The following is a 72,089-nucleotide window of genomic DNA, read 5'->3' as shown; positions in this document are numbered from 1 at the left end:
TGCCACGGTTAAGATTCTAAATGCGCACGCCGTCCACCATCACTCATAGAAACGTAGCCTCCCTCCGCTAGCCCTTGCTGACATCAGTCCCAATAAATAATTAATGGATGGAAAGTAACGTGAAAAGCTAAACCACACAGGGTGCTGGGATGGAGAATTGAGACGGAAGCTATGATTCACTGGTGTGCATGCATTAGGGCTTGTCCACAAATAAAATAAATAGGCTAGTCCACTTGTAGTCGTAGGATTTTTGTGCACATACGATTGTGTACAGGGTGAGATCTCCTTTACATCTTGTGCTTAAAACATGCATAATTTTATAAAAACATAAACAAAGACTAATCACTCGAGACCAAAATGACCAATTAATCAATTGACCCATCTCAAGCCCTTCTCTTTTATTGACCCTCAATCACAACTGTCGAAAGGATCAAGAAAAGAGGGCGGGTTTGAGATTGACAGGTCAATTGAGAAGGAGGCAGCCATTGTGTTTATATCCCTGTGCTCAGTTTGCAGCTGGTGACGCAAAACATGCAGGTGCAGCGTATGTCGAGTTCTAGAACCATCTAGCCAGACTGTTCATTCGTTGTGTGCATGCATGCGTGAATGTGTGTGCGTGTCCTTCAACAGTCCTTCAAAATACTCCCGATATCAGTTTTGTCAATGAAGATCAGAAAGAGGTGCTTATATCCTTGATAGTTTGCCCATTCTACCTGCATATGGAACAAGCCTCCTTGGACAAACTGCGACCAAGTATCAGCCTTTGGCAGCACCCATCACTCAGGCCTTGGATAACTGTAGGCTAATGATCTTGATATTTCACAGCCACAGATATGTTCATACATTTCTTGTTAGTGGCTTGAAGACTGCAGGCGTATCAAGGAAAAGAGCTAAACAACTAGCAAGATTGTGTTCAGTCTCTCTGCTGCTAATGAGTGGCGTGTGGCAGTGTTCATGCTTTCTGGATCCTTGATATCCTTCAAATAACGTTGAGCTTCTGAAATATATTAATCTTATGAATGTACAATTTACTTAGCCTATTCAAATAAAGCATTTAAAAAGGAACACTGCAACATTATGGGAAATATGCTTATAGTCTCCAGAGTCAGACAGACTATTTCCCATAATGTTGCAGTGTTCCTTTAAAGTGTGTGTGCATGCGTCAGTGTGTCCGTCCATCCTACCTGGAAGGAGAGTCTGTCCTTGCTGGGGCTGAGCCTCATGTCCTCCATGGGGGCAGTGCTGATCATCACCTCAGTCATGTCTTGGCTGGGTACAAACACTGGACTAGAGAGAGACCGAGAGAGACCAGGGATTACAGTCAACCAATGACAAAAGGTAGACCATGTAAAAACGCTCCACATGGTAAACTATTGGGGAGACAAAGCATGAACAGGCAGTACATTCTGAACTGACTTCACAACAAGGTGAACAGTATGAACACTGCAATAGGCTGCGAGTCACATCCACCCACAGAAAAACCTCCCAGTTCCACACTTGATGCCACATTAAAACACTGGTGTCACGGTGGTGACAATTCTTCAGGTAGATGACGGTCAAAGGTGTCATTATGCAAAAATGAGTCTCTGACTACTTCTGAATTTCAAGGTTTTATTACAACTTAAGTTCAGTTCACAGAAATGTGAAGTCCCATTTGACTTCAGGCCTGTCCTAAGCTATACTCACACCTTGATGTCAGATTTCTACAGCAGACAGGAACCAGTCAGTAGCAGGGCAGGGAGCACACAGAGCTTAGTTTTCCCCCTCTGCTTCAAGCTTATATATATATATATATATATATATTAGCATGAAGCCCCTCCCTAATCACAAAATGATTGTCTTAATCAAGAGTCCTTCCTGCTTCCTACTGTCCACTCAAAATACTAATCCTATCTCCCGTTACCTTCTAAGGCTTTGGTCAGGAGGTCTTTTCAGGCCTCTGAAGAAAAGCAGCTGACTTCTCAGCTGACCAGCTGCACCCCATTGTCCACTCAACATGTAATCATCACAACTGGGCCTCGTCTCCAAGAGGACGCCTGACACTGTAATAACTCTAAACATTCTATCAAAGCAGTGTTAGCCGTCAACTGACATTTTCCATCAATGTATTAGCTTATAATTCCTTATGGACAGATTAAAATATACCACATCACTTTTCTCATAAAAGGCACTCCACACTGGTGCCACAGGGTGAAGAGGCAGCTCTCCCGCAGGAGGTTACACTCTGGTACATGGAGAAACTGCAGAGAAAGTGATGTTATTTTTTTCACTTTCGAAAATGTGATTTGTGGGCTTTTCTTATTTAGTATTTATTTATTCATTCATCAATCCTTTATTTAGGCAGGACAATATCCTTCCTTCCAGGGAGTCCTGGTCAAGAGACGCCAGCATAAGCAGTTTCACATGAAAAAGAGTAAAGGAAGAAGGGCATATAGGCCATACCAGCGATAACAGTCCACCTCAAGCCAAGGATATGGAAAACAGCACCACGTTTCCTTCAGGGCAGTTTGTAAAAATACATCTCTAAAAACATCTTCAAATACACCGCCTACACCAATGTTAAATACACAGAACATAATGAGATACTAAATGTCAAACTAATGAGAATGCCAAATGGTGGTCCAACAAATGAGAAAGCATACCAAATGATGGTCAAACTAATGAGAAGGCATACCAAACAATGGTCAAACTAATGAGAAGGCATGCCAAACGAGGGCCCAAACAGTGTAAATTCTTATAGTGAGAATGGCATAGGACCCACATATCAAAAACCTTGGCTTTGCGACAGTTTGCCTCTCGCATGCAGAGCTGCATGATTTTGTTTCGTTATGACCACAAACACGATGAGCTACATCTATTGCACTGCAAAACCACAGCACGGGTTTACATGTGGTAGAGCCATCTCTAAATACAGGACGATGTGCTCTTTGCACTAGCTATGGTGGGGACATGGAACATAGTCATTATGAAAGTTAGCCACAGGCGACAGGCATGCACCGCTGTTGGAACCCGATGCACTCGGCTCACACCAGAAGCACAGCCAAATCTTTCATTTTAGATGAAAGCAACAAAGAAGTTGTTTTATCTTTGTTTGGATTGCACCGTACGGCGTGCTATGGTACAGTCAAAAAAAAGAAAAGAAAGAAAGACAGACTCGAAGAGCAGGTCTCTTCAGCTGACATAGGCGCCGTCTCGAGACGAGACGCAGAGCGGGTTTCTTCTCATGCGCTCTATTTAAAGCATGGTGCTTGGTGGTGTAGTGGGCAGTGAGAGAGAGAGAGACCTGTGGTCAGTGGAGAGAGAGAGACCTGTGGTCAGTGGAGAGAGAGACCTGTGGGCAGTGGAGAGAGAGAGACCTGTGGGCAGTGGAGAGAGAGAGAGAGAGATACCTGTGGGCAGTGGAGAGAGAGAGAGAGATACCTGTGGGCAGTGGAGAGAGAGAGACCTGTGGGCAGTGGAGAGAGAGAGAGACCTGTGGGCAGTGGAGAGAGAGAGACCTGTGGGCAGTGGAGAGAGCGAGAGACCTGTGGGCAGTGGAGAGAGAGAGAGACCTGTGGGCAGTAGAGAGAGAGACCTGTAGGCAGTGGAGAGAGCGAGAGACCTGTGGGCAGTGGAGAGAGAGACCTGTAGGCAGTGGAGAGAGAGAGACCTGTGGGCAGTGGAGAGAGAGACCTGTAGGCAGTGGAGAGAGCGAGAGACCTGTAGGCAGTGGAGAGAGCGAGAGACCTGTGGGCAGTGGAGAGAGATACCTGTAGGCAGTGGAGAGAGAGAGACATGTGGGCAGTGGAGAGAGAGAGACCTGTGGGCAGTGGAGAGAGAGAGAGAGAGAGACCTGTGGGCAGTGGAGAGAGAGAGACATGTGGGCAGTGGAGAGAGAGACCTGTAGGCAGTGGAGAGAGAGAGACCTGTGGGCAGTGGAGAGAGAGAGAGAGAGACCTGTGGGCAGTGGAGAGAGAGAGACATGTGGGCAGTGGAGAGAGAGAGACCTGTGGGCAGTGGAGAGAGAGAGAGAGAGAGACCTGTGGGCAGTGGAGAGAGAGAGAGACCTGTGGGCAGTGGAGAGAGAGAGAGACCTGTGGGCAGTGGAGAGAGAGAGAGACCTGTGGGCAGTGGAGAGAGAGAGACATGTGGGCAGTGGAGAGAGAGAGACATGTGGGCAGTGGAGAGAGAGAGACATGTGGGCAGTGGAGAGAGAGAGAGAGACATGTGGGCAGTGGAGAGAGAGAGAGAGACTTTTGGGCAGAAAGGGTCACCAGCCACAAAGCGACCAACTAGGACAGAAAACATGACACTCATTCCGTTCCGATTCAAACTATGAGACTTGCTTTCCGAAGGGGGGGGGGGGGGGGGGGGGGTCTATTAACATACTTCGAGTCTCTCTAAAAAATTTGTTTATATCCTTTGAGACAACGGAATGTTGCGTAGTTCGCCATTTCAGAACACTTGTAGTGAGGAATAATGGTTTGGACAGGAACCCATGGCCGTGATTATATAAAGGATTTTCTACATGTTACTCAAGTCATTTTCACTTTATCACAAGTCTCATTCATCTAACAAACCCAACTCTTCTTTTTTAAACAAGAGGTATATTTATTTGATACTGGAGAAGAAAAGAAAGTTCAAAAACCCTGTGTTCAGTGTTTTATAAGACCACCAACATTATATAAAATTCCAGTATGGAGGGAAAACCAGGTTAATTAAACCTGCGTCACCTTCAGTTTGTGAACAGTCTGCCATCAGGCTGAGAAATGTATGACTGCCATTCACCAAGTCCTTCTACAGACCATCCTAAATAATATGCACGCTCTCAATTTCTACTTTTAAGTAATTTCTTAAAAATGATGTGATACTAGGGCGGTTAGGTGGTCGAGCGGAGATTGCGTTCGTCACCAGCCCCGGAGCTGTGAGCTTGGTTCGCCTGTTCGAATCCAGCTCACAGCTCCGGGGTTGTCACCAGCTTGGCTGGCCGTCTGCACCGATACAATTGGCTGTATCAGAGGGTGGGAGAAGCTGGCGGGGTGGGTCCGGGTCGTTGTAAACAGCGACTCCTACAGTTCGGTCGGGGCGCCTGCTAAGCGCGGATTGGACGTGAGGGGGATAGTGTGGTCCTCCCACACGCTACGCCCTCTCAATGAGAATCCGCGCTGCCAGGTGAAAAGAAGCGGTGATTGGCTGGACGTGTGTCGGAGGAAGCACGTGGTAGCCTCCACTCTCCCAAATGATCTGACTGTGGGGGGTAAAGCGCAGCGACCAGGAAGGGACTGGGAATTGGCATACGACTAACATTGGGATGGGAGAAAATCGGAGGAAAATGGAGGGGGGAAAAGACCAAAAAAAAATAAAAAATATATGATGCGATACTATATCCACTTGGGATGAAGGCTTTGGTGTACACCAAATAAGAAAAAAAATTAAGCATTTAATTTTTTTTTTTTTAAAGAATTAAAACAACATTTCAATCTATCTCAAATTCAAGACAGAAAAACCAACACCAGTGGCTAAATCATTATTCTATGGTTCTGTGGAGATTAAACACCAGATTAAATGTTTAAATTATTTTCAATCCAATAAGCCCCCAGGCTGTACATTTTTCTGACAAGTCAGTTCTTCTCTAGAACATTTTGAATTAATACGATCACAGTGATGCTGTGACCCTGAGGTGTACATTATCTGGGGGGAGACACTTAATCCTAATGTATTAGTATATTCCATCTCCTCAATTTGAAATAGAACAAATAGAATAAAGCAAAAGCAGGGCCGGCCCGAGCCTTTATGCAGATTATTTTTCTCTTCATGTCTCAAGCCAGCCCCGAGTGGAATTATCCCGAGGAGCTCATCGAGTGACATCAAATCAATACTCACATTAGCACATCACTACACCCTGAAGCAGTGGGCAACTGCCGTTTTATCAATCAATGTTTCCATTCCTGAATTTACATGAACCCCTCGTCACCTACATACTGAGGCGTTGTTAAGGGCAGATGGTCACATTTACAGATGGGCAAAAGGTTTCCAGTTTTCCACCTGGAACATCGACCCCACTAGTCCCGACGACTTGGCTCGAGCAGAAGACAATAGCTGGATATCTAAAAATAACAAGTGGGCTTGAAGGATATGCAAAGTTACCATGGAAAAAGTTAAGTCACGTCAGCTGGGGACCTGATCTTCCTGAGCTAATTTCATCCTCGAGGGTGTGGGGGTTAGTCAGACAGAGGAGGGTTAGTCAGACAGAGGAGGGTTAGTCAGACAGAGGAGGGTTAGTCAGACAGAGGAGGGTTAGTCAGACAGAGGAGGGTTAGTCAGACAGAGGAGGGTTAGTCAGACAGAGGAGGGTTAGTCAGACAGAAGGACAGACGGAGGAGGGTTAGTCAGACAGAGGAGGGTTAGTCAGACTGAGGAGGGTTAGTCAGACGGAGGGACAGACGGAGCGGTACAGACTGCAACGAGAGGATGAACTCGGCAGTGACGGCGTGTAGAGACCTGAGTGAAGGAGAGGAGGGAGAGAAGAAAGATAAACACTCAGGCCTTGCCAGTCATATTTCTGCTCGTGGATCGTATAAACATCCTGTTCGGCTAAGAATAACAGAAGATCGGCCTAATAAAACATAAAGGGGTACAATGAGAAGTTAGTGGGGGGGGGGGGGGGGGGGGGGGGTGAACATACGCGTAACGTAAATGCTCGTAGAGGGGGGGGGGGGGGGGGGGGGGGGGGTGAACATACACAACATGCATACCAGTCAGGTCCATTACTGCCATAAGTGTCAAAGCAAGGGTGAACAATGTGTCCCCTTTACTCAAAGTGGAATATTTAGCGGCCTGGAGAGGACACATTAAGTGTTCTGTAATCAACAGAGCCGTAAATGTGACATAAGAAGATCAGTATGGACCACAGCTAGGGGGAACATTTGATGGCAGAAAGCCAAGAACACCCGGCATTTTACCATTGTAAATGTGTAGTCTTCCCCACACCGAATACCATACAGTAACGTAGCCCAGACAAAGAATGGCTCGCCTATAATAGACCTAGAAGTTACAAGATGCATAATCCTAAAGCCAACGCCGGTAGGACTTGATGGCTCTCGGGGTTCAAAGCAAGTTGACCCAAGTTCCGTATACGTCGACAGCTTTCCAGCCAACCTCTTTAACCTTCTGATTAACAGATCAATGCATGCCAAATCAGGCAGACTTCCTCATGCCAGCACAAGCCAGGATGGCTGGCATCGGCACAAGACGCACACGCTGTTGGTTAGTGCAGCAGGCTCACCGGGGGTGACATGCCTTTAAAAGCCACAGTCAAAAGAGGAAGTCTAGTGACATTCGCCGGATCTTTGTTGCCAAGAATATTTCAGATTCTTTAATGTCACGTAAATTCTTTTTTTACAGCATGCAAGAGTGATATTCTTTAGTCTTGGTTCCTCAACCATGCAGCCAGCAACATCAACAAAATAAGATAAAATATAAAGAATAGGATTAAAGTTGTCACAATTACCAACATACCGATACCAGCCCAAGTATCACGATACCGGTTCTAAAACAATACCACGGCAAAAGCCTAAAATATCAAGAAAAGTAATGTAATATAATATATACAATAATTGTTTATTAATAAAATAGAAAATACTGCATGAGGCCTTATTTTCTAAAAGTATCGATACTAATAAAATGGAATATTGGACCGTTTAACGGATAGGTATCACAATACTTTAGTATCGGTGTATCGTGCAACCGTAAATAGGATAAAATAAATACAAGCACACAAAACAAGCAATAGCAGTACTGTAAAGTAGCAGCAAGAGACAAGCTCCATGGAAGCCCCGTGTACTTTATGTCGGCCAAAAAGCTTTGCTCCCCATGTGCGACGTGACGACTTCACCAACCCTGTGGTTTAATGGGACAGACGACATCACCAATTAATGCGATGGACATCGCAGCCAATTGACGGGATTTGTTCCATTGGTTTAGTCTCCGGGTCGAGTGGAAAAATCCCCTCGGCTCTTAATCACAGCTGACCCAGTGACCCCCCTGGAAGCCACTGTGCTCAGTCCATCCTGACGGCCATTCTAAAAACACCCACATCCTCTAGGTTCTTATACAGGTCTCTTTTATACTCCACGTCCTACTCTGCGTGGAGTGTAGCCGCAAATTGTGGAGGATAATGGGATTTTGATGTAAAGACGAATCTCAAGTCACACAAGTATCGGAATCCTTTTTTAGGCTGTGGTGGTATTATATGTATTAAGTGCAATGGGTAGACCCTGGTAGGTAAAGAACCCGCTGGCCCCGCAGGGTTGGCCCATGGGCCCGTCTGCGTGTCCTGTACCGGTGCTGCCGACATGAACCCAAGTGATCTCTGCCTGCAATCTGACCCACTGCACACGATGGGATATTATGTCCTGCATTATTAACATTGTCTCTCCCCCCCCCCCCCCCCCCGTCTTACAACCCCCGGTTCCCGCTATGCACATCATAAATCTCTGCCTGTGTGGTGACGAGATGCCGGCGCTGACATTCCGTGCCGACCACTGTGCTGCAACGCGACTGTAGGGGTGTGTAGGTCGGGTTGTGTGTGTGTGTTTGAGATAGAGCCCCCCCCCCCCCTGGCAAGTGCTGCAACGAATGTGCCATATCCATGTGCTGAAGGTACATAATCTGCCCTGTGTACCTACAGACCCAAGATCAGACTTTTACTCCAATCCTCATTCATGAAGTAGTAAGTGACATTTCCTTTGATCCCATTGTTGGGCAAGCATCACTGTGCTAATGAAGCTGCCCTACGGGTCTCAGGCTATAGATACGAATGGAATAAGGCAGCATAAATCTAGATGTTTATGTCCTCAGTAAGGATGTCACCATGCCTTATTTCAATGAGAACCTGCTTCAGTGTGGTGCGATTTGAAAAGATGTCTTCCTGTTTACATGCGTGTACATACTGCTACTGTAGCCAACGTTAACAATTGGAGTTTTTTTTTTTACAATGTTTCCCTCCAGGAATTCTAGAATATACACAGGTTTCAATGACCAGCAGCCTTCGCTGCATCATCTTTAGAATGTCGAGTTGTTCTAATGACACATATTTGATGTACACTTCAAAAAGGGGGTTAAAGCTAAGACAATAGCGACTTGGAGAAAGTATGTTCAAGCTAAGACAATAGTGACTTGGAGAAAGTATGTTCATCTCTAATGACTTCTAAGTGACTTACGCCTCAAAATACAGTGCAGTAGTCCTGTGGGAATAAATCTATTTTTTTTACGACAATAGAAACAGGCTTTCCCACATACTGCAGCACAGAGAAGAGGTGCTATAGACACAGCTACTGAAAGCAGAGGCAAGAGAGAGAGCAGAGTGTGGTTACAGTAAAGAGGTCGGGTGTAAACTTCCTGGTAGAGACAGCCAGAGATCTGCGGAGGTTTAAAACAGAGGCAAAACAATGTTTCAAAGCAGCTTGAACAGCCTCCCTGCACACAAGTCATTCTAAACAGCATCACAGTGCATCACATTCTCTGTGATAATACGCATATAAGGCCCATCATCCACCTACAGCCTCAAGGCAATCAAGGTGTCATGATGAGGGGGAGAATTACCCCCCCCCCCCCCCCCCCCCCCCCCTCCCTCTCCATGGCATGGACAGTCTTGCTGCACCTGCATGCCGTGCGTCACCAGCAAACAAGAGCTGCTGCATCACAAAAAGGCCACTGGATGTGCAACGCGGTTGGCCGCTTGACTCATAGTTCACAATTCTGCACAAGCTGCTGGGAACGACTAATTAAGCCTGTATGCTGCATGGTTAAAAAACAGTCCTTTTACAAAAAGGGTCAAAGTGCATCTCAAACTGGAGCTGGAACATCGTAGTTATAATGACCAGACATATCCTGCTGAATTTAAATGTTGAGGAACATTAACTAAAGGGCTAAAAGTGAAAAGTGATTTGACACCCGCCTATTTGAAAAGACTGTATAGGGTTGTTTCCATTTGGTTTGTGGTGTGACCTTTATTTCATATGCAAATCCCCTACAGGAAAATTAAGGGGGAAACTGAGTGTATTAAGAACAACAAAGGAGTCTTTCATCACCTGTCATGCAACACTGTTTTATTAGTAAAATACACTCTTTTGACAGGTGGGCTATGGTATTCTAAATTGACAGGTGCATTCATTCAGGCGCATTATAAGCCACTTTCCATTCCCGAAACAGCCGCACAAAGCAAGCAAACAATTGCTCACGTAAACTAAATAATAGGCTATAGTCAAAAGTGTGAATACTTACCAGTAGATTTGTGGTGAGTACACAGACATGAATTCACACCTGCTATCGATTCTGGTGATCAATGAATCTTTCAGAGACAGCCTTCTCTTTCGCCTCCAACAAGGAACCACACTTCCTTGCTAATCGAAAGTGACAGTGTGTGAAAAGATTGATAAAACAGCGAACAAATGCAGCGTTCACTTTATATGAAACAGTTCAATAATGTTTGTCCTTCTGATCAGCAGTGCGCTTGCATGGAGTATTTATAGAAGAGGCGTGGACTTCTGTCGCCAGAGACACGCCCCCTCCACACGGGCAGGAATTCTTCAATGGCAGCGCTATTGTGACTGCCGGCCAATCAGAGGACAGGTGCCACTTACCGCCCGATGACGGCAGCAAGGGATGAAGCGTTTCATTGGAAATGGAGAAGATACTGCATGATGCTATTGATTTATAGTCACCAAGGCAACAACATTATAGCCTTGTCTCCTCTTGAAGGAGAAAATAGAAAATTAAAACCGTCCTAATCTGTCAGCCATTTGGCTACTGTTTATCGAAAATGAGAGGGGGGGGGGGGGGCGATTCATTCACAAATAGATATCAAGGGCAAATTAGTGTCTGCATAATTTAGATGAATGAGAGGACATTCACATTGGTATTAAATAAATACGATTTAGGAGCAATTAGTTTGACTTATGCCATCATAAAACCAAAGGCCTACATCTTAAATGAGTTTCCATTTGCCTATTATTTCTCACATGAGCTGCCAAAATCTAAAAATTCTAATATAGGGCTGGGTTACATTCTCAAGGCCTCTTCAAGGTTTTACAAGTGAATCTTGGAAAACATTTGTCAGTCGTCTAGATTTACACACCTTACCTTATAAATACACAGCTGTTGTTTAGTATTTGCCTCAACACGCACTGACCAAAAAAAACATCCAACACTGAGGAAGCAGGTGGTGATAACTTGCTGGTTTTAATACACCCACTGAAGTGTCTACCGCCACCTTGTGGCTAAACTAGAATGAGTTATGTACACATGTATTTTGTGTAGATTCTCATCCTTGAATTGGCTTGTGTAACGAGACCAGTTACATTATCATACATGATAGCATGCTGTATATATATATTCCCACATATGTCTGAATATAATCCTTTCTATATACACCTGCATATAACTCTGTATGATTGCATGTACAATAATGTCTGTATATACCTGCATATACGGTAATCCTTTACATATCTGTATACTATATCTTTACCTTACTAGTTACACTGCTGGCCAGTATGACTTACCAGTGTCTTTATACCTTTATCACTGTACATAATAATATACTGTTACATACATCTGATTAGCACTATTATTCAGTAGTACTTATGTAACTGAGGGGTACAATTCCCTGACTGTATTGTTAGATATGATACTTACTACCACTACCTCTTGTACTTTAGACTCTGGCCACCCAGTACTAGGTATAAATAATTATGATAAACACTCCCACCTGATGAAACGGATCCAACACAAATGTACCAAGTCGAAAGTCTGCGTTTATTAATAATACATAGCAAAAGGTATGTACAACGATCACTTAATTACATTTATGATTTGAAATAGTATGCACTTTTATGGCAAATGAGTATTCGTAGGTAGATCAATATCGAATGTCCAATCTCTGATTGCGCAGGAAGCAAATATACAACCTGGAATATTTAGGGAACAATAGCAATGATACTTGAATGATTATATAGCTGGATACACTAGGGGAAGGTTCCGACTGCTTGTAGGACAGCTGGAGGGGGGGGGTAGAGTCTGGCTGTATCCCGTCTGGCCGAGGGTATCCTGGGAGAGCCCACAGTCGTGCGACCCGGTGCCCAGCGATCCTCGATCCACAGATGAAAGCAGTTGGACTCTCTGTGGCCGGCGTCCTCCGGTCCACGATGGAGAGACGTGAGGCGACCTCATCGTGTAGAGCGTCTTCTCACCTGTCGTCCTCTCCGGGGGGGGTATTTCCAACACACCGCAGTGTTGGCCTTTATCCATAGAATAATCAAAGTACTCAAAGCATAATCCAAGCCGGGGAAGGCTAGCCGTCGTCGGTAGAATAATCCAATATACAGGTCCACTCGCTCTTTGGCCTGGAGCTCCTCGGGTGCAGCTTCACGTGGGGTCAACCACCCTGGATAAGCGTCCAGCTGATGCCCGAAACGATGGGGGTGCTGATTACTATAGAACTCTTACCGCACGAGGCACTACATATGAATAGACTATTATTAGCTTAATAGAATACGTCCAACTCGACGATATAGTGCCAAATATGACTATTCAAATATTAATATACACAATGTCTCAATGCCGATACTGGGCCGAATTGGCCTTACTGCCCACACGTGGTTCGCGGGGAGGCTTTTGCGTCTGTCACTCTGTTGGAGGGTAAGGAACTGGACTAAAAGAAAGCTCTACTTTAATAGCGCAGTATATATACGCACTATGAACAAATAGTACCATTAGTGGTGCGGTAGACATATTCCTACGCGGAACTAGGACTTGTCCATACATGTTGAGCGGTACGATTGAACCTGGTCTGAGGGGTATGGCGACCTGGCACCAAGGCCTCGTCCAATGGTAGAATGGAGACTATTATGGGATGTTCAGTAGACTAGAAGGGATATTCAATGCATATTGTACAAGGAATATACAAGGGATATCAGGGGATATACAAATACAATTAAATATATATATATAAATAAATATATATATTCGGTTTAATCTGATCCTTCAGAACAGCCGCCCCCTAATTGGTCCCAACCCAATTAGTTAAGCAGAGACAGATTAACCGCACTGTCTACCACTCAAGGGTTCGCTGTAAGGGTCAGTCAACTCACAAAGTCATAGGGTCATGGTCATCATCGATTGTGTCTGGGAGTCGGGGCAGTTCTATGAGCCTCGCCACAGGACGGGTGTAAATGCGCCCCTGGACGAGTACTTCAGCTGCTCGGACCTTGCCATCGGCACCGGTGATCACTTTGCTTACGCGGCCAGCCGGCCACATAGCTCTGGGTAGTGACTGGTCAATAATCATGACGACTGTTCCTTCCGTCAAATTGTCTCTCTCTTTTACCCACTTCTGGCGGGTCTGTAGAGACGGTAGGTAGTGCAGTAGGAAACTGCTCCAAAACTTGTCGGCTAATACTTGGCTGTACCTCCACATTCGTCGGCCGTTCGCTTCTTCAGGCCGGTACATTGTCTGGGGTAACGCGGGATCTAGCCGCCCCATCAGGAGGGTGTTGGGGGTGACTGGGTCGACATCTGCTACATCACTGGAGACGTAACCGAGGGGCTTTGAGTTCAATACTCCCTCAATCTCCGTGAGGACTGTCATTAGGACTTCTTCCGCCACAGTCTGGGCCCCAAGTACTGCGTACAGGGCTGTCTTTATAGAACGTACTTCTCGTTCCCAAGTTCCACCGAAGTGGGGTGCGTTTGGGGGGTTGAATTGGAAGTAAATCTGGGCTGGAGCGAGGTGGGTCTTAAGTTCTGGGCCCATAGCTTGGAAGCTCTCCCTCAGCTCTCTTTCTCCGCCTTTGAAGTTTGTCCCGTGATCGGACAATAATGTAGACGGTTTTCCTTTCCGTGATGTGAATCTTCGGAAGGCCATAAGGAATGAGTCTGCGCTCATGGTCGGAAGGAGCTCGATATGTATCGCTCTGGTGGTCGTGCATTTGAATACAATACCCCACCGCTTCTCGGTGCCTCTTCCTTTCTTTATGTGCAGCGGGCCAAAACAGTCCATGCCTGTTGAGTGGAATGGCTTGTCGCCGAGTCGGAGGCGACATGGAGGTAGGTCAGCCATCCGTGGTATGCTGGGCTGCGCGCGCCACTTTCGGCAGTCTAGACAGGTTCGCTGGAAGCGTCGCACCGCCTCTCTTCCTTGAAGTATCCAGTAACGACGTCTGATTTCCGCGAAGACTCTCTCTGCTCCTGCGTGGTGTACATCCTCGTCGTATTTCTTTATAATCAGCTCTGTGACCTTGTGTCGGCTGTTCAATACGATCGGGTACTTAATGTCATCCGGTAAATTGGGGGCTCTCCGCAGGCGACCACCCACTCTGATGAGGGTATGTGTGTCACTCTCGGGGGCCAGATGAATCAATCTGCTGTCTGATGGGACAGGCTTTCCTCCCTGTAGACAGTCTAGTTCATCGGGGAACGAGTCTCTCTGGGCTCGTTGCAGTAGAAGCAGTTCTGCTTCCTCGTAGTCAGCTGCTGACATATCAGCGGGGGACTTAATCTCTGGGTGGTGCCGCAGGAATGTCCGTTGCTGCGCACTCTCTATGGTAATGCAATCGTCTATGTTGGGGTCTGCGGAGACAACAGTGCTCAATCCACAGAACATGGGTTTCTTATTCTCAGCCTCCTCGTCACTTGCTTCCCTCGGGGTGGGCGTGGGCCAATCTCCTTCCGGGAGCTTGAGGAATGCTGGTCCGTCACTGTAGATGTTATGACGGGTTAAGTCATCTAGGGACATTCCCCGGGTGATGACGTCAGCTGGGTTGTGTTTTGTATCAACATAGCGCCAGTTTGCTTCTCCGGTTAACTCTCCGGTTAACTCTTGAATCTCAGTGACTCTGACTCCCACGAAGACTTTGTATTTGCATGAATCCGATTTGATCCAGGCGAGTACTGTCGTGGAATCTGACCACAGGATTGTTCTATGCACCGGAATGGTGAGCTCACGTTGGATGAGCGTGGCTAGATGCGCTCCTGCGAGGGCTGCGCAGAGCTCTAGACGTGGGATAGACTGTTGCTTGCGTGGGGCTATTCTCGAGCGGGCGAGGATGAATGCTGTGTAGATCTCTCCCCCCTCTTCTTGGGCCCGCAAGTAGGCTACTGATCCGTAGGCGACCTCGGAGGCGTCACTGAAGACGTGTAGATCCATTTTACATGTCTCTGGCCTCACCGTGGGTGGGAAGTAGCTTCGGCGTATATTAACGCCTGGGAGTGAGTGGAGTTCCATCTCCCACTCTCTCCAGGTGGATGCAAGGTGTGCGGGAATGGGGTCGTCCCAGCCCTGGTCCTTGTCCCACAATGCTCGTACAATCATCTTTGCCCTGGTGGTGTACGGTAGTATACATCCTAACGGGTCATATTGTCGGGCGAGTGTTCTGTACACACTCCGTCTGGTGGTCGGTATTGCCGTCGACCTTCCCTGCTCCGTGGTCAGGGGTTTGTGTCTATAGTGGAGCGAATCTGTTTTGAAGCGCCACACTAGTCCTAGTGTCATCTCTTGGGCTTCTCCTGGGATTGTGGCCATCCAGGTCTCGCTGCTCGCTGCCTTGTCCTCGGAGGAGAGGCTGCGCAGTACGTGCGGGTCGCTGCTGGCCCACTGCCTGAGATCAAAGCCGCCTTTGATCAGAGAGGCGCGGAGTTTATGTAGGAGAGCCTCGGCTTCTTCCTGGGTCGAAACGCTTTGTAGACAGTTATCTACGTAGAAGCTGTTCTTGACACTGTGTCGGACCTCTTCGTCCGCTGCTGGGTCCTCTGCGACATGTCTCTGTAGTGCAAATGTAGCACAGCATGGGCTGCATGTAGTTCCGAAAGGGAGGACTTCCCATTGGTAGATGGCTGGGTGCTTATCTCCTGGCCTCTCTCTCCATAGGAACCGCAACAGGGGCTTGTCCTCCTCTACTAATCTCACCTGCAGGAACATCCCTTTGATATCCCCGCTGATAGCCACCTTGTCCTGGCGGAAGCGGAGTAGTACGCTTAGTAGGGAGGGGCCGAGTGTAGGACCGGGCAATAGCTCTTTATTCAGATTTTGGGATCCGATCTGGTAGCTGCAGTTAAACACAATGCGGTCTTTGCCGTTGTGATGAACCTTGTGGTGGGGCACGTACCACGATTCAGTCGTCTGGTCGGCCTCTTTAATGTCAATCTTTGTGACGTGTCCCGCTGTGATGAGCTTCTCAATCTCAGCGCGGTATACACTTTCTTGGGCGGGGTCCTTGGCTAAGCGCCGCTCTGTGTTTAGTAGGTACCGCTCTGTGGCGTCTTTCTTTGCGTGAAAGGTAGGCATCCCTTCCCGCCGCGGGAGTGGCGTGGCGTATCTCAACACGCCGCTGACTGGGACTCTCTTTGTTCCCGTCTCGAGGAGGTTAATGGCGTAGATGTCGTCTTTAGAGCGAATGTCTTTCTTTTCGTTCTTAAAGGGCATTTGTTCTAAGGTCCATAGCCTCTCTACATGCTGCAGGAGTGCGGTGTCTCCCTCTGTGACTCGGGAGTGGAGACAGCTAGTGGCTGTGGTTCGGTTGAGAGATTTGGCGAGTGGGCCTTGGAGAGTCCATCCTAGGCGGGTCTCGACTGCTGCAGAACAGCCTCTGGGTCCGGTATGAACCCGGTCTATCGGGACAATGAGGTCTGCATGGTCGGAGCCTATCAACAGTGTCGGGGTAGCACCGTCTATGAGTGGGATCGGTAGCTTGCGTAGATGTACATATTTCTCCATCAGCTTGGCTACGGGGTATGTGTACCGCGACAGTCCTATTTCTTGGCTGGTGAAAGCGTCTGTAATCCTGTACCGTCGCTCGGGCTGGCCGCTTGCTGCGATAGAGAATGAGACATTCTCGCCCTTTATCGTTTTCAAATCTCTTCTTATTGTCCGAATTGTCATTTGGTTTTCGCTCCCCCGCAGCCCTAGCTGGGCCGCAGCGGACGCGAGCAGAAGGGTCTTCTCTGACCCGTCATCAAGGACGGCGTAAGTGTCCATGACTTTATTCTGGTAGCTCAATGTCACACGGACTACCTTTAAGAGCACTCTGGCTCCGCTGCTGCTGGCGGGGTCGATGTACATGACGCTTGCTTTGCTGCTTGATGGTGCGGGTGGAGGCCGCCGTCTGTTACTGTCGTGGAGTATGTCCAGATGGGCTCCATCGCACCGACTGCACTTTTTCTTTAAGCGGCATTCGGCTGCCATGTGTGATCGCGCACAGCGAAAACAGCGTCTGTTGGACTTTATCCATTGACTCGCTTCCTCCGCATTCATCTTGGGGAATGAGTCACATTGTGACAGCCAGTGTTCTTTCTCACAGTAGGGGCACACTATCTTCCACTTCTCCTTTCTTGAGGGGGTACTGTGGCTCCTACTGCTTGGCACTGACTCCGATTGGTGCATGACAGTCACCGATCTTCTTCCATCATTTAGTCTCCTGGTTCCTTCTCTGGAGCCAGGGGTGCTCCGTCCGAATGTATCTAGCCGTAAGCTGCTGACTTCTCTCGCCAGGAAGTCGGCTAGATCGAGGAGGTTCGGTTCGGGGCCATTAGGGTCTCGGTGGTCTCTCTGCCGCCTAAAGCGCTCCTGTCGGGCGGGCGGTAGCTTCTCCAAGATCCTCTCTACATTTGAGTTGGCGTATAGTTCATGCCTACCCTTTTCCCTCTGCGCTCCCAGCATCCCTACTAGGGACTGCACTCTGATGGACAGGTCGTCCAGTGCTCGATTGTCTGTTGCTGGGGGTAGGCGGTCGATGTGCCTGATCTCCTGGATCACGTAATCCCATATACGTCCATATCTCTGGTCCAACGCTACCAGCGCTGCGGTGTATGGGGTCGTGGAAGTGGCGTAGGCGAGCGCTATGTTGTGCGCGCGGGGTACCTTTAAATGCTTCAGTAGTATCGCGTATTTATGGCGTTCATCAATGACATCCACCAACATTGTCTCCAGACACATGCGGAGCTCCGTATACTGGGCCCGGTTCTCCTGGGTGAAGTCTGGTACCATAGGTGTGCCAATGCATGACGCGGATTGTTGATACATCGGCGAGCGTTGGGGGAGAGGCCTCCTAGGCGAGTCTCCTCCTGCTCCTTGGCGTGGGCTGGTACCGGCTGTGTACCATGGCCCGCTGGTCCAGGTGCTGTTCCTCGGTGCGGGTCGTGCGTCGTGCTCACCCGTGAATAGCGTCGGGGGTCTGTAGCGCAGCTCCGCGGGGGTATAGCCTGGGCTGTACTGGACCTCCTGGTCCGGTAGAGTACTGTGCTGTCGTCGGGCGTGGTTCTCCTCCTCTTCCTCTTCGTCTTCCGTTAGGTCATCCAGGGCTTGTAGTCTCTGATTTAGCCTCTCCGCAGTGTATGCTGCTCCTTCCCGGTGGCTGGGTCTCGCTTGGACCGGTTGGGGAAGGGGGTCTGCGGGGGGTATAGACCTCGTCTGTTGGTCAAGTTCAGGGTCGCTTACTCGGCTAGGGGATGCCGCCCTGGAGTGATGTCTAGACGAGTTCCTGGAGCCTCTGGTGGAGGGAGGGGGTGTTGTCCTTCTGATCAGCTGTTCTATTAGTTGCGCTTGTGCTCTGTCGCGCTCGGCTTCGCGCTTGGTGAGATCCGATTCTCTCTGGGCACCGGTGGCGGCGCGCTGGGCGTCGGCCCGGTCTCTTGCCATATTCTCTTCCATCTGAATGCGTCTTATTTCCAGGCGTATGTGCTCTTCTTCGCTCCGTTGCTGTATCTGCAATCGATCGCGTTCACCCTGGAGTCTATCGCATTCAGTAGAGGCTTTCAGGCTGACGAGGAATGCCTGCTGTAGTGTCCTCTCTGCCTCGCTGGGAGAAGACGGTTGTATAGGGGAGCCGTCCCTTGGGGTACTCCGAGCGGAGTCTTGGAGCTCTATCTCCACGGTGCTCTCCTCATCTTCTTCCGTGCCGAGTTCTCTCTCGGTAGTGTTGTCTTCCTCCCGGGACTCGTCGGGGACTACTTCTTCGGTATTGGCGGGGTGTAAAGTCATGTCTGGTTCCCCCTGGTCCCCACCGTGAGCTTGGTCAGTTACATTAGAACCCATAGGGGCCTCTATGGTCGGGGTAGCCTGGTTGTTAGGGTTAGACATAATTTTACTTTCTAGTTTTACCGCGTTTACTGTTGGTAGAAGACTAGGTTGTTGACTGACAGCGTAAGCCTCTAGGTACTGAGGGAGCTGTCGTTTGCGCCGCGGGCGTTGTTGGTTAGGAGGATCGTTTCGTGGAGTGTTCATCATAGGCCATTTTAATATTAATAACACTATATTAATATTACACTGATTACCCTCCGGCTCGAAGGACCAATTGTAACTGAGGGGTACAATTCCCTGACTGTATTGTTAGATATGATACTTACTACCACTACCTCTTGTACTTTAGACTCTGGCCACCCAGTACTAGGTATAAATAATTATGATAAACACTCCCACCTGATGAAACGGATCCAACACAAATGTACCAAGTCGAAAGTCTGCGTTTATTAATAATACATAGCAAAAGGTATGTACAACGATCACTTAATTACATTTATGATTTGAAATAGTATGCACTTTTATGGCAAATGAGTATTCGTAGGTAGATCAATATCGAATGTCCAATCTCTGATTGCGCAGGAAGCAAATATACAACCTGGAATATTTAGGGAACAATAGCAATGATACTTGAATGATTATATAGCTGGATACACTAGGGGAAGGTTCCGACTGCTTGTAGGACAGCTGGAGGGGGGGGGTAGAGTCTGGCTGTATCCCGTCTGGCCGAGGGTATCCTGGGAGAGCCCACAGTCGTGCGACCCGGTGCCCAGCGATCCTCGATCCACAGATGAAAGCAGTTGGACTCTCTGTGGCCGGCGTCCTCCGGTCCACGATGGAGAGACGTGAGGCGACCTCGTCGTGTAGAGCGTCTTCTCACCTGTCGTCCTCTCCGGGGGGGGGGTATTTCCAACACACCGCAGTGTTGGCCTTTATCCATAGAATAATCAAAGTACTCAAAGCATAATCCAAGCCGGGGAAGGCTAGCCGTCGTCGGTAGAATAATCCAATATACAGGTCCACTCGCTCTTTGGCCTGGAGCTCCTCGGGTGCAGCTTCACGTGGGGTCAACCACCCTGGATAAGCGTCCAGCTGATGCCCGAAACGATGGGGGTGCTGATTACTATAGAACTCTTACCGCACGAGGCACTACATATGAATAGACTATTATTAGCTTAATAGAATACGTCCAACTCGACGATATAGTGCCAAATATGACTATTCAAATATTAATATACACGATGTCTCAATGCCGATACTGGGCCGAATTGGCCTTACTGCCCACACGTGGTTCGCGGGGAGGCTTTTGCGTCTGTCACTCTGTTGGAGGGTAAGGAACTGGACTAAAAGAAAGCTCTACTTTAATAGCGCAGTATATATACGCACTATGAACAAATAGTACCATTAGTGGTGCGGTAGACATATTCCTACGCGGAACTAGGACTTGTCCATACATGTTGAGCGGTACGATTGAACCTGGTCTGAGGGGTATGGCGACCTGGCACCAAGGCCTCGTCCAATGGTAGAATGGAGACTATTATGGGATGTTCAGTAGACTAGAAGGGATATTCAATGCATATTGTACAAGGAATATACAAGGGATATCAGGGGATATACAAATACAATTAAATATATATATATAAATAAATATATATATTCGGTTTAATCTGATCCTTCAGAACAACTTATATATTTCATATCATATATTTCATATCCAGTTTAACATTGTATATTGCACTTTACTGTTACATTTGGACTCTGGTTAGATGCCAAACTTGTCATGGTACTGTACTTGAAGTTGTAATAGATTAGATTCAATACATTTGAATCTAATCTAATATGGGGTCATCCTTGTATCAAATGCTCAGACATTTCAGAGCGAAAAATAAATAAATAAATAAATACTACATAGCCTAAACAAAGCCAGTAACTGTTCATACTAATATTTCAACAGGTGGCACCAGACTCTGTCCTTAACAAGAATTCAACTGACAACTTCCACTCGTTCCTCAAATGTTTTAATGACAGATTCAATATCATACAAAAGTCAAGCAGGTTCTGTGGCGCCTTAGATATCAGCAAACTTTTTTAGAAAGTGCATGTTGTTCATCTCAAAATATATATTGATGATAAATGGCAAATCTTAAAGAGGATTTTGACATTTCCTCCACCAAAAGCTTGACGGATCTGATTCATAAAGCGGAAATCTCAATAAACTTTGAGCCATTTGTGAAATTGTTACTGATTTGATAGGTCTATCATTTTAGGGTACAGTGTTTAAATTTTTATAATTTTCAGAACTTAAAAAAAGAAAATAAAGAAAAATTAACATTGTATGCCTTCACCACTGCAGCACGTAATTGACCTATCTCAAAACCCTCCAATCACAACCGTTGCTTCATTTTGTCAGAGGGAAGCAACAGTTGTGATTGGAGGATCGAGAAAAGAGGGCAGGGTTTGAAATGGGGTCAACAGTGAAGTCTACAAATCGCAGAAATGCCGTCTTTATAGAAAGATGCATATTGTACGGTACATACAAGAAACAAGACAGTTGTTAACCTGCCACCCAACTCTCTAAAACTCAAAGATAGAATATACAATACTGAAATTTTCCCAAATGGTTCCTCTGGTGGTATGTTCCCAGATGGTTCCTCTGGGGGTACATGTTCCCAGATGGTTCCTTTGGCGGTAGATGTTCCCAGGTGGTTCCTCTGGGGGTAGATGTTCCCAGGTGGTTCCTCTGGGGGTACATGTTCCCAGGTGGTTCCTCTGGGGGTACATGTTCCCAGGTGGTTCCTCTGGGGGTACATGTTCCCAGGTGGTTCCTCTGGGGGTACATGTTCCCAGGTGGTTCCTCTGGGGGTATATGTTCCCAGGTGGTTCCTCTGGGGGTACATGTTCCCAGGTGGTTCCTCTGGGGGTATATGTTCCCAGGTGGTTCCTCTGGGGGTACATGTTCCCAGGTGGTTCCTCTGGGGGTACATGTTCCCAGGTGGTTCCTCTGGGGGTATATGTTCCCAGATGGTTCCTTTGGCGGTAGATGTTCCCAGATGGTTCCTCTGGGGGTATGTTCCCAGATGGTTCCTCTGGTGGTAGATGTTCCCAGATGGTTCCTCTGGGGGTATGTTCCCAGATGGTTCCTCTGGTGGTAGATGTTCCCAGATGGTTCCTCTGGGGGTAGATGTTCCCAGGTGGTTCCTCTGGTGGTAATGTTCCCAGGTGGTTCCTCTGGTGGTAGGGACATTAGAGTGGTTTGTAATCAAGCTTGGACTCCAGCTTCTTCGAGTCCGCCACCTTGCGGACAGCCTTCATGAAATCTTCCTGGGTGACGTACTCGTGGTCCGCACGGATGGCAAACATGCCTGGTAAAACAAGCAGATTGGCAGACGGTGAGAAAATGTACTTAAAGGAACACGCCAACATTTGGGGAAATTAGCTTACAGTCTTCTCCAGAGAGAGACAAGAAGATAAATACCAGTTTCCTCTCTGTGCGTTCAGTAAAAGCTATCTGACTGCAGGTTAGCCTAGCTTAGTACAATGAATGGAAGAGGACTGTGACGGGTAGCCTTCGGGAGAGGTGTTAGTTGGACAATGCCTAGGCTACCCGTCACTGTCCGCTTCCATTCATTGTGCTAAGCTAGGCTAACCTGCAGCCAGATAGCTTTCTACTGAACGCACAGAGAGGAAACTGGTATTTATCTTCTGGTCTCTCTCTGGAGAAGACGGTAAGCTAATTTCCCCAAATGTTGGCGTGTTCTTTTAACTGTTACATAATTATTTTGGGAATACCATTGGGTCGAAATCAAATACAATAATTCAAATGCTGTTGGTACAAACCTGCCTCCGTGCACACGTTCCTAAGGTCAGCCCCGTTGAATCCATCCGACAGCTTCACAATTGCCTCGTAATCTAAATGGAGGAAGTCAATGACGTTCATACTACAGTATATAGAAATAAAGGAGAACTGTGACCCGATGGTCACAGAGATAACTAAATGTGAGCATGTGCAAATTCATCCATGCTGAAACCACCATATGATCGCCACACTCAGACTGACCCATTTCTCCATGCTTGGTGATTGGTCCAGCGTGAATCTTCAGAATGTCGAGGCGAGCCTGCTCATTGGGTAGCTCGATATCTGCAGACATATGGACAGGAATATGGACTCAAACTTTAACTTGCTGAAGAACAAGGATATGAAACGGCCCAATATAGTTGATTGATATATTGATCAATACGCTGCTTGTATTTTACCCCTTAAGCCTGATCCCGGGCCGAGATTTATCTCACGTCATAAATAGAACAATACAGTCCGTATTAATTAATGTTGCGTTTCTTTTTCAAATGTAGCCAAGAGTAAAGACCCTAACCCTATAAAAACAGCAGTGAAAGTGTATATTTTCAGCACTACGTTTGTTTACCAATGATTTTAAGTGTTATTAGCGAAATACCAGTTTATAGAAATCTCAGCGCATTGCATCGGAAACTGGATGGTTTAGACGTGAGGAAAGGACGCCATCATGAAATCGTTGTAGTCCTAAGAAAGAGGAGACCCAGGGCTTTCGATGGACTACTACACTGCCCAGCTCACACCAGCCACTGTCTAAGCTGGAGTGTCTAAACTAGATTTCATTCACGGTCTTTGCTGCCCTGTAACGGGCGCCTGGTGGTACTAAATCCAGATTTAACTCTGCATTGGAAAGAGGAGATTTGGCCCAAAACAAAGATGTATGAATTGGCCATAATAAGGTCATTTATAGGCCTGATATTCTATATTCATATTTCAAATAGCATATGTCCGGATGGCAAGATTCTGTACTGTATCACTATCTATAAAAGAAATCTGTAAATTATCTGCCCTTTATTCATTTGCTTAGATTTTTTGTACACTTGATCTCAAGAAGGTGCTAAATGAGCTCATTTCCACATCTGGTCAATGTTAGCATGGTGTTATTCACCGTCAAAGATAAAAATAAAATAAAATAAATTTAATAATAATTTATATTCTCCTTTGGTTCATTACAATTTACTCAAGCATAGTAACAGACACAATATTTCTGACACTAGGAATACATTCCCTGAGGTCCATAGATGTCCCTAGATAGAACATGCAAATGGACCTTGTAGAAGTGGAGCAATCTTCCATTTACTTGGGTATGTAATTTTAGGGCGAATTTTCTGAAAATATGGCTAGGGCTTAAGAGGTTAAGGTTTAATTTGCACTAAAAAAGAAGACAATTCTGCAACAACAGAGCTATGGCTAGAAGATTTAGCAGAGTGGCTTATTTTAAAATAAAACGTCTGGGAGGTGCGTAGGAGGGAACGTACGGATCTTGCGATCCAGTCTCCCCGGTCGCAGCAAGGCAGGGTCCAGGGTGTCTGGTCGGTTGGTGGCCATGATCATCTTGACTCTGTGCAGGGTGTCGAAGCCATCCATCTGGTTGAGCAGCTGCAGAAGACACAGCACATACAGAGATTTACCATCGACACGTGAGCACATGTATTATAAAGACTTTAACTGGAGTAATAACTGTTTGGGAGAAAATTTGTTGATGTGGAAATAATTTTCAATGGCGTTTATAATTATCCTAATCTTCAGATGTGGGTGATGACAAGTCTGTGTGGACAGTGGTCTGGTTCTTTACAAACAGTATTTATATGTATAAACAGTATTTATATGTAGCCTATAAACATTATTTATATGCTGCGTTTGCTGCGATTTCACAATTTATTTATTTATTATCACTTTTCAAAAACAGACAATTACAGGGCGGCTAAGTGGCGCAGTGGGCAAGGCTCTCGCCACTAACGCAGGAGATGCTGGGTTCGAGCCCAGCTCTCGGCGTTGCTACCAGCTTGGCTGGTCGTTCATACTAACACAATTGGCAGTGTTAGGGGTGGGAAAGCTGGTGGGTGGGGATTGGACGTTGTGGACAGCGACTCCTACAGGTCGGTTGGTGCGCCTGTACAGCAGAATCAGGAAGTAACGGGGGCAGCGTGAGCCTCCCACGCGTTACTCCTCGCCACTGAGAGATCGCGCTGTTCAGGTGAAAAGATGACAGCTGCCTCCTTGTGTACCGGAGGGGACACGTGATGCAAGGCTTGGTCCTCACTGCAGCCGACCAGTGGGAGGCATAGTCTAGCAACGTTCGAGACAGGGGAGTAGGCGAGTCAATCTATGAAAAAAAAGCACTTAACCCAAAAAAAATGTATACAAAAGGTTTTTCGATGGATTTCGATAGTATTGGGCGTGCTAAATAACATACTAAAAGTCGACCAAAAGCAACCCCCCCGAAAGCCGCCATTTCCAAGATGGCGTCCCAGATGGCGGTGGAGATATTAAAATGGCTATATCTCAAATTGAGAATATGGTGCAAAGGATTTCTCAACTGATTCTGGTACATCTGGGCATGTTCACTAACATACTAAAAATCTAGGAAAATACACCTTCCAGAAAGGCTTAATTTTCAAGATGGCGTCCAAAATGGCGGCAGACCAAGCTTAAAATGGCTATATATCTCAATAGAAAAAAATATATTGTCGGTAAAGAGACAGAGCAGAAAATTGCTAGTATTGGCCACGCAATCATACAGGCAGTCCGACCACGAGCTGTCCTTGCCCCTTTGCAAATTGGCCTAGCAGTGCAAATGCACCACTTAAACCGGTCTCGGTTCATTGTAGATATGCTGAATAAGATGGGATTCTGCTCTTCCTATTCTGAACTGCAGAGGTTTGAAATGAATGCTGCAAATTGTACTGCACCAAACATGCTTGGTAAGGATATTGATGTGTTGAACACGACCGTCTTATTTGCTGCAGACAATGTAGATCATAATATTCTAACAATTGATGGGAAAGGGACATTTCATGGGATGGGCATGATAGCTGCCTTGACACCAGGACAGAAGACAGACCAAAGGATTCCGAGGTTCAGAATTAATGAACTGAATCTTGTGCAGAGGTCAAAAGTTGTGATAATAGATTATCACTTTGCCAAACACTTTTGCAGAGACACCACATTTAATGAACTTCCAAGACTCGCAGAATGTAACAAGATGGTTGATCTGCTTTGGGAGTTATCGTTCAATTTCAAACAGCCTGCACCTGGTTGGCAGGGGATGATGCACATTATTCATAAGGGAGATGAACATCCAGGGCAGTCTTCAGTGAGATACTTACCAATGATAGACATGTACTCCGGAGACAAAACATGCATTCTGTCAACACTGGAGTTCATTTGTGGTCTGGCATCCAAACAACACCTTGCCCCAGTAGTTACATTTGACCAACCCCTATATTGGAAAGCAGCAGAGATAATCCTAGATTCACCACAGTGCAGTCACCTCAAGTCCTTTGTCCTGCTCCTAGGAGGATTTCACACATTTATGAATTTGCTAGGAGCAATTGGTACACTGATGGACGGTACAGGACTTAAGGACATTCTAGGGGTAGTCTATGGGGAGAACTCAGTAGCCCATATGATGACAGGCAAATCAGTTCAGAGAGCATTCCGTGGCCATCTTCTGGTTGACAAATGTCTTAACCGCATGATAATATCAGAAATGGTAGATGATAGTCATGAATTTGCAGCAATGGTTGAACAGTCTGAAGCAATGTATACCTCAATAGTTAAGGGTGAAATGCCATTGGAAACAGTGTTCACATCAGAGACCCTCATTACAATAAATGAAGAGCTGGGAAAAAGGAAGATGGAACTGTGTGCTAGATCCAAAACTAGTCAGTTGTGGCTAAATTACCAACACATGTTAGAAGTTGCTAGGTCACTGATAACAGCAGATCGCACAGGTTCCTGGCTTTTGCACCTACGCGCTGTTTCTGAATGCATGCCGATATTCGCTGCGGCTGGGCATTACAATTACTTGAAATCGGCACACTTTTATGTCCAAGAGATGAGTCAGCTTCACATCAACCACCCAGATGTCTTCAGACAATTTGAAAAGGGTTTTCATGTTATCCGTCGCAGCAGCCAATCATGGGCAGGCCTCAGCTCAGATCTTGTAATCGAAACAACATTGATGAGGTCATTGAAGACTACAGGAGGGATGACACATGGAAGTGGAATGACCGACAATCAGAGATCCCTTTGGACAATGTCAAAGGGCATAACATCAGAGTATAACACCGCAATGCAGGAGTTCTCAAACCAGACATACACAACATCAGAACAGCACAAGGATTCAACAGAGGCAAGGATGAAAAGGGATGCTGCTGACCTGGAGAAGATCACTTCAAAACTTGCTATATGTTCACCTTTCTCTCCAGACTCTTCTTTAAGGAATGTTGTTACAGGTGTTGTCGCTGAGGATGGAGTGAACGTGCATGATTATGACTCTGTTGGACGCAACATCATGCACAAAATGATCGGACAGCCGGCATTCACATTTTCATTTAGTAAAAAGGATAAAGCCATAACCCTTGGACAAAAATCGTCTATCAAGGTTGCTCCTGATCGAATCATTGATTCTGCACTTCTTTTTCAACGTTTCCTTATTGTCTCCCAAACAGGAGAGCTGTCATTGGAGGAGGTTATGCGTTACGAACTCAGTCCTTTCCCTCCTGCCCTCTTTGAAGCCGGAAACGTCTTCCGCAAAGCTGATAAACCACACCTAGCGCACGCGATCTGTGATCATGCAAGTGATGCAATCCTAGATTCTGTACCAGAAACGGAGCATTATGTTCTTGATGGTGGTTCACTCCTTCACCGAATACAATGGAAGCACGGACAAAGCTATGGTAAAATTGCACAGTCATATGCAGACTTCACCATCCAACATTATGGCTCAGCTACAACCATTGTGTTTGATGGCTATGAGGATGGGCCATCCATTAAAGACAACACACATCAAAGAAGAGGAAACAATATTCATCCCATTGTCAACTTCACTGCTGAGACAGAGTTCTCAGGTAAGAAGGAGGAGTTCCTGTCAAGAGATCTGAATAAACAGAAACTGATCCACATGATAAGTGATGAACTGAAAGAACGGGATTGCACTGTGGTCAATTCACTTGGAGATGCTGATGTAGACATAGTAAGGGCCGCAGTGGGATCATCTCTTCTTCACACCACGACGCTGATTGGAGAAGATACTGATCTCCTCGTCTTACTTCTTTACTATGCACAGAGAGATAGCAAGGGCCTTTATTTCAGATCAGACAAGTCGAAAGCTGATGGCAGTTTTAAAGTGTACGCCATAAACCATTTGAAAGAAGTACTCGGACAGGATGTGTGTTCTCAGTTGCTGTTCATCCATGCTGTGACTGGCTGTGACACAACTTCCCGGATCTTCGGAGTTGGCAAAAAGACAGCATTCCAAAAACTTGTAAAAGGGGATCCTGTCCTTCAGGCTTGTGCCAATGCATTCACTGTACCAAACCAGACAACAGATGTGATCGATGACCTTGGGTGCCAAGCAATGGCTGTCTTTTTTGGTGGAAAGTGCACAGATTCGCTTGCAAAAATGAGATATAACATTTTCAGCAAGAAGGTTGTCTCAGCTTCATCAACGGTAACGCCTGAACGTCTACCACCAATTGAATCTGCTACCAAATTCCACTGTCGTAGAGCATACTACCAGGTCATGTCTGGATGGGAACAGATGATGGTATAGATGCTCTAGACTGGGGCTGGAACCTGCAGGACAATAGATTTGTCCCACTCATGTCAACAATGAATGCTGCTCCAGACAGTCTCTTGAAGGTCATTCATTGTAACTGTACCACTGCCTGCAAGACACTTCGCTGCTCATGCAGAAAATATGGACTACCTTGTACTACTGTCTGTGGACCATGTCAACTTCATGAATGTGACAATCCACATAACAAGTTTCTCCCAGAGGATCCTGAAGATGATGATGAGTAGGCCTAAAGACCACAATAAGTGGGTCATTTATTTTGTGTTCAACACCAAAGCCAGCTTTCTAGGTTGAATATAATAACCAATTTTAATTTGAGCCAAAATAAGCTACAGGCAGCCATTTTGATGATGCAAATGATGCATTCCTAGCAGATATATTTAGCTAGATATTTTGCTCGTTATTAATGTATAGAGGTGCCAGAATCAGTTTATAAATCCTTTATAAATGTTTTCCCATTTGAGATACAGGCATTCTAAGCTCCCAGTCGTCATTTTGGACACCATTTTGAAAATTAAGCCTCTTCGGAAGGTGTATTTCCCTAAAACTTTAGTATGTTCCTAAGTATGTCTAGGGGTACTTGGGGTACCAGAATCAAATGACAAAATCATTTATATAATTTTTATATTGACATATATATAGCCATTTTAAGCTTGGCCAGCCGCAATTTTGGACGCCAGCTTGAAAATGAAGCCTTTCTGGAAGGTGTATTTTCCTAGATTTTTAGTATGTTAGTGAGCATGCCCAGAGGTACCAGAATCAGTTGAGAAATCCTTTGCACCATTTTCTTAATTTGAGATATAGCCATTTTAATCGCCCCGGCGCCATCTGGGACGCCATCTTGGAAATGACGGCTTTCGGAGGGGTCGATTTTGGTCGACTTTTAGTATGTTATTTAGCACGCCCAATACTACCAGAATCCATTGAAAAACCTTTTGTATCAATTTTTTTGGGGTTAAACCATATATTGACTCGCCTGGAGGGGAGAATTGAAGGGAGAATTGGCGAGGCGAAATTGGGATGGGAGAAAAAAATAGAAAAACAAGGCGAAAAAAGTGGATACAAAAAATAAAGAAAAACAGACAATTACAAGATGATTGCATGTGGGAAATAGTGTTACAGATGTTTGATTAAATCAACTCATCAATTAGCTGTGACTCTTTGTTGACATAAGAATTTACCCATCTCAAACCCTACCCTCTTTTCTTGATCCTCCAATCGCAGCTGTTACTTTGAAGGGCGGGGTTTGACTCACCTCCATCAGGGTCCTCTGGATCTCTCTGTCTGCCGATGTTCCCTCTGAGAAACGACGGCCACCTGCATATAGAGAGCTTGTTAGAGAGGCGACAACACAACGCCAGCAATGGCATTCGTTTTGAATACTACATACATTGATCGGCTGGATCGATATGAAATCATTGTAGGATCAAGGTGGAATTGACGTCAGATAGTCCTTACCTTTGATCGGGGTTATTCCAAAAAGAATATTCCAATTGTCTGATCACGATTTCCAGTATTGATGTCGATCGGGTCCCTGACATGAAGTGGCACAAGATATGCCTCAAGTGTGCTGAACGTGTTTCGAAGTGCTCGGATGAAGCGATTTAATTGGCTTTAGGGCTGGGCAATATGGCCTAAATATGATATCACGATATTTTCTGACCTTTCGGCGATACACATCACAATGTTTTTCTTTTTTTCCCCAAACAATTCATTATGAGGCTTACCAAGACAGTATTTGAGTTTGCAAGCTAACATTAAAGACAAAATAAAATACCCATGCATTTAGCATTTTTATATTATATATTAGATTTAGATTATTGGATTATTAGATTATATATTGCATATATTTAGCAATGAGATATTATATGATTTAGATATGAAATATGATGAATTGAAAATAGGGGACCCTGATGTAAACAAGACGAAAGTCTTTCTCTGGTCTGCATCCCCTTAACAATTGTATGTATTGAGCTGTACTGTACCCATTCTGCAATATGTTAATACAGTTTTAATAGCATTTTTATGAAACTACTGTATATTTGTATGTCTCTAAATGTTTTGATGAATTGAAAATAGAGGACCCTTATGTAAAAAAAAGCCGAAAGTCTTTTTCTGGTCTTCATCCTCCATCCAGTCCACTGTTGTTGTATTCAGCTGTACTGTATTGGACCCATTCTGCAATCTGTTAATAAAGTTTTTCATTCTGACGGCAAACAGAATAATTTTGATTGACAGTCGAGTCTGCCAATTACGTCACACCGCTTGCACCCGCCCTGCTGTTCTTAGCACCAATCGGCAAGCGCTTATTCGTTTTTAACTTCCGGTAAATCCGCCATTGATCTACACAGACAGAAAACCACAACAAACCTACCGTGGCTAATAACGTTAGCTCCCCGTGGCCCAGGGAGTAGGCTACCAGCGCTCCGCAGGAGTACTAAACGAGGCATAATGATTTTACTGCAATGAATGTTATAATAAAAGCCTTTCCATACATCTGTCTGATTGAAAACTTTATTAACAGACCGCAGAATGGGCACAACTCGGCACGGGCTGAGATATGAACGAGTAATGCTTGCCATCTATCTATGTCGTCCTCGGACATTGCTATGTTCAGGTAAATACGCTGATGTTATTGAACGTGTAACTATATAACGTTAATGCCACAAAACGAATGCCTTTTGTTAATCATAAGTAGTAATTCAAACGTTTGAAGAACGTGTGGACCAGATTGACACAATCCTCTTGGGCAAAACATCACGATATCCACGATACGTTTAAAAAGTGTATCGGTAATGAACTGTACCCGATATTTATATAATATCGTCATATCGCCCAGCCCTACTTGGCTTAGTCTAAATTCTCCACCCGGACGAAATTAGATGTGACACACAGTGTGAAATAAGGTTTCAAAGGGTGGGCGATACTGCCACCTAGCAGGATGCAGCCGGTATTGTACTTTCGGGATCTCAGAATGATTTCCTATGGTAACACAGAGGTCCGTGAGCCTGTAATGAATAAAAAAATTGAATAAAAGACTATCTAAAAACGTAATATTACGTGTTTGGCGCTCAACGGTTGGAGAGCACACACGTAATATTACGTGGTTGGCGCAGAATGAGTTAATGATGGGACCAAAACAGATATCTGGGTAATTTTACCTATGGCATCAATCTCATCCATGAAGATGATACAAGGCTGGTGGTCCCTGGCGTAGTTAAACATCTCCCTGATCAACCTAGCGCTCTCTCCAATGTACTTGTCGACGATGGAACTGGACACCACCTGAGGGAAGGATGGAGAGAGACAGAGAGAGAATGGACAGAGTGTTGAGAAGAATTTGACACGGGTTAAAAAAAAGAGAGGGGGGGAAACAGGCCATGTTATGATGTCCGAGTGCAGACTGGAGAATTCTTACAACTTCAAGCTCACCTTTAGGAAGTTACAGTCAAGTTGACTGGCTACTGCTCTGGCCAAGAGGGTTTTACCAGTTCCTTAACACAGCGAAACACAAATAATTTAGGTTAGGTTTCATATTCTGAAATCAAAACTGTAATGAAAAGTATGGGGTGTATTTTCCCTTTAACTCTTTCCGTGCCACTCACGAGATATCGTGTTTTTTTTATAGGTGGTTGAAAGCCACTCACGAGATTTCTCGGATTTTCTTTTTTTTTTAGCGATCTGAAATCATATTGCATCACCCGAGCCTACCCGAGTATAGCCGAGCGGCGCCGGCGATCATTGTGGAAAAAAGCGCCCCCTGTCGTCTCCCAGATGACATAAGTGATTTTGGAATGGACTCAATGAAAATGAAAGGGGAAAAAAATCCGGTACTCCACATTTTCCAGTCCACTGATCCAGCCGGGGTTACCACAGTTAATTCTGGAACCTCAGATCCCCGCTGATCATGGAGTTCTACTGTATCGCGTTGGATCCATACACGTATCGATTTTTTCGAATGGTGATCAGGAATTGGAATATACCAGTTGGATACCATCTGATGTCAGGTAAGGACTCTATGTTATCAGTGTTAGGATAATCAGAGTAAGTTTGATGAAGTTATAAGCTGTTTTGTGAAATGTCTTCTTTCGGTTTCACTGTAAAAGTCCATGAGGAAATCAACGGGGCGATTATCCGTGCGCGGCTCGAATGTGCTTGCGTGCACGTATAATATTGATCATCTAGCGTTTATTTGAAAACGATTCATAAAAAGGCAGACGAATATCAACGTTGTGGAATATTCCAGTAAAAGGCGATTTTCATAGAATGCTCCAGAATGGGCTGTTTTTTTATCTGAAAACGGGTGCTTTTCTAAATGCTCTGAAACGGAAATGCCGCGATAAAAAAAACAATCTGCCTTGACAGCACTGACTGGAAAATAGTCTTTGATAATGCGATGGGCAGATTAGACACATAGCCATAATTTAAAACATAGATTAGGCGATATTAACGTTAACATTGGCGCCGATGGTGGCATTCAGCCGGTAAAAAGGAAAACCCGGCGTGGCGCTCAAAGTGTTAACACATTGACCGCCACAGCAGGGGGCGCTAATACCCCATTCATTGCCAGGTCTTTATTCAATGGATATCGTTTTAGACTGTGGCATTTGCGAGTGCTTAAAATATATCTTATATTATATCTATGGGTCTAATAATAATGCCGTCAGGTCTCAGTGAGCTGCTTCTAGTCAACATTGCCGAGACCGATTGTTTTTTCATTCGTACATTTCCGTTTTATACCGTTTTGAATAGAGTATGGTTTGGGTGTTTTTCAGTCATTCCAGGAAAAGGCGAGAAAAATGCATTTGACTGTAATCCAGTCATCACGTTGTAATCTTTCGGCTGATTATCTAATCATCCTGAAATCAACGCTAGATTATCACTATTATGTCTCCTCGTGCATACATGAAATGACCGTCGTAGCCCCCCCCCCCCCCCCCCCCCCCCTGCAGCCAACGGTAATAAGCACATACACCTACACACAGATCGCTTTGATCGCGGTAGAAATAAATGTCAGATCAACGATCAAATTCATATATGATGTTCTTACCTTGTATCTGATGTAATGCAAAAGAGATAATCCAAATATCTTATCGCAATTCCAAATAATGCTTGTGGAAATTCCAAATAATGCTCCGCACCACACTACCGACCATTTCACAATGACGGGCGGGCGAAGTTACTGATGCTATCGTTGTATAGAAGTGGCTCGCCTGAATATTTAAACCCCCGGCTCAGATCGCCTCCTAAAAGACACAAGCCCATTTTCAATGAGATGCAAAGCTCCGCCTGGCACTGTAGAGGGCGGTGTTGACCGTCTTCCAGCTCAGACATGGGTCTGAAGACTATACCAGAGGCTGCGGCTATGAATTATGAATAGATATAGCGAATAAACGATATAATGATCCCAAAAACGAGTAAACTCGTTGTTAGCGCTATTCGATTGGCGGCCAATAACGAGTAAACTCGTTGTTGGCGGCCATTGTGTTAAGAGACTGCAATTTGCTCTTGATGTTAAAACTAAATACTGAGGGGCAAGGAAGTGTGTTGACTCATCACCTGGGGGTCCATAGAGCAGGCAGCCTTTAGGAGGGATGATGCCCACTCTCTCAAACAGTTCTGGGTTAGTCAGGGGCAGCTCTATCACCTGCAACAACACAGACACAGAACAGTTATTGGTTAGTCAGGGGCAGCTCTACCACCTGCAACAACACAGACATAGAATAGTTCTGGGTTAGTCAGGGGCAGCTCTATCACCTGCAACAATACAGACATGGAACAAAATGATGGGTAACACTGTTTAATCTCTGCACCAATTACACCACAACACATTCTTTATACATAGATTGACAAATAACCCAATACTGATTCTAATAATGGGATAGAATATGACAAACTGGAGTCCTGTTAACACGATAACCGTTAACAGCCAAAGCCATCTACCAGAAAACATAGAAGCAATAGTCCCTCAAATATTCTTTACATCAAATTGGAAGGGGGTAATATCCCCATCAAATGAATCTTAGTTAGGGATGGGAATTGATAGGATTTTATCGATACGATTCCATTATCGATTCTGCTTATCGATTCGCTTCTTTATCGATTCTCTTATCGATACCTGATCAATTTATAATTTAAATAAATAAATTGGAAATGCAACAGAACTAAGCTGGTTAGAATAACAACATGCAACTTGACATTTCTGATTGTCATTTATTGTTGAGCCCCCATGTCAGGGGCGACAGTGGCTCGGGAGGTAGAGCAGTCGTCTGGCAATCCGGAGGTTCCCGGTTCGATTCCCGCTCCTCCCGGGCAGCGTGTCGATGTGTCCTTGAGCAAGACACTTAACCCCTAACTGCTCCCGATGAGCAGGTTGGCACCTTGCATGGTTGCCTGCGCCGTCGTTGTGTGAATGTGTGAGTGATTGGGTAAAATGTAAGGAACAAATTGTAAAGCGCTTTGGATAAAAGCGCTATATAAAAAAGCAGCCATTTACCATGTCAGAAAAATACAAAAACTGTAAAAAATAAAACATTAACTATAGCCTACACTTAAATAAAATAATGTATTTGAGATTCTCTTAAAATGTATTTATTTTTTTATTCTTAAACTAATTTAATCTATTGAATAACAGTCGTTATTCCTCTGACTTCTGTCTCACACACACACACACACACACAGACACACAGAGCTCCCTCCCCGGGCCCCTGTCCTGTAGGTATTGGCTTGTGTTGCTACACGGACACATTTGTATGTTGCACCATGGTACTTCCTGTCTGACGGACTCAGAGTAGAGACTTAGTAAATAAACAATCCGGCTCTTATTATATGTGAACTAAAGAGTACAAGGTTTACACAACAGTCCCCACCCGCTGTTCTATTGTATTTGTACCTGTACTATCCGCTGTCAGCTGTTTATCTCTCTTTGTGAGCTTGATTAAATAGCGTTAGCTCACGTTAGCTAGCGATAGCTCCGCGGCTAATTTTAGCTCACCCTAAACTAAATCAATGACTATGTTCTAAAGCATTCAAGTAGTTTTCACTGCACATAGAAGTAGCCAAACAGCGGGAGCATATTACCAAAACCCAGGCAATTTCGAGCCCTTAATGAATCAAATAGTCTGCCATGGCTACATGCTAACGCTAACATTATTACGCAACTAGGAAAAACCTGGCAGCGATAAGGGAATCGAAAGTCAAGGGAGCCACACGGTTCCAGGCATCGGCCAATTAGGAACCGGTTCCCAACCGGAACCGGTTTTCGATTCCCATCCCTAATCTTAGTAGATTCATTGATTAATCAATTAGTCGACTAGTTATTTCTTATCACTTCCTATTTTTCATGCTGAATGAGTTATTTCACGGAAAGCACAACATTTTAAGAGGTCCTTCTGCACGACCGCACATGGGAGACACAATTAGTCGAGGATAGCCCTACCAGTATCTTGGAAGAGTTTTCTGTGCAAACTGTGCGGGTCAGTGAAGTGTAGTACGCACCTCTCGCAGCTCCCTGATCTGCTCAGCCAAGCCTCCGATCTCAGAGTAGGAGACTTCACCCGGGTCTTCATGGGACATGTTGTAAACCAGAGGGTCCACCTCTCTAGGCAGGTACCTGCATGCAAAACAGCACGATTCAATGCGATGATACACACAAACACACTGAATCTTATAGTCAGGGTTGTCTTATATTCAGGCCAATACTATTCCTGGTGTCCTAATCCAGAGTCAGCATTTAAATTAGAGAGATGGGGTACGATTAGTGGGTCATGATTGGGGTTATCAAGTGGTCATTCACCACTATGGCTGTCAAAATTGGCTAACAATGACATTAGACTATTCCTTCTATTAAAAAAAACCGAAAACAAAACACAGGTTCGAACCATTCAAATATTTATAGTTATAGATCAACAAACTATTTGGGGACCTGCATGACACTTCCGTCACTTCATTATTCAATATCTAGACGTTGAATGATTTACAATAAAGTGCTATTCAAAAAACTGAAAAGTAGGCTAGTTACATTATTGATGCTAAAACGGCCAAAACGCTAGCATTTGCACAACAATAGCTGACATAGGTTGCATACAACTTTGTCTTGAAGTTCCAAAAGTTTGCCTTCTTGTGACCAAAAATCCTAAGTATTTCCAAACAGGGCTTTTTAGATTGTTCAGAGTGCAAATCACTCTTCACAGAGTTGGTTCTGAACTCTCTGCCATCATGCCATGCAGTTGTTGTTGAATTTTTGGCACATTATTCAGCTAAAGGAAAATTTTCATCTGCTAAATAAAGTGACGTTGCATGTCTCCTGTCTGTCATGCAACGCATTCAGGCCGTGGGCTGTTTTTCTTCTTCTTCCCCACAATCAAATATTCATTTTCACAATCTAATGTTTTTTTTTTTTTTTTGGAACTAATCAAAGCAATTCACCTAAACCTAGACCCTTTCTTACACCCAGCATATATCAACATAGGGGTAAGGAACAACTGCAACTTTTCGTTATGAAAATATATGTCCAGCAGCAGTGCTCACCTCATGATGGTCAAAGTGGTCATGTCCAAGGCAACTCTGGTTCCAGGTTTGAGCATAGTTTTCTCCAGCTAGAACACAAGAAATATGAAACACCGCCCAAATGAAGTTCAATCAATATTTGTGATCGTGTGGGTACTCTCTCCCAAAACCAGAAACTAGGTATAAAGTCTGGAGCTGCTCTATTGACAATGAATGGGAGACTGATTTTGTGGACCAATATGTTCGTTTCCTTTTATACCCAAATTAGCTTTATTCTGTTGCAGAATGTACCCATATACTCAGAACATTCCCATGGGTGTTCAGTGTCATCTTTACCATCTCTCCCAAGTCATTGCCTATGGAGCAGCTTCAGACTTTATACCTGATGACATCACAACTTTGAGTTTTAGCACTCTCATTTTTGGATTTACGAGTTCCCCGTGTTCACTAATATTTTTGGACTGTCTTAGACGATAGGAATAACATGTATGAATTAGTAAATTGGCCATAGTTCCCCTTTAAATGTACCAGCAGGAATGCATGTGAATTTATCACATGAGGATTCTACTACGTGATAAAAAGAGAGAAAAAGGGAATCACTGTTGTCCAGTTTCACCATTTTAAGATGTCAGATGTGATACTAGTTATGGATATATACCTGCCGTCTGCAGCCAACAACATATCTTGGGCCATTGGTCGCCTTGACGATAACTGAAAGGAAGCATAGATCAGGATCACGTCTATAGGTCTGTGAATAATTATGTAGAGACTGAAATTTGAGTATGTTACCTTGTGATATTAAAGGGAAAGGATAATTCACATTTTTGAAAACCATTACCAATCTTGCACAATCCACGTTGTTCCTCATACTAGCTCCGGATAGTTAGCCACAAACCAATACAAATGGGATCACGCTCCTGCCTGCACAAGCTGATGTTTGCTGAAATGTAATGTGTGAGCACTGTGGAGTAGTCTTGCACGATACTAGAGAGGTATTGCAATACCCCTGCCGTTAAAGAACGGTACAACACCCCATTTTCACGGTCTCATCAGAAAACGTAAATAAAGTACTAATCAACCACAGGAAAAATTTTACATAATGTACATTACAGGTGCAGCTTGATAAATTAGAATATTGTGGAAAAGTTTTTATTTCAGTAATTCAATTCAAAAAGCGAAACTCTCATAGATTATAGATTCATTACACACAAAGTGAAATATTTCAAGCATTTATTTGTTTTAATTTTGATGATTATGTCTTACAGCTCATGAAAGCCCAAAAGTCTGTATCACCAATAATTTTTTTTAAATAGATGTATTTTTCTTTTGTATATAGAAATGTCGGCATTCTGAAAAGTATGTTCATGTACTCAGAACTTGGTTGGGGCTCCTTTTGCACAAATGACTGCATCAATACAGCTAAATATATAGACTTTTCCACGATATTCAAATTTATTGAGCTGCACCTACGTTATCACCATAAGTAATATATTTACATGCTGTATAAGTAGGCTAATATAATGACATTTTGCATCAGCAAAAGTAAAAAACAAACGCTGCAAATTGCAGTCCAACCACCACTACACTAACCCACCCACCCTGATACACACTAGGGGTGTGGAAATTTCTCAATTCTAAGATGCATCGCGATGCAAAAAAGAGAATATTTTCATGCATACGTTCACACGTTATCCCGTGGGGAATATAAGTATAATTTCAGAGTGATCCGGGATAATTCCCAAAAGGCTAAGTTATAGGGCGCTACGTGAATTCTACTATAAGCGTTGGCGTTTCTTGCCTGGACACACTACTATTTCCAAATCAAATGTATATAATAGGTATTATGTTTCATCATGAATGCATGAAAGGGGGGGGGGGGGTCGTTTCTGATGCTTTGATTGCCAGTAACGGCATTCGTATTGAACACTAAAAACGCTGATCAGCTGGATCGGTATGAAAACATTGCACGATCAAGCTGGAGTTGATGTCAGATAGTCCTTACCTCTGATCGGGGATATTCCAAAAAGAATATTCCAATTGTTTGATCGCCATCTGGTCCACGACATAATACAGCACAACACATGCACCGAGTGTCCCGTAGACGTTTCGATGCGACCGAGTGAACCTCTAGGCTTCCCTGTACTAAAAAACGGTGCCCGGAGCAGTTTTAACGTAACACACGGTCTGGAACAGGGTTTACTGCACTCTTGATACTGCCACCTGGCAGCATAGAGCCGGTACTGCACCCTCGGGGCGCATGGCGAGTTAACCCGAGATATCTCTGTCTGGCAATTAAAGATTTAAAATTAAATAAAAATAAATCTTTAACTCTCTTGCTAGCTTTTATGTTCTTTTACAATGTAGCGCTTTGGGATTTGCTCCACAACTATAAAGTGCCCTACAAATCAAATAGATTATTATTATTAAAGCTAGTGCTCTGGTCATGCATCGACTCAACTCATAGAAAATACAGCATCAGGCTATTCTAAAAATATTGATACTAATACTGATACTAATAAAAAGAGTATTGAACCATTTTTAACAGCTGGGTATCGAGATACCTTTCTAGTATCTGTATCATGCAACACTAGTAAGACATTTATTTTGACATTCTGATTCAAGAACTTTCTAAATAAAAGTACATTTATCTGACTGCTTGTATTAATTGATGAAAAAGTAGCCATGCGCAGCAATATAGATTATAAAATCGAGATGCATCGTAGAATCGAATTGTGGACAGCTGAATCGTAATCTAATCGTGAGGCCAGTGAAGTTGCACAGCTCTAATACACAGCAATACTATGATTACATAATACATGCACTTAATAGTAATACATACACATTGTACATGTTCATACAATACGTAAATATATTACTTATGGCTATAACAGAACATACATTGTGTACCTTTTTCCGTGTGGTCGATTGTACTTTATTTATATATTTTTTAAAGAGAGATCTTTTCCTGAGAATGTTGCCACAGGTTCCAAAATCAGAACTATCCCTTTAAGTTTGGGACTTACATTTCTCCTCTGTCAACTGCTTGAGGACCTCTCCAACAATCTACACAATGAAAGCACAGTAAATATTAGAATGCAAGAAACACTGTTTAGTAACAAGGCATCAGGATGCACCGTTTAGTAACAAGGCATCAGGACGAACTGTTTAGTAATGTAACCTATGAATGAGTCGGTCGCAGTCAACCAGCACCTGCTTAACAGGTCGGACCCTTTAGCTCAGCTGGTTCTATTTCGTTATGGCTTACGCTCAGCACCAGTTGCATAATATCTCGCTTCAGTGGATATGCACTGAATAAATTTCAAAATGTACCTTTACATACCAACATCCGTCTGACCACACCCCCATCTGCTGCCTACATAAGCAGGGGTGGGGCCACACACTCATCTCCTTCTCAAATTTCATCCACATGATAGTGCCTGTATACCAATCACTTGACGAGGAAGAAAGTATTAGCTGGAGAAAGGAAAACCGAAGAACAAGGAGATACGTTGACATTATATCTTTATTTTCTCACTATTTGAGAAAATACGGCGATATTGTCTTCGTCACTGGAGTGTCTGGAAGATGATGATCATTCTGACCTTCAACGGCTTTTTCGTATTAGGAGCTCACGCCGCTGACATGCTCCCCAGCTACAGTCCTCCTTGCTGCGGCTGGATGGGGTTGCCCTCCGGCCACACAGCTGGACTGTGGGAAGCACCGACTGTTGTGAGAAGCGGTTGTTTCCAGGATGGGGTACGTACTGTTTTGCTTGCGAGCTCTGGTTGTTGTTGATGCTGTGGGGGTTAGCTGACAATTTACGAAACGCCGACTCCAGGCTGGGGTCCTCTGCTCGGCTTAAACGGCGGTCGGAGGATCTTGGTCTGACACCCATGATGGTCAATCTAGTGGGCCGCGACCAGGTCCTGGTGAACCCAGGATTCTCGAGCGGATGCTTCTCTGTCCCGTGCAGGCCCCACCTTTCATATAAAAATGAAAGTATACCCTAACGAGGAAATGTGGGCATAGGATCTTCTTTATCAGGAGTTCCATGCTCAAAGTCGGCTGCAGCCCGAAATGGGAACTGTGCTGGCCCCGCTGTATGTCTGGATCACTGTTGAAAACATTATTTTTCTTTTCCCTCTTAGGGGAGGGACTTGGACAGCGGCCTGTCTGAAGTGTGGCTTGTTATGTCGGTGTACAGTTCAGGTGATAGCTGCTTAGCTGGCGTGCTAGTTGTGGCCTACTGTGTTAGCCAGTCAGCTGTTAGCTGCGGCGCTAGCCCGCTGTGTTTACCAGGCTAGTAAACGTTTGCTTGTTGCTATCAGTCGGATAGCTGCTTAGCTGGCGTGCTAGTTGTGGCCTACTGTGTTAGCCAGTCAGCTGTTAGCTGCGGCGTTAGCTCGCTGTGTTTACCAGGCTAGTAAACGTTAGCTTGTTGCTATCAGTCGGACGGCTGTTAGATTAATGCTACACTGTTGAACGTTTTCTATGACTATAACATGCCTTAAAGTAAAACACTCTGACTACGACGTCATCTTTGACAGAGGATGTTAGTCGAACCTACACCGGGAGCCCTGCCAGCGTCAACATGGAAAAAACGTAGCAGCTGGGTGGCGCAGCGACGCTACCCTCGTCGCCGACACAGGAGATGCTGTGTTCAACTTCGGTGTCCCGTTAGCCAGATTGCAGTTCTCTTGGCCTGCGCTCAGGGTAGGAAGGTCCCGACCGGACTTTAAACACTTCTTCTTTCCTTCCCTTCTAAATGTTTTGTAATAACGATGTTTTCCAAAACGTGTGTTGCTGCAATACATTGAGGATACAACGCGTGTTGTGTGTGAATTGTCTTGTCACTGGTATAGCTTCTCTCTCCATAGAAATCGGGTTGTTGTTTACATGTGTAAAAATGATCTGGTTAGTTGTGATGAGAACATGTGTGTTCATGTAACATGAACTCACAACTAAGGGGGTTAATTAACCTATAAAGCTATGCTTAGTGACATGTGATTGAGGAATGAATTCTTTTCTCAGCCTGTAATGACAATGAACAGTGTGTTCACATATTAACAGGGTTACCTGTTCAACTTGGTCGTATCAAGGGTAAGGAAGGAGGGGTGATCCCCCCGGTTTCCCTGGGGCTTCCCCACCCTCCTCTCAGACATGTTGTTTACAATATATTGTGTCACTGTGTTTGTGGGGATACGATGTAACCCTCAGCTTAATTGCTGGGGTGTGTAAGTCTGGTACCGGGGCTCTTAAAGGGGGCCCTCTCTATTCTGTGTTTTTTCCTTAGTAAAAATCAGATAGCAGGTTAGCACATGAGCTATGTGAAGCCGTTAGATACTTCATGTAGCAGACTATGACTGTGTCATGCTCTATTTTTCATTACATCGTATCATGGGTGTGGGGTCGTAAAGGGGTGAACTGGTAATCCTTTCCTCCCCTTTTCTGATTGGTCAGGGGTTAAAACCTCCTGTCCTTCAAGGTTCCTGTCACGTTGCTGTTCAGCATGTTACCGGGTAAGAGGGGGGGGGGGTTCCTGGTCCCACGCCCTGGAAGATTGGGCATGTGCACCGCAGAAATTCCCCCGCCATAGAGTACGTCACTGAGCGCGTCTCTGTTGGTAAGACTTCTGTGAGTTGTTCAGGTCCATGTTATGGATGTTTCAGGGAGTTGTCAGAGCTCCTCCTCACGAAGCTCCTCCTCGGGCCTTCTGTGAGTTCGGACTCTCCTTCCCTGTGAGGGAGCCTCCTCAGAGTTCAGAGCCTCCTCCTCAGATTGTCAAGGTGAGTAGAACTTCAAAAAGGAGTTCTGCTCTATTGTGTGTGTATTCGATTCAATTCGATTATTGAGTGTGTATTGGTTCAGTGCCTCCTCCTCGGAGAGCCCTAACCCAAGTATTACGTAGCTCAATGTTGCAATATATTCTTTTCAATCTATACGGCTCGCGTGGGAAGTCTCTCTGGGGATTTCCGTCTCCTCCCTATGGCGAGGGTGGTGGGATGTAAAAATGTTAAAAAAAAATTACCCTCAGCTGCGTCACGTGGGATTCATGTCAGTCTGTGTTTCTTTCTTTTTTAAATAAAAAGAGGAAGGAACATGAAGCACGACGGCTACGTGTCGTTCTCCCAGGCGACTTGGAGGAACAATGTTTGGTGTCTTGCTAGACTATCCATTGATGTGTTTGGGTCTCGACGCATACATAGTGCTGGCTCGGTGTGTTTCTGTTAAAGAATCACGCAGGGGCTAAGTGCGCCTTGGTTGCTTGTTATTAAAACAGCGTTTTTATAGGGCAACTGGGATGGAGTTTTGTCTCTTCCGAGCGCCAGTTTACTAGGTTGTCTCGATGAATTCTCGTTCATATCTGGGGGATGTTAACGGAATAGATCAGAACATAGGTAGAGGGGTCTCACGCCCCTTGGGGTGGGCCACTGAGCACGGTCCAAATGGGACTGTCTGGGTGGCGCTAGAGCTGCCGCGGTATTGATTATTTCCTTACCGCACAAATTTGCAAAATATTTCCTACCGCCGCGGTTATTACCGCATGCACACAAAAAATTAAAAAAAAAAAGTTTGAATGCATTTTTTTTTAGTAGTAGTCTACTCTTTATAGCATATAGCCTGCCTCTAGTCTAAATGTCTATTTTTAGAGGATGACTTTGCAGCATGAATATTGTTTGGGATTCGGCAAGCACGCATTAGTTATTGAAAGTGAAACACGGATTCGAAGTTTACCCTCTGGTCGTGCGCCGTTCACTCGGTGTCGCGGGCAGGGGTGGTACTGGTTACCCCTAACCCCCCCGACCCTTTCTTATTATTATTACTATAAAGTTACTACTTTATAATAAAGGCATTCGTTTTGTGGCATTAACATTATATAGTTATACGTTCAATAACATCAGCGTATTTACCGGACAATAGCAAGGCAAGCAATACTCTATTCATATCTCAGTTCCTTTCTTTGCTCAGAGCGTGCTGAGTTGTCCCATTCTGCGGTCTGTTAATAAAGTTTTCAATCAGACAAGTGTATAGAACGAAGGGCTTTTATTATAACATTCGTTGCAGACAGTAAAATCATTATGTCTCGTTTAGTACTCCTTAGGAGCGATCGTAGTCCACTCCGGCGGAGAGTTAAAGCTAACGTTATTAGCCGTGTTGTGATGATCTGACATTCAGGAAGTAAAAACCTAATACGCGCTTGCCGATTGGTGGTAACACACTGCATGACGCTACAACGTGTGACGCATCTCTCTTCTGACCAATCAGTGGTCTGCAATGTTTCACGTGACTTTTCTGGTACCCAATAGGGTCGCTTGGAACCTCGATAGATGAGTAGGGTATATCTGCAGAGCCGCAAGCCCAACGAGAGGAGGATAATTTATTATTATTATTATAAAAAACAGCGGTGACGCGGTATTCAGCCTACTCTGCGGTGGCCGTGATGTAACAGCGATACCGCGGTAATGCGGTAATCGCGGCAGCTCTAGGTGGCGCCCTCTTTTCATGTTTTAGATCGACACGCATACCTACCCCCTCTTCTGGAGTGGGCATGTCGGCGTGGTTAGGACACGGGACTGGTCTGGTCGCGCTGGTCCAGGTCAGTTAAACCCGTTGTCCGCCGGGGATGCAGGGTTAGGCGTTTGAGACCCTTTGTTGGGTACTCTTTTGTACCTGGCACTATCATAAGGGGCTGGTTCTCCTTTCTTCGCTCCTCTCTCACGCATGGCGAAGAGGGGGCTGTTGGGGTGGTCTTCTGGACCTCCTCTTGTAACCCTGTGTGCTTCCCGAGCCGCCGGGCCCGGTCCGAAGTAAAGTTTCATTGATACCGTAGGCCTGGGATAACCCTTTTTTCTTGAGGGGTTATAGGAACAACCACCGTCTGTACCGAGAGGGTAGTTGATTCCCTGGTATGTTGGAGCAGTGTCAACTCCCGGGTTGCCCGGTTGAGTGTGCCCCTGCACGTTCATTACGTCTGCCAATCATGTCAGCCTTCTCTGCCTCGACCCCTCTGGGTGGGTTTTTTTTTAATGGAGGCTTTGTCATGGTGAGGCCTAACAAAATTAATAGTTTGTTTCAGGTTGCCGACCGACCCTGCCGATTTAGGTGCGACCCAATATATTTTATGAGTTTTTTTTTTTGGAATAAAGTTTCATAGAAATCTTAGTCAAACATTTAGTATTATGGATATTAAACATGCTGGCAGAGTACATGCATCCATGTTGTTGTGAACATTTTAATTAAATAAAGAAATTCCCTATCCATAGTCGCCGTGGGAAAGAATAAAATAAAAAAATAAAATAAAATAAATTCCCTACCTACCCATGGCCAAACTGACAACCAACCTGAAACCAACTATTAATTTTGTTAGGCCTGATCAACAACGCCAGCATACGCCCCTTCCGCCGGGGGGGCTGTTTTCAGCTGACTCCTTTGGCGCCTGTCTCGTCCGCAGTGCTCCAGGCTCAGGTTACAGCCTGCTGCCTGGTTTCCCCGGTGTGCTGCCTGCTCCCGTTGGTTAACCTTTTTTGAGTGCTTACGGCCATGCTGACTGCCTGTTCTGCAGGGTCAGTGTACCAGGCGGTGTGCTATTGGGGGGAAAGGGCCCGCTCTTGGAGGGGCCTTATCCGAATACGCTGGCGATGTGGGGGGCGGTGTCACTAAGTGAGCTTGAGTTCCTCTTCGCACGGTCGGATCCGTCTCCCTCCCGTAAGCCTCCAATAGGGGGGGTATCCTCCATCAGGGAGGGTCGGGGGGCTCGGTCCTCCCCGGTCTGATGGTTGTGGGGGGCCTCAGCGGGGTACATTTGTCGAGCTATGGCTCCCGCACAGCTCCTGTTATGCAACTGGTGCCGAGCGTAAGCCATAACTAAATAGAACGTAAGGTTATGTATATAACCAAGTTCTATGAGTTATGGTGACGCTCAGCACCAGGACGCTGCTGCGGCCCTTGATCTTTCATTGTGGTGAAATTTGTTGGGAAGGAGATGAGTGTGTGGCCCCACCCCTGCTTATGTAGGCAGCAGATGGGGGTGTGGTCAGACGGATGTTGGTATGTAAAGTAGGGGTGGACGGTATAAACGGTATACGGTATAAACGGTATGAATTTGCTCTACGGTATGGATTTTGACTATACCGTGTAACCGGTAGATAGCAATGACGTCATGTAACCACAGCGCGACTATTTCACTCGCATTTGCCCCTAAAAATAGATAGAATTAGTCATAGATAATAGATATGTGCGAACTGGAAAAAGTTATTTAGGAGGCTTCGCGCAGTGGGCGTGCCAGCCCCTACCGCACGCATGTAAACACGGGTCTAGTAGTCTAGTGGGACGGGACACGGGAGGACGGCGGCGTCTCCCTGAGCTAACGTTAGCTTAGCTACCGTTACAAAATGACCCAGTCAACTATTCACTTTTAGTTTAATACATGATGAGGCATTGTCTAACCGAACGGTATCTAGTCGGCCAGCTACCGATAGCTCCCGACATCAACAAACGCTCCACAAAGTCTAGTAGAGACGTGTGTGCTACCTGTTAGCTCACGTTAACGCAAGTTAGTTCACCGTTCAAAACCAAATGTCCCATTGAACTAAATAATTCACTGAGGCGTTGTATTAACGTTATATATCCGGCTAGCAGTAGCTACAGATAGCTCCTGATATCAATGTCTTATAACACTGATTCGATGCGTATTCGAGCTGAGGGCTTGCTGAGCACAGTTAAGTAACGTTATACCAATAGGGTCCAGGTGCAGCGCCGGAGAATCCTGGCCGTAGCTCTGCTCGAGGCTACTCGAGTATAGGTCCAGGTGCAGCTCCGGAGAATCCTGGCCGTAGCTGGAGGCTACTAGAGTACACACAGACAGTGGAGCTTGTTGCGTGGTGGCGATGTCTCGCAGATAATACAAGTACAAGTCTAATTATATAATATATATATTTTATAAAAAAAAAAAAATTATAAAATTAAATTAAATTTTTTTGTATCAAAAACGATGATACCGTGATATATACCGTTACCGTCTATGCTTCAAATTATACCGTGATATAAATTTTAGACCATACCGTCCACCCCTAATGTAAAGGTACATTTTTAAATGTATTCAGTGCATATCCACTGAAGCGAGATATTATGCAACTGGTGCTGAGCGTCACCATAACTCATAGAACTTGGTTATATACATAACCTTACATTAGTGCGGCTGCCTGTGGATCCTATGGTCACAGGTTCAAATCTCTCGGCTACATTGGTGGCAGCGGTGGGATCTCACTTCGTTGTGTAATCTGTGAAGCAGGTTCGTGTACAATGGGGGTGGGGTCTCAGTGCCTTAACCCGTGGGATAGTGCGCGCGGGGACGAAAGAACGTGCGAGGAGGCACTTTCTCGGGGAGAGAACGTATGTAAACTATGGATGAGTTGGTCGCAGTCAGTCAACCAGCACCTGCTAACGGGTCGGACCCTTTAGCTCAGCTGGTTAGTGTGGCTGCCTGTGGAATGGATCCTATGGTCACGGGTTCAAATCTCTCGATTACAGTAACAAGTAGGGGTGTAAAGGTACACGTATCCGTACCGAACTGTTTCAGTGTGTACTGTACCATACCGAACGGCTGTGTAGTGTACCGAATGAATACAACGGTATGTTAACCAAGTAACGACCGCCCACCGGGGGCTGTTTTTTTTATTATTTTTTTATTATTATTATTATTTTTTTTTTTACAAGTCGATTATTCATTTCAATATAGAATATTCTTTGACAGCCCTACAAGTACAATTAGTTACTGCACAGTGCACACTACATCACCTCTGAGTGGAACATGGAAAGCCAAACGTTCCCCCACTGTACCGAAAACCCCGTACCGAACCTTGACTTCAAAACCAAGGTACGTACTGTGGTTTTTGTGTACCGTTAGCCTGATTACTTTTACCAACGGATTTCCAGTTCCGCGTTCTGCGATCTGATTGGCCACTGACGTTTCTGGTCGCGCCAATTGTGTGACGCCTGTTTCTATCACCAGTTAAGCTTAGGCACTCTTTAGAAGTTGGTTATGGTTAGAGTTTGTCTTAGAGCAGGGCGATAGAACACCAGCCCGATTCCAAACTCTAACCTTAACCAACTTCGAAAGAGTCGCCTAAGCTTAACCAGTGATAAACTAGGCGTTAGGTAGTTTGCAGCTGTTCGAGGCGGAAATGGGCACGTCACGCGTTTGGGCGCACATGTCACATGACCAGAAACGTCAGTGGCCAATCAGATAGCACCAGAAACGTCAGTGGCCAATCAGATAGCAGAACTGGAAATCCGTTGGTAAAAAACTAGACGCGTACCGTTACACCCCTAGTAACAAGGCATCAGGAGCTGCTTGTCTTACCTGGCCAACACTTTGAAGTGCTTTCAGGTCATTTTCAGACTTTTCATACTGTTTAGTCTGTTCTCTCAGCTGCTCGCGTACTGTGGATTGGAAGGTAAAAAGTAGGCATTAACACATCTAATTTGACATGGTGGACAGCAGCTACCTGGCAAAGAAGATGAGTCGAATAAACCATGTTAATTAACTGAAGCGGATAACGTCGGTAAATGCCGCACGTTCTCAAGAGGATAACGATAACGTTAGCAAACTATTCGTGGTAGTAAACACACAAAATAGTACATTTGTAAAACGCAATAAAAACGATGCACAGTAACATTAACTAGATCACAACTAGCTGACTCAGGGCTAAAATATTGAATATCGTTGCATGACAAAGCAGCTACCTTTAGCTATCTGTGTTAGCTATGTTTTGGTAACGTTAATTGACAACATCTCGCGCATACGAACTGGGGGACGATACCGCCGCGAGGTATAATAGTTCGGCAAGTAATGCCGACGACACTCCAAATAACTTACATTCTTTGAGACGTCCATCGATTTCTTTATGTTCGAGCAATTTCTTTCTGTAATCTTGCAGTCCCTTGTCTCTTGGATCCACCATGTTGCTGTGTCAGTGTGCACTGCGTTGCATGCTGGGATTGCTACTACCAAAACTTTGCATGAACACAAAATACCCGGAGGGTGGCGCTAGTGTCCATGGAATAGCGTACCTTGAAGAAACACGCCAACATGATGGGAAATGCACTTACTGTGTTCTCCATAGTCAGATAGATAGATAGATCTCAAGAGTCAACGAGAGGCTAGGAAAAGGGCCCTTCCAGTAGTTCAGTCTACCTCTTTTTCAGAAACATGCAATGACTGCTCATTTCCAAAATAATTAGGCTATGTTTGAGTATTCCACAGCATTTCTCACAGCCATTGATGATTGATTGATTGAAAACTGTATTAACAGATTGCAGAATGGGTACAATACAGCTCAATACACACAATTGTTAAGGGGATGCAGACCAGAGAAAGACTTTTGTCTTGTTTACATCAGGGTCCCCCATTTTAAATTCATCATGACATATATGGCATACATGACATACAGATAGACTGTACATCTGTACTGCTACATCTATACATTTATGACATACCAGATTTGCAAATACAGTACTGTTTGTGATACAAAAAGAGTCCAGAAAAGAGAGTATATACATTTGACGTAAAAACTGTACATTGGAGGAGGTTGGGTAGGTGGGGTGGGGTTGGGTGGGGTTGGGTGGGTGGGGGCTGTACATTGGCTGTGGTTGGGTGGGGGTGTGGAACACTGTACACCTGTACAAGCGAAACTGTACATTGGAATATTGACAAAACCGTACTTGGTCATTTACTGTACATTGAAGGGGGTTGGGTTAGGACATTTACAGGGGCCAGTTTCGAATTGCAGTCTCCCGTAGGTGTTCTTTGAGAGTGATTTTGAAAGTGGGTAGTGATTCACATTCCTTTACAGCTTTGGGTAGGGCGTTCCACATTGATGTGGCATAATTGCGAAGCGTGTTTAGTCCCTTGTTTGAGCCGAATCTGGGTTAAACATGATTTGTGGAGCTCCCTCTGGTGTTGTGATCGTGGTATTCACTGACATGTACATTTTGACATGTACATGGGTACCTTGGTCGTGGAGTGTTTCTTGTAGACCAGGCCCATTGCAAGTTGCTGTACTCTGTCGTCTACTCTAAGCCATCCTAGGTTGTCAAAGTGGGCAGGGGTGAGGTGGGTTCTAGGAGTAAGGTCAAGCAGTAGTCTGACCAGTTTGTTTGTAATTTTGTTTTTAGCGCCATTGAGGTGCTTTGGTACCATGAGGGGCAAGCATATAGTCGTAGTACCCCTGAATGAGTGCTCCTGCCAGAGTCTTCAGGGTATTCTTGTTTACCAGAGAGGAGATCCGGTACAAGAATCTAGTTCGTTGGTTGACTTTTTTTATTACATTGGATGCCATTTTGTCACAGGAAAGATTAGTCAAGTCAAGTCAAGAGTTTTAATTGTCACGGCATACAGGTATACAATGAAATGCGGGGATTAGCCTCTAGGATGGAACCCAGGTAGGTAATTTCATCTTTCCTTGTGACAATATTGTCACCCACTGTAACTGAGAAGCCGTCGGTCTTGCTGAATTTGTTATTTGAACCGAAGAGAATGGACTCTGTTTTGCCCATGTGTAATGATAGTTTGTTATCAGCGAGCCATATGCAGATTCTGCCTAGTTCCGAGCTGAGGGTTTTTTCAACCTGTAACTTGTTCTTGTCAGAGACCAGCACGGCTGAGTCGTCCGCAAACAGGAACACGTTGCAGTCACAAGCTGACGACATGTCATTTGCATAAATTAGGAACAGTAGCGGTCCTAGTAGGCTTCCTTGTGGAACACCACAGCTCACTGTGAGGGGGGGGGGGGGATAGAGTACCGTTTACCTCCACCATCTGTTCTCTCCCCTCCAGGTAGGATTGCATCCAGCTCACTGATAGACTATCAAAACCAATTGCTTTTAGCTTGTCAATCAGAATGGAGTGATTGACAGTGTCGAAGGCCTTTTGTAGGTCCAGCATGACCATGCTGCAGTATTTGCCCGCATCCACCTCTTGTTTGATGTGGTCGTTCAAATAGAGAAGGCATGTGTCAGTGGAGTGGGATGTTCTGAAGCCGGATTGGAATTCGTAGATTAGATTTTTTCCCGCCAGGTACTTTACCTGTGTTGGTATGTAGCCTGAGGTGCAGAGGGAGTCATCTGGCTCTGCTGCACTGTGTATCACAACTTTAAGAAGAAGTTACATTTTTGGTGAATTAATTAATGAAGATAGTGTTGGAAGGTCAACATGGGGACCTGAGCATGACATCTGGCAAAAGCAACTATTCCATTTCTTGTCTAAAGAAAACCTTCAACGCACACACACGTGCACACACACACGCACGCACGCGCACGCACACACACACACACACACACACACACACACACACACACACACACACACACACACACACACACACACACACACACACACACACACACACACACACACAAAACAACGCATTACATCACCATTTTAGGGGCTGATTTGGTTGCTTTCTATATTTGAAACTGTTTTAAAGGCCCGGCCAGTGATTAAAATGTAAACAAATTAGTAGCCCCACCAACAAAACTAAGAACGGAGACATGTTTACATTCTTTAGTTGATTTGAGGTTTTGATACAATGACTAGACAACAGCTAAATATGAGTTTTTAATGCATTTGCTGTATTTTGTGGCTGTAAAAGATTTGTTTACGTTGGCAATGTTTGTAAACACTGGAGTGAAACAGACCCAACACATACCCACATTTATGGCAACAGGATGCTTTAAAGCAGGATGGCTCGAGTAGACAAACTGTTCCTGGACCTGTTGTTAGAGGAGGAGTATAATTAGAGCAGTCAGCTCCGTCCCCGCAGGAGCCGTTTGAGAGCATGGCGCCCCCCTGAGTGCACTTTGGGCATGTGCAAGCCGGCTGTCACGTCTGCCGGCCCGGGTCCACATAAACAGCTGCACATCTGGGCAGGCGGGGGCGCCTCTGGGGGAGCGGAGGAGGGGAGGCCGCAGAGCGACCGCACGACGTGTAAACGGACGGGGGCCCCCAAAGGGGACGGCCACCGCCGTGCACCCGTCGTCCTCTTGGCTGCCTTTCCGAGGAGGCTTAAGTTCCTTCCATGGGACTCTGCACATTCCAAGAGCTGTTTTTTCCTCCTCTCGCTCTTATTTCTGCCTCTTGTTGTTCTCCTCCTTCATCATCACCACAGTTCATTGCTGCTCGTGATCCTTCCGCGCGCCCCACCCCACAGGCTTGAGGTTCTGAGGAGACAGGGATGGTTGCTTATCGCGCTCGCTGTGCGTGAGCAGCTGCTTCCTTGCTCTGCTCTAATTATTTAGAGCACAATCCTCATCCAGGGGGCAAAGAGAGTGTTAACGAAAGCATAACGACACCATTGCCTTGCCATTACTGATCTGTAGCAATAAACAGTGCTCTTTATCAGAGTCACGGGCCCAGAGAGCCCAGGGTTTTCTTCCCACACAGTGGTTTGAGTGTTTCCATACACATGTTTTTCACATTGCATGTGTTTATGGCCATTAGAGAGTATGCATACAGTACACAGCTCTCTGCAGGGGTGATGCGGGGTCTCCTGTGTGGGGACATGGGTGAATGTCCTCCTTTTCTCGTGTGCAAACGCACGCATGTGCTGCCGAGAGACATCCGATCCCCTCGCTCGCCGCACGCCACGCTTGCTTGCAGGTGGTCTGTCCGCACTTGGGGGCCGTGCAGATTTAATATTTCATAGGAACACAGCACGCCCGTGGACGCCATCATTGAGTCCACATGGCCGGGCCGGAAAGCTGCTCTGTGAACACTTGGCTGAAGTATGCAGCCTGCCAGCCCCCTCTCCACCATGCTGCTCGCTCACTTGCTGGGCCTCACAATTAAGAGCCAGCCACAGCTACAGATGTTGGCAGCTTCATTTAACCCTTTTGATGCTGCGATGTAGCTTTTTTGTTTTGCCAGCGGCGTTAACGTGAATGTCGATTGTGCCGCTGTCACAGAGAGCACCAATCTATAGTTTAATTGTTTTGTGAGGATGGGTGAGAGAAGATCAATGAGCGAGAGAGAGGGATGGAAAAAGAAAGCTAAGAGAACAGCTCTGAGCGGTTGAGTATGAGAAGTTCCAGTGTTAGCTCAGCCCGCAGCCTGTTTTAATGCCCCCTCCACCTCGATGCGCCATATAAACAGGAAGCCTAAACCAAACATGTTTATGACCCCTATTGCAAAATCTGTTGTGAGGAATTCGAGTCCAGGTCTGTATCGCATTCATCATATACACCAGACCCCGGCCAGAACACTTCTCTTATACTGCGTTGTGTTGTAAGAGCACTTGCACATCGCGCATTGGAGTGGAGCTTGGAACGTGGCCAAAGGGAGCAGAGGGAACTTTTACCAGCACCATTATTCAACAAGGTCAAACCCGATTTAGATTTGGAACTGAAGCCAGAACAGGGCATCTTGAAGCTGTTAGGAAACTATTCTGGATCCTAAACAGAGCAGGGGGACTGTGTACATCTCCCTAATTACACACGTCAATTTATGTACAAGCGCTTGGTTTAGTCAAGCTCCATTACGCCCCCCCCCCCCAGTATTCTCTCTCTCTCTCTCTCTCTCTCTCTCCTCTCTCTCTCTCTCTCTCTCTCTCTCTCTCTCTCTCCCCCACTCTCTCTCACAAACACATACATATACACATACACATACACATAGTCGCATACACATACGCATACACACACATACACACATACAGCTTCCGGCACATGAAAATACACAGAGCCTTGCTGTGTGCAGTGTTGCAACCTGTGTGCACTCTCTCTCTCTCTCTCTCTCTCACACACCCGCTCGCAGAAATACACAAAGTGGTGGAGCACCAAGTCACAGAGACAAACCATGTCATTTCACAGCTTGACAGCTTGTTAATGTTGTGTGACTTGTCTGGGAACAACGGATGCATTGCAGAAACTCAAGATTGCATGTAATTAATATAACCCAGGCAATAACGCCCTCAAATATTTACTGCGTTGCATTGTATCGGCGGTAGGAGAGATATATGAAGAGCGTGACAAAGACCTCACACGTCTTTGTTAGACTGTTGATTCCAGATACTGTAATGAGGAAGTTAGGTCAGAATCAAAGACACTTTATTTATCAAATGCAACAAATGCTGAAACAGTTAACAACTTCCCCGTTTCATAGGATGATAGACACAGATGGTACCGACACGGACGGATACCGAACAGAGAAGTAGCATGACAAAGTCCTTTAGTACATACCCATACTACATTAGTATCAACATCAAGACTATACAGTTTGCAGCCACAAGTTTCAGGGTTTCTCAAATTCATATTTTTAGAGTTCCATTGTAGTATTACATTCATATTTAGATTCAGTAATTTTATCCAAAGCAGCGACTTACAAATTGTGAACAACAAGTCAGCATGAGGGGCACACCTCTGGCACCTAAGTGGTTTTGTTCGTCTAACAGTGCCGAACTTGAGTGCTTCACTCTGAGTCAGGGTGCATAGTGGCATAGGCATATTAGCATATTAGGTAGTAGTATAGGCATAGTAGCATAGATCAGTGCTTCCCAAGGTGGTGGAATTTAACAAATACATGGAACGGCTGGGGTGCCTCGAGGAGAGGTTTGGGAACCACTGGCATAGATAGTAGTATAGACATGGTAGCATAGTAGATAGTAGTATAGACATAGTAGATAGTACATAGTAGTATAGACATAGTAGCATAGTAGGTAGTAGTATAGACATAGTAGCATAGTAGATAGTAGTAAAGACATAGTAGCATAGTAGGTAGTAGTATAGACATAGTATATAGTCGTGTAGGCATAGTAGCATAGTACATAGTAATATAGACATAGTAGGTAGTAGTATAGGCATAGTAGCATAGTAGATAGTATAGACATAGTAGTTTTAAAATTTACCATGGTAAAAATAATGATGTAAATAATCTCCCATGGTACGGCCATGGTAAAAGTTATGGATCACCATGGATCTTGAATAATACCATGGTACTGATGTTAAAGAACACTACCATGATGGTAAAATGATGGTACCTTTGTTTTAGTTTCTTTTAAGGGTATAGCCTATTCTGTTCAATGCACTAATCACACCCTGTCATGTACCTAAACAGAGTAATGTTGTGAGCTCTCGGTCTGCTCTTGATAGATACGGTGTGACACAGCCGCCCACCATTCATGGGAGAGTGACCTAAGCAAACATGCAGCATCGTTACCCCAGAGTCACGGGGACCGTCCCCAGAGAGCCTCGCTCTCCATGACCTCATATCATGCTGGCTCATGTCATGTTAACACTATCCCTCCCTCACTGCAGATTTGTCACACACACACACACACACACACACACACACACACACACACACACACACACACACACACACACACACACACACACACACACACACACTCACACTCACACTCACACTCACACTCACACTCACACGCACTCAAAACAAGAACAGGAAAAGCAGCTTCAACTGAAGGCCAACTCCTCTATTCACCCTGCCAGAGCTCTTTCTATAATTATGATTTCACAAATGTTCTATTCTCTCTGAATTGATTTGTCTCTCTTTTTCTTACTCTTTGATTTTCTTTTGATCGTATTCTTGCTAATGTCTTCTCACTGGTTGCTTTTCAGTGGCCCAGATCGGGCCCGGGTGAGAGATGCTTAACTTGACAGCGTGCAAGGTACATGTAATGTTGATGCTCCGTTTGACCTTTAACCCCCCCCCAAATTAATGACCACATCATAAGAGACCTCACTCTGCTCCGACACTGAGGCACGGGAAAAAAGGGGCCCTCTCAATAAAAAACAGACTGCTTTGACAATGGCCTCTCAGTCCTTGTAAGTCAGCCATCTTGGGTTTACGTAAGTAGCTGTGTTTGAAAAGCAATCATCTTGCGTACATCATGTTGTATGCTGTCAGAGAATGAAAGCGGTGAGCACCTGCTGATGGGTGCAGCACAGGTCAGCTCCCAGCCAACAAGGAGAATAGTAAGAAGGTCTGTGTAGTGTAGAGTTGTCTGTACCTCCTCTCGTCTCCTTCCCTTCACCTGACTCTGTAAGGTCACAAATTATATATCTGATAGGCCTTTGCTCAATGTGCACAAGTCTGTCTATAGTGTAGGTCAAATTCATAGCATGCACTGCAGTGGTGCAGTTGTTCTGATTTCAACCATCAGAAGGTACCTACAGGTATTTACAAACCACTCTCTGTTTTTCCTTTACAAAACTCAGCACAGGATAGCACAATGGGAGACTTCAACAATGGCTGGCATCTTATTATCCAATGCTTTTATAACCTATTTAACCTGTTTTGAGCAGTACAGAGTTAGTGCTGTAATATGGGGACATATTACGTAGGTGTGAGCCACGATAAACACTAGAGGGCAGCCTATTCAAGCATAATTAGGTCTGTTCTTCTCTGTTGCGACAAAATTACTTTTCTCCAACTATTTCAATATACAACAAGAGATAGGCCATTCAAATGCCTTTCAAATGTCACAGAGCTCCAAACTGCAAGGTTTGTTGTCTCGCCAGCTCTCGGTTACACCAGGAGAGGGCTGTGATGTCTTCTGGGCTTTGCAAAGAGGGGGGTCCTGCCATTCTACAGGTTCACAAGGAAGACGGACAAACAGCATGTTTGCTCATGCCATGGGACACAGTGTTTTTAGAGGAACAGCAGGAGCAAGGGAGAGAGAAAGAGAAGGGGGGTAGAGGAGAGAGAGAGAGCGGAGGAGAGAAAGAGAGAGAGAGAGAGAGAGAGAGAGGGAGCGGAGGAGAGAAAGAGAGAGGAGAAGTAGGTCTGAGTGAGTCTGGTGGCCACATGTCCCCTCTGTTGCTCAGTGCTTGGTTATTGCAGGGTTGGGTTTCGTGCTAAACATCCACAGAGAGGCTGAAAATAAACCCTGTCCAAACACAGGGGCTGGGTGGTGGAGTGGTGAGGACAGGCCCCAGACCAGACCCTCCTCGGTATCCTACCAACAACCTCCTCCTCCTCCTCCTCCTCCTGATCCCTCAGTCTCAGCTCCTCCAGGGACAAACCTAGACTCTGAACCCCGGCCTGGGCTTTTAACTCCAAACCTCCGGATCCTCAACTCCAATCTATGTAGGTTACGCTCTTAGCTCTTTCTCCCGTTTTAGTCGTGTCACACATAATTGCTTTGCTTTGGCTGAAATACACAAGAGCTGCTTTTTTTTTAACGAGATAATCTATCAGACCCAACTTGCCCTGTAGACGCCGCCGGTTCGTTCTCACCTTTCCGTATTGTAAAACGCAACGGCCGGTATAGGTGAGTCATCCCACACCCACGTTAGGCGCAGTCATATCTATTGTGACACCAGGAGCTGTGAGATATTAGCGAGCAGTAAAACACCTTAAAGAGGGCCTTAATTGCCCGGTCGCTGTCCTTTGAAAAAAGTTTCCCCTCCTTGGGAGAAAAGCCTTCACGGCCAGAGGAGTCAAAGTTGAAGCGGAGGGAGACAGCCACATCAAAAGAGGAGCGTGTATGAATCTGTCAGCAATGAAGGGCTATTACTACAGTAGCAGGGCCGTGCCTTAAGGGAGGATCCTGTCAGCTTCCTCATTAAAAAGACTGACTTGAGCGGAGAGCTGAGCTACAGGTTTACTCTGCTCCTGCCTCTCGAGCTTGTACAAAACACCAGTAAATATACGCACAAAACACAATGGATGTATACGTTGATTTATATGGAGCAGTGTGTGTGTGTGTGTGTGTGTGTGTGTGTGTGTGTGTATGTGTGTGTGTGTTCAATCACACCTCCAACAATCCAGGTAATATTATAGATTATGGCTTTACTTCATGGTATTCTACATCTGTGGGAAGACCAATGAGAGTTATTCCCACAATCTACAGCCATAGAAAGTGTTTCACATTTAAAAGGTCATGTAGACTTAAAAATATAATTTTAAACACTATATTCCGGGTCATCATAACAGCGATATCTGTCAAAGAAATGTATAAATAAAAGAAACAATCGCAGTCTTAATATTATTGTTACAGCCAGTGTGTGTGTGTGTGTGTGTGTGTGTGTGCCAACGTGTGCCAACGTGTGTATTCACGTGTGTTTGATAAAAGGAGAAGCTGTGTGTGTCCACGTATTGCCTTCTGTGAAATCAGTAACACAAACACATCAGACCGAAACAGACTCACCACATCCAACCACATCCAACCACATCCAACTTCTGCCAACAATTAGAAAAGCATCAACGCCATCATATGGACTCTAACACGCTAACAAACTGTTCCCTTCCCCGAGAAGTCAACACACACACACACGCACACAAACACACATACACACAGCAGTGATGGAGCTAATGGGAGCTCCATAGATCCCGAAACAGGCCACACCGTCCGTGAGCGAGACCTATCCACCTTCGGCACCTCTCTCCCGGGGTAACCACCACCGAGGCCCCGGCCTCGGGGGCCCAAAGCGAGCATGGAGGTTGTGACGGTAGTTAGTGAACCTGTCTGTCTCCTGTCAGACTGCTGTCACACACACATCCACCCTGGCATCAATACGGCCCCCGCCTCCACCCCCCCCCCCCCCCCCCTCCCTCCCTCCCTCCCAGGTTTGCTTGCACTGAACACACATGTTTTGATTGCTGACGGCCATGTCAGGAGTCAAGTAGAGCCTCTTAAAATGCGGCCTAGGGGCAGGGGTCGTCCACTAATGAGTAAAAGCTTTTTCTTTCTTTGTTGGCAGGGAAGGAGTGAGGAAATGTGCTCACTAGGTGGTAGGGGGTGAGGTGGTGGGGGGGAGGGGGGGGGATGTGTGAAGGGATGGGTGGTGGCAGGGGAGAGGAGAGGGTGGGATGGGGGGGGGGGGCAGGAAGTTGGGCGAGAGCGGAGAGGCAAGAGGTGAGGCCTCAGGTGAGAGGGGGGTGGTAGTAATGCTGTTTTTCTGCAGTGTCTGAATGGGAGAGAGAGAGAGAGAGAGAGAGAGAGAGAGAGAGAGAGAGAGAGAGAGAGAGAGAGAGAGAGAGAGAGAGAGAGAGAGAGAGAGAGAGAGCAAATTAAAAGAATGTAGGCAGAGTTGGTTTCCATTTTCTATTCTCGTCTGAGTGATCCCGCCTCGCCACTTCTAGTTCCGGAATAATTTTCTCTTATGGTTGAAGCCTCTGGTGAAGATTAGCTACTATACAGACCATGGAACGGACTCTATCAGTTAGATGCGTGGTTCAGTCAGTGGAGGACAAATCTCAGACCTGTTCTCCAGCACTAGAACTATAGAGAACAGCACTATGAGTAGGATGAATGACAGGCTCTCTGATCTGTCCTCCAGTACTAGAACTATAGAGAACAGCACTATGAGTAGGATGAATGCATCAATGGAGGACAAGAGGAGTAGTGGTAGAGGTAAACAAGCTCCAGATCTGTCCCTGTGGCAGAAAGTAACAACAGTAAAATACCTCAGAATACATCAGGGAAGGAAGGAGTGCTTGGTAGAGGGAGGGCAGTTTGCCACATTGGTCAGTCGAGTCAGTTGGTTGAACTCCAGCGATGGGTGGAAAACCACAGTTCTCAGGATATTATTAAGCCTGTCACTGAGGAGGAGGGGATGTAGATGGTACTGAGGCCAGCATGCCTCAGAGAGAAGAGCTGTGGGTAGAAAGCTAGAGTTACAGAATATAGTCGAGAGCAAATTAAAGGAAGGAATTGGGAGACAGTTAACATGGATTTGATAATGGAGGTGTTAGAACAGCGGTAAATACATTTGAGAAGATGGGAGAAGACATGGGAGAAGACAAGTAAGGTGCTGAAAGATTTTGAATCATTGGAGTGTGGCGAGATTGCAGCCTGTTGTGTCCAGACGGCAGAGAAAACTGTAGAAATTAATGAAGGAGAGGAAACAGTTAAGAAAGCAGTGGAGAAAGGCATCAGTGGATGAGAGAGAGGGAATGAATGTGTTGCAGGAAGAGCTAAGAAGTATATTAGCAGGACTCAGGAGGGCATAAGAACTTAGGAGGAAGAGAAAGAAGAAGGAGCGAGTCAGGGCAGCATTCATTTTTTTTTATCCACTTTTTCTCCCATTTTCTATATTTTTCTCCCATCCCAATTTCGTATCATCCAATTCAACCCTCCCCTCTCACGGACGCTTGCCTCCCACAAGCCGGCTGCAATGTGGACTAAGTCATACATAGCACAAGTCCCCTCCGGTACTTGAGGTAACAGCAGTCGCATATTTTCACCTGCGCAGCTCAATCTCTCAGTGGCGAGGAGTAACGCGTGGGAGGCTCACGCTGCCCCCGACACTTCCTGATTCTACTGCGCAGGCGCACCAACCGACCTGTAGGAGTCGCTGTCCACAACGCCTGATCCCCACCCTTCAGTTTCCCTCCCCGTAATACGGCCAATGTGTATTACTGTGGACGACCAGCTAAACTGAAAGCAAATGTGGAGCGCTGGGCTCGAACTGACGAGCCCAGCATCTCCAGCATTTCGTGGCGAGTGCCTTGCCCACTACGCCACGTAGCCGCCCTGTCAGGGCAGCATTCATAAGGATTCATTTACATTTCTTGAAGTCAAGGAAAGGGAGGGCAACTCAAAGCAAGACGCAGAGGAATATTTAAAAAAGATGTACTCAGATACAGGAATGAATAGAGAAATGGGCTCTCTTCCAGATATACCACCATTAGGAGAGATACTATACAATGGATATTAGGCCACCAAGATTAAACTTGACTTGAAGAAGTCTTTACACATTGCAACATATATCATGCAGCGAACACACACATGCGATGGCCACACATAGGAACACACACATGCGATGGCCACACATAGGAACACACACATGCGATGGCCACACATAGGAACACACACATGCGATGGCCACACATAGGAACACACACATGCGATGGCCACACATAGGAACACACACATGCGATGGGTGACACATAGGAACACACACATGCGATGGCCACACATAGGAACACACACATGCGATGGGCGACACATAGGAACACACACATGCGATGGGCGAATAGGAGGATAGGAATGCAATTTTCTCTGCGCTTGACCCAACCCGTAGGGCAGCCGGGAGCAGACGTGGATTGTGGCGTGGGGCCGCATCCGCGGACCAATCCAAGGGCTCTTGTCCGTCTTCATCAGCGACAGAATTAGTGATCTGTTCTGTATGTTTTTCCATTGGGTTTAACTCTCTCTCTGGAGGGGAAACCCTTGCGAGCTCGAGGGAGAACATGCAAACTCCACACAGAAAGGCCCGGGAGACACCCTACCTGGGTGCCTGGCAACCCGGCAACCTGGTCCCCAAGCGGGAATCGAACCCAGGACCTTCTTGAGGCGACAGTGTTAACCACTGGTGGAAGGTGGAAGGAAGTGGAAGCTGTAGTAGAGTCATTCTATGAAACGGGTCAGCTTGGAAAATACTATCCATTTTTCATTAGTACATGGCCATTTTCATATGTCCGTATTGACCAACAATTGACATTTACATCTAAAATATCAACCTTTATTATTTTCAGGAGTATATGTATGTCCCTGTTAACGCTTTCTGCTCCAAACACAAGAATTCTTGTGTTTCAAATCCAACCGTTGAGCGCCAAAAACGAGTTTTCTCGTTTTTAGATCCTTTTTAATTTTTTTAATTTTCCCATTCTAAACACTCGCGTGGACCTGCCTGTGTCTCCCTGGCACTGCTGCCTACATTATAATTGCAACAACGACCGAATCCCGACAGGTGGCAGTATCGCCTACTTTTTGGCTCAGTTGTCTTTCAGTTCCTTGGTACCTCCGGCTGCAGGAATCCCCTCCCCTCAAAGTGAATCAGCACACTGTCGCTGATTTTCTCGCCTGAAACCTATTGTTTCCCACATTATAGGCCAGGCCCAATGCACACCAATAATGGCGATCGCAATGGAACTACTGGGATTATTCATTTTGGAGTACCTTCTGACTAAGGTAAGGTCTATTTTAGGTCTATTTTACCGAACCTAAAACATGCTTTTGTATTGATCACAGCGTCGTATTTTACCAAACCTAAAACCTGCTTTTGGTAACGATCGCAGCTTCGTAAAACGACCCCCCCCTTGATGATTTTGTGAAGAAACATCTAAGCAACCCGAACGATTGGAGCATATGCATATAACACGTCATATCTCACTATCTAGAAAACGAGACTGGATTATTTTGTAATGGGGCGATGTTTAGCGTGGAATAGTGCACAAACGAAAGTATGTAGAAATTAACTGGTTTGTCCATGTTGGACTATAAATAGTGCCTGTCAAATGAGCCGTACTATTAGCGTCTCCATAGCTATAATATAGAATATACAATGGGTCTGCAAACATCGTGAAAATGGTCAATAACGCTGGCACCAGGGAGTAAAGATGGGAAAACAGCATGGCAGTCAAACAATGAGTTAAATATATATTACTCAAATAAAAACAAATATTCTTTTGGTAAACCTTTACTTTTATCAAACCTCAGTTTGACTTACCACCCCGTCACACTAACTTGTTTTGTCTATAAATAATGTACTGTAGAAGCAAGTAAGTTCTGACATTCTTTTACATTGTTTATTTCTACTTTTTCATGTTAGGTCAAGCTCAACCCATCCACCATTATATGGTAATAATAAGGATTGTATGCCTGAGGTGGGAAAATATGTTTTCTTGTCTTAAAAAAAAGAAAAGTTTGTTCTTGATGAAAGCGAGTGAGATAAAAGTACGCCTAGTGTACTTAGGCTGCGGTTACACTAGGGCCAGTTCCGTTTTCAGTTTTGTTTTTCAGAACGCTACGTAATGGCAGGCAAGTTAGACATCGTTTTGTCTCCTGACCACCGAGTGATGTACATGTAGTACAATGCCAAAGCAGTAGGTGGCGATGTAGTTCAAACATGAAGGCCATTTTCAACCAATCAGAAAGGTTGAACGAGTCACTCCACATCCTGCTCAAAATCTCAGAAAAGCCACAATCTTTATACCTCGCAATTACCTGGAACTTGACGACATCAATACCACAGCAAATAAAAACGGACTACACATTTTTCACCTGAATGTAAACAGCATAAAGCATAAGCTGGATGAAATAAGAAACCTGTTTATGAGCGGTAAGGTAGACATAATATGCTTTACTGAAACTAAACTTGACCCATCTGTAACAGACCCTGAAATAGAGTTAGAGAACTATACTATAGTCCGTAATGACAGAAACCAGTATGGAGGTGGTGTTTGTATGTACATGCATAAGGACACCAAATTCATTACCCGTACTGGCCTTCATCATGAGACAATTGAAACTGTATGGGTGGAAATTTTATTTGAAAGGGCAAAATCTGTTCTAGTCGGCACAATATACAGACCAGACCGCCAGATCAAACTGGCTTTTATGATACTCTGGATGTGTGCTTAGCTGGAGCTGAGGATGCGGAAAAAATTCTTATTGGGGATTGGAACACGGATATGCAACAAAAAGATGCACCCGTCTTCAAATCCTTCAATAGGTTTTGTGATCTGCACGGCCTCAGCCAGCTAATCACCCAACCCACAAGGATATGTGAATCAACTCAGACTACCATTGACCTCATACTGACCTCTGACAAGTCCAAGATCTCCAATAAAGGGGTTATAGCATGTGGGTTAAGTGATCATTATATGATATTCTGTACCCGCAAAAAGCTAAAACTAAAGGCTGGCTGTCACAAAACAGTCACATCTAGAGACCTCAAAACCTACTCTAGCGAGGCCTTTAACCTTGAACTGGAGAGTCTGGACTGGTCAGATGAACTCAATGGTACACTGGTTGAAGAAACTTGGCTTGGCTTCAAAACCAAATTTTCATCAATACTAAACAACATGGCCCCCCTAAGAACCACCAGGGTAAAAAATCGCGCTGAGCCATGGATGCACACTGAAATACTGACAGCTATGAAAGCCAGAGACAAAAAATGCTCTGAGTTTCGTAAAAGCCAGTCAAAGCTTACCAAAAGCACGAGCAGTGAACTCCAAGACCACGTGACTGAACTCAAACTAGAAAGAAACAGACTAAGAAATGACGTAAACTCCATGATCAAAACTGCTAAAAAAAATTTCATCAATGACAAAACCGAGGAAAACAAAAATAAACCACATGAACTTTGGAAATTACTCAACAATCAACTAGGCTGCAGTAAAAAACTTAAAACCAGGTTCTCAAACATAAACATAAAGACGGACAACACGCTCATCACAGACAAGCTGGATGTAGCCAATTACTTAAACACTTTCTTCACAAACATAGCCACAACACTGGTAAACAAACTACCCTCCCACTCAGGGCAGTATGGGGTAGAACACATAGTAGCATACTACAAGAACCTAGGCGTCCACAAAGACGACTTCAAACTGGAAATGGTAACTACAGATGAGGTACTCAAAAAACTGAGCGCCCTCCAACCAAACAAGGCCACTGGCCATGACAACATCCCCTCCAAATTCCTCAGAGACTCAGCAGCAGCCATCACCCCAGTCATCACACACATAATAAACCTCTCCATAAAACAGGGACACGTCCCCAAGGACTTCAAAATTGCGAGAGTAACACCCCTGCACAAAAAGGGCAGCAAATTAGACCCGGGCAACTACCGCCCTGTTTCTATCCTTACATCCATCTCGAAAGTCATGGAAAAAATAGTATACGAACAGATCGAAAAGTACCTCGCGGAAAAAAATCTAATCTACGAATTCCAATCTGGCTTCAGAACATCCCACTCCACTGACACATGCCTTCTCTACTTGAACGACCACATCAAACAAGAGGTGGACGCGGGCAAATACTGCGGCATGGTCATGCTGGACCTACAAAAGGCCTTCGACACTGTCAATCACACCATTCTGATTGACAAGCTAAAAGCAATTGGTTTTGATAGTTTATCAGTGAGCTGGATACAATCCTACCTGGAGGGGAGGGAACAGATGGTGGAGGTAAACGGTACCCTATCCCCCCCCCTCACAGTGAGCTGTGGTGTTCCACAAGGAAGCATACTAGGACCGCTACTATTCCTAATTTATGCAAATGACATGTCGTCAGCTTGTGACTGCAACTTGTTCCTGTTTGCGGACGACTCAGCCCTGCTGGTCTCTGACAAGAACAAGTTACAGGTTGAAAAAGCCCTCAGCTCGGAACTAGGCAAAATCTGCATATGGCTCGCCGACAACAAACTATCATTACACATGGGCAAAACAGAGTCCATTCTCTTCGGTTCAAATAACAAACTCAGCAAGACCGACGGCTTCTCGGTTACAGTGGGTGACAATATTATCACAAGGAAAGATGAAATTACCTACCTGGGTTCCATCCTAGAGGCTAATCTTTCCTGTGACAAAATGGCATCCAATGTAATAAAAAAAGTCAACCAACGAACGCGATTCTTGTACCGGATCTCCTCTCTGGTAAACAAGAATACCCTGAAGACTCTAGCAGGAGCACTCATTCAAGGGTACTACGACTATGCTTGCACCTCATGGTACCAAAGCACCTCAAAGGCACTAAAAAACAAATTACAAACATCTCAAAACAAGCTAGTCAGACTACTGCTTGACCTGACTCCTAGAACCCACCTCATCCCTGCCCACTTTGACAACCTAGGATGGCTTAGAGTAGACGACAGAGTACAGCAACTTGCAATGGGCCTGGTCTACAAGATACACTACGCGACCAAGGTACCCATGTACATGTCAAAATACTTCCCAAAGGTCAGTGAATACCACGATCACAACACCAGAGGGAGCTCCACAAATCATGTAAAACCCAGATTCGGCTCAAACAAGGGACTAAACACGTTTCGCAATTATGCCACATCAATGTGGAACGCCCTACCTAAAGCTGTAAAGGAATGTGAATCACTACCCACTTTCAAAAACACTCTCAAAAAACACCTACGTGAGACTGCAATTCGAAACTGGCCCCTACAAATGTCCTAACCTAGGGCCATGGTTAGACTAGTGTATTTGTGGCGTTTTTTTATACGTTTTTGAATACGTTTCATGTCCCTATTACACAGAAATGCGTTTTTTGGCGTTTTTTTGTGGATACGGCTGAAACGCAAAATTGTGTTTGCGTTTTGGAGAAACGCTAAAAAACGCGCAGACAACAGCGTGTAGTCTGCATGAGCCGTTGTTGCGAAAACGCCCATGCGCAGTAGATACCATCTGCGTGCCCTTCCGGTGACAGAGAGCTGTCCCAAACCAAATAGCTGCAGCTACTATGTGTTGTCAAGTTATTGTTATAAGGACCCCAGTCCAAGCTACAACAGTCTGCATTCCCTTAACAATTGTTTGTATTGAGCCGTATTGTATTGTACCCATATGCAATATGTTAAAGAAAGTTTACATCCATTCATTCTGCTAGCATTACCGATTGGCACTGCCACTGGATAACATGAGCTAGTGTTAGCTATCAAACCCTGTTAGCTCAAAGCTCCTCTTTCAACTTAACAAGCATTAAACAAACTGGCCCAGTCATCTATTCACCTTTGTTTAATACACACAGCGTTGTCTCTAATGTTATCTAACCACTGATAGCTCCCGATATCATCAGTTTGGTGCTGGCTAAGTAGCGTGAGCTAACGTTAGCTTCTAGCCACAATGCTATACTGTTATAATGGCAAATTCCATTGACGTTAGCATGCAGCTAACAATGCTACCGATCGTTTTTTAGACTAAACTATCCGCTCTTGGTGGTCACTTGTGTTGATGTTAGTTTTGTTTCATCAACAAATGACAGGCAGAACACACAGTGAATGTATCCGTTTTGTTTATTGCACTTTTATTAGGCTTTGCTGAAAGAGAATTGCTGCATTGAGTAAATAGGCAAGATGGTGGCGCGGCATAGGCGCCTGCCTTATTGACATTTTCTTTGCTGGAGCTTCCAGGAAGTGTATTGGCACATTCAAGTTCTGATTGGTTGAAATTGCCTTCATGTTTGCCACCTACTGCCACCTACTGCTTTGGCAGTGTACTACATCAGTGTGCTCGGGTGACAAAAACGAAAAAAAAACGAAAGTGTGACTCGAGGCGCACAGCGTCGCGGCGAAACGCATATGACAATGATACGAAAATGAAACGAAAGGTGTAACCGCACCCCTAGTTGTACAGTAAATGACCAAGTAAGGCTTTGTCAGTATTCCAATGTACAGTGTAAAATGTGTGTGTGTCCCCTACCCAACCCCCCCCCCCCACCTCCAATGTACAGCCCTCACCCACCCACCCAACCCCACCCCACCCACCCAACCTCCTCCAATGTACAGTTTCTACGCCAAATGTATATACACTCTTTTTCTGGACACTTTTGTATCACAAACAGTACTGTATTTGCAAATCTGATATGTCATAATGTATAGATGTAGCAGTACTGTCTATCTGTATGTCATGTATGTCATATATGTTATGATGAATTGAAAATGGGGGACCCTGATGTAAACAAGACGAAAGTCTTTCTCTGGTCTGCATCCCCTTAACAATTGTATGTATTGAGCTGTACTGTACTGTACCCATTCTGCAATCTGTTAATAAACTTTTCAATCAATCAATCAATCAATCAATCAATCAGCCATTTAGCTACATTGCATTTATTTTTCAGCAAGAAATAAAGTGCAATAAACAAAAACGGATACATTCACTGTGTGTTCTGCCTCATTTGTTGATGATTTGTTGATGAAACAAAACTAACATCAACACAATTGACCACCAAGAGCGGAGTTTAGTCTAAAAAAAAGATCGCTGATTTTGTTAGCTTACGTGCTAACGTGATTGGGATATGCCATTATAACAGTATAGCATTGTGGCTAGCAGCGTAGTAACGTTAATGCTAGCAGAATAAATGGATGTAAACGTTATTTAACAGATTGCAGAATGGGTACAATACAATACGGCTCAATACAAACAATTGTTAAGGGAATGCAGACTGTTGTAGTTTGGAGTACTGGGTTCCTTATAACAACAACTTGACAACACGTTGGTAGCCGCAGCTACTTGGGACAGCTCTGCTGTAAACACTGGAAATAACCGTGCGGGTCTCTACTGTGCATGGGCATTGGGCAGAACGGCTCCGTATCCGGCTCGCACAAATTACATGGCACCATTGTCGGCGAGTTTCGGCGAGTTTCCAAAACGAAAACACCCTTTGAGCGTTGCCACTAGGAAAACGCGTTTCCTGCCAAAACTGCGTTTCTTTTTAACTTGGACATGCAAACGTAATCATTCGAAAATAGAACGTTGCTGTTTTACCCCAGTGTAACCATGGCCTTAGATTCTTGTGGAGGTTAGTGTAGAGCAGGAGGAATCCTAATTCACAAGGAGAAAGAGTCCAGTTTTGGACTGTATACTTCCTGATAGTAGAGGATAACATTTTCTTTAGCATAGTGGCACATAAAGGAATAGTTTAATAGATACCACAGTGCAGAAAGCAAGAATTCCAGGTTTTGCTGGTTGCATATATACACTAGCATTATAAGGCACCAGATTCAGACAGCCAAGCTAGAGAAAAGAGATTCACGTGTGGTATTTATTTTTACCTGTTTGGTACCACAAATCTTCATTTAGAGTGCGTTTGATTTCTTTAGAGTGCCAGGGCTGATTGTAAACCTGGTGAAAGTATACTTCCAAGATATTAGAATGTGTTTTTAGTACTATAGGTTTTACAACAGCATGGCAGAGACTAGAGATAGGCATTGTGGCAGGGTGTACTATTTCCTCATTAGCATTCACAATGCAATGGAAGTCATTATTAGACCATCAAGGTGGGTAGTAGGTAGGAAGAGACGGCAGGGCGGGCCTCCCACTAATTGGGGCTTACATAGATGACATGACACTGGTGACCAGGACAGTGCCTTGTAAAATTTCTTTACTAGAGAGGTTCATTGAGAATCTCAAGTTGGCTAGGATGAAGATTAAGCTTATTAAATTGAGAAGCATTTAATTGACCAGAGGGAAAGTAACAGAAAGAAAGCTTTACATACTGTAGATGAGGAGGAAATCTATAATGGACAATCTGGTGTAAAAGTTTGAGTATGTGATAGAGAGTTGATCTTGAACAACTTAAGGAAGATGTTGTTGAGGAGATAGGAAGGATAGAGAAGTCAGGGCTTATCAAATATCAATATCAAAGGTGGAAAGGCTTGAGAGATTGGTTAATTAGTATATTAGGAAATGGCTAGGAGTTCCTCCGTTTCTTAGTAGTGTGGCATTGTATGGGAAAGGCATTCTCCAGCTACCAGTGACTAATCTAACATAGGAGTTTAAGTGTGTGAACATGAGAACAGACTTATCAGGGAGCAAAGATACATTAGTTAGTAACTTGGTCTTAAATCCAACTAGAGGGAGGAAATGGAACCCAAGACAGGCAGAACAAGAAGCAGAGGAAACTCTTAGACATACATTGTAGGTAAGCTGCAACAAGGCCAGGGGGCTTAGGGCTCAGTTTAGGGAAACCAGCGTGGAGCAAGAGAGGAGGAAGCTGGTAGTGGAGCAGGTACGTTGACAAGAGGAAGTAGTGAGGTAAATGGTAAATGACAAATGGTGCATTTATATAGTGCTTTTATCCAAAGCGCTTTATATTTTTGTTTATATTCTGTTCTTCACATTCACCCATTCACTCACGCATTCACACACTGATGGTGGAGAATTAGGGATTAAGTGTCTTGCTCAAGAAGCAGGAATCGAACTGGGAACCTTCCGACTACCAGACAACTGCTCTACCTCCTGAGCCACTGTCGCCCCAGGTGTATGTGACCCAGACTAAGCAGGGACAGTGGATGAACTGGGAAAGTGTAGAAAAGAGGAAGATTAGCTGGAAGGACCTGTGGAGTATGGAGGGAAATCATATAAAATTCCTAATAGGGGCTATGATGTGCTGCCATCACTACATAATCTAAAACAATGATTCGATGGGAACCTGTCATGTCCACTGTGTTCAGAGACAGCAACTTTGAGGCATGTCAGGGAATAAATAAATAAATAAAGACTTGTCTTTCTCAAGGTCAGTATACATGGCGACATAACCAAGTTTTGAAAAGCTTAGCTGGAAGGAATCAAAAGCAGAGTACAGGTGAATTCAAAATGTAAGAGGGTGGAGAATGCAACTATTCAATTTGTCCGTGAGGTTTTTAGGCAGGCATGAGTCAGGCCAGAGTCTCATCCTAAGTGAGATAATGATTGGGAAATAAATTCAATAATCTTACTATGCAACATAGAAGCCCACGATTCTGTGAAATCATGAGGCAGATGTATAGTTTTAATATAAAATGGATATAGTGACGATTGGCTGTTGGGGTTTAAACCTCGCTTTGAACCATTTTTAATCACCATGTCCTAGTTTCAGCAACACACAAAAGTAATATGCAATCGTTATGAGATCTGGTTATAAGCTGTTTCTCAGAGAACCATACGTTTCTATAATGCATAGTAAAAGTTGCTAAGCCTTTTCCAGAGGCTACAGCTATAGAGAAAATTCAGGTTCTACAAAGCTCTTGTAGCGACCCTGGGATTTGTTGCTGTTGGTCGCGCAGGGTTGGTAGAGGGGAGGGGGCATGACCTGGGAAGGCTATAAGAGGGTGTGGCACCTAGGGTGCGGCCTCTTGGGGCATGGGAAGTCGTAGCAATGAGTCACTTGTATACTGCAACCTATGCACCAGTGTTATGTACAGTTTGCCCATCCTAATGTACAGTTTCCTCCCCCTCGTATGTATATATTTTCTGTTAGGATCTCTGTTTAACAGTACTGTATATTTGCATATCTTGTATGTCACAAATGTAACAGTACTGTAAATCTGAATGGCATGTATGTCATAAATGTCATGATATATATCTGTATATCTGTATGTTGTGTATGTCATAAATGTGATGTCATTATGAATTGAAAAGGGGGACCCTGATGTAAACAAGATAAGTCTTTCTCTGGTCTGCATCCCCTTAAAGGAAAACTCCAACATTTTGGGAAATTAGCTTATTTAACATCTTCCCTGGAGTTAGACAAGAAGATACATACCTTTTTTGTCTCTGTGCGTGCATTTAGCTTTGGGAACAGTCGCTCCGTTAGCGTAGCTTAGCTTCATCACTGGAAGTGGGGGAGATCCGGAGCTTCATCACTGGAAGTGGGGGAGATCCGGAGCCTGACGTTCCCTTACACTGTATACAGTCACGAAATACACTCCAAATACAACTCCAAAACGTTCATGTAAACATGTTGTGACCTGTGTATTCACCAAGTGGAGAAATAAAAAATAATTGAATTAGACAATTACGTTTTATAAGCAAATATACTCGGAACTATTTTTTGCCTAACCACTCCTCTGGGCGCAGTGATTTCAGTGCTACCTGCTAACGTCGAGAGGGGCGGTTGGCCAGTGTTTACCAATGTGACTAGTAGCTTAGCGACATACTTACTTGACTGCTGCTAATCATGTCCGACTTTGAAAGAGAAGAATCCTCAGAGGATGATGAATACTTCGGGACAAACAAAGATCCAGAAGCTTACCTTTTTGAACCCGAATACACAGAGGAAGAAGTACGTGTTTTGGAAGCTGACCGGGCGAGACGCGAGGATGAAGCAGAACAGCTTGGGGCCGAGGGGAGAGTCAGAACCGACACGGATTGGTGGTGCAAATGTGGATTATGCCAACCTATGCTGACAGAAATAGAGTGCTTCTGCTGTAATGAATGGGACTCTGTGCTGCAATCAATGATCGGAAGGCTTCATATATCGGATGAAGAGGACAGTGCACAACGAGACTGTGTAACGAGCAAGGAACATTTCTCAGCGCTAACCCATCCAGAAGTGGTTGCAACTTTTTTCCATGTTCCGAAAATAAATTGGAAAAAACGCCCGGTGCCGAGTGGACATAACGGAGAGTTGTCTATTGAGTAAGTGACT

General features: G+C 45.0%; 2 protein-coding genes across 2 annotated transcripts in view; both read right to left on the bottom strand.

Moving 5' to 3' along the window:
* lbh (LBH regulator of WNT signaling pathway) overlaps positions 1–10,462 on the bottom strand; it is a 20,189-nt gene extending 9,727 nt beyond the window's left edge. The window contains exons 1-2 of the mRNA XM_084311657.1: positions 10,264–10,462; positions 1,185–1,287 (exon numbers count right to left, since the gene is read on the bottom strand). Of these exons, the coding sequence (XP_084167783.1) occupies positions 1,185–1,287; positions 10,264–10,292 (132 nt within the window). The 5' untranslated portion in view covers positions 10,293–10,462. The remainder of the gene's footprint in view (positions 1–1,184; positions 1,288–10,263) is intronic.
* A 10,588-nt stretch (positions 10,463–21,050) lies between these two features.
* LOC311225618 (26S proteasome regulatory subunit 10B) lies at positions 21,051–49,181 on the bottom strand. Its single transcript, XM_084310999.1, has 14 exons — positions 49,088–49,181; positions 48,572–48,651; positions 40,233–40,272; positions 37,868–37,920; positions 37,231–37,298; positions 36,199–36,313; positions 34,261–34,348; positions 32,134–32,195; positions 31,863–31,986; positions 29,957–30,018; positions 24,377–24,497; positions 23,106–23,186; positions 22,886–22,957; positions 21,051–22,410 (listed from the first exon to the last, which is right to left on the bottom strand). Exons 1-14 carry the CDS (start codon positions 49,170–49,172, stop codon positions 22,292–22,294), a joined length of 1,170 nt encoding a protein of 389 aa, XP_084167125.1. The 5' UTR covers positions 49,173–49,181; the 3' UTR covers positions 21,051–22,291.
* Between the last annotated feature and the right edge of the window lie 22,908 nt (positions 49,182–72,089).

This window comes from Notolepis coatsorum (assembly GCF_963971535.1).
Source record: "Notolepis coatsorum genome assembly, chromosome: 3".
Classification (NCBI taxonomy): Eukaryota; Metazoa; Chordata; class Actinopteri; order Aulopiformes; family Paralepididae; genus Notolepis; species Notolepis coatsorum.
Note: the sequence above shows the minus strand (reverse complement) of the source record. Positions and strands in the feature narration are given on the sequence as shown.

What these genes read in the sequence shown, in the direction of transcription:
- LOC311225618 (XM_084310999.1), bottom strand. Translation starts at nt 49,172, where the DNA reads ATGGTGGATCCAAGAGACAAGGGACTGCAAGATTACAGAAAGAAATTG. An exon ending in ACCACTTTGACCATCATGAG is followed by an intron (nt 36,314 to 37,230) that starts GTGAGCACTGCT and finishes TTTTGCATGCAG; the next exon opens with GTACCTGCCTAGAGAGGTGG. An exon ending in GGATGAGATTGATGCCATAG is followed by an intron (nt 30,019 to 31,862) that starts GTAAAATTACCC and finishes CTCTATATGCAG; the next exon opens with GTGGCCGTCGTTTCTCAGAG.